The sequence below is a fragment of the Simochromis diagramma genome, unplaced genomic scaffold (genome assembly GCF_900408965.1).
Source record: "Simochromis diagramma unplaced genomic scaffold, fSimDia1.1 OVJJ01000582.1, whole genome shotgun sequence".
In the NCBI taxonomy this organism is placed as follows: Eukaryota; Metazoa; Chordata; class Actinopteri; order Cichliformes; family Cichlidae; genus Simochromis; species Simochromis diagramma.
Window position 1 is genome coordinate 4,466 of NW_024387397.1, and position 72,089 is coordinate 76,554.

Sequence of the window (72,089 nt, forward strand, 5' to 3'; positions counted from 1 at the left end):
TGAAATGATGCAGTGACTTCTGCTCTACTGTCAATTTTAAAATAACATAGTTCAAGCTGTTGAAAAAAAAGAATTTGCATTTAATGGAAAGACAATTCTTGAATATTGTTTATGGGTCCAACAGATTTAAAGAAACACCAGTTTTTGGGACAGTGCCCAGCTACATTATAATACACTTATTTTTCCTTTTTTTAAAATGAAAATATAATTGGTACCAGGAGTTCTTTGCTATGGATATGAGCAGTTGCTCTAAGAGAAGGCTGGATAGAAAACATACAACTAAAACTATTGCTATTGCTAGACTATTGAACAGCACACAGGATTCAGTGCCATGGTCCTAGAGTTTTGAGTTGTATTTGAGTTTCAAATTTGTGTTCTGAAGATCTTCCTTAGCTTCTATTTTTATTATTTATTACCTGTTTTTACTGTTCATCTTATTTTGAATTTTTCCTCTGTCAAAAGAAAAGAAATCCAAAGTATTGAAAGGAATCTATGCTCTTTATTTTGTTCTCATTTTTATGATGATGGGTAGGTTGACAGTTGAGGTCAGGCAGGAGTCTCTGGTCTATTATGTTTGTGGACAACATTAAGAAACAGGTGAAAGACGGCCTGTAGCGGTGGAGGAGTGTTCTGGAGAGAAGTTGTGTGAATGAGAGGGAGACAGGTTTAACAGAGATGCTGCAGGGAGTAGAGGTAATATAGGTGGAGAAATTCAAATACCTGAGGTCAATGAGCCAAAGCAACATTTATGATGTTATTATCATTGTGTAACCACATCATTTCTTTAGGGATTAATACATTTTTCTGATTCTGATTATGTTTTGTTTTTGTCGTCCAGCCACTGATCAGCAACATCAACTCAGCAGAGAAAACTGCTGTTATATTATCAATGTCATCTCATCTGGTTTTATAGGTAAATATAAACTAGATGAGAACTTTAAAGCAATGTTAACAGTTTTTAAGTTTCACGCTGTTGTTATTTTAATCTGATAGAAGATGTGTATTCAAGTCTTAATCCTCTCTTATAATATGACTGTTGTTAAATGCCTTTATAGTTTGTGTAAGTGAAATATGTGCAGTGTCAAAAGTCCAGTATGAGTTTTATAACATGTCTTTCATGATGATTAAATAGAATCTGAATCAATATCTTGAATATTCTTTTTTATAGTAATGTAATCTGGAAAAAATGCATTTCTATTAATTTGGTGAAATTCTATTTTTGCAGAACAAATTTTAAACTCTCACAGTTTATGTCTGAGCACTTTTTTGTGTATTATTCCTTTTGTCCGCCAGAGGTCCTCAGTTTTCCAGTATTTGCACAGTCACCTGTTAGAGACTTAGAGACTTAGACTTAGAGCTTTTTATTGTCATTGTGCAGTTTCTTGCACAGCGAAATTGGGTAGCTGAACCACAAAGGTGCTAAAGTAAGAAGAGAAACCAATATACAACGAAGGCGGAAAATAAATAAATAATTAAATAAATAGAATAAAATAAAAAACAGTGTATATGTATACATATGTGAGTGGAACTATATACATGGTGTATGTGTAGGAAACATTGAAACAGACTGGGACCAAAATAATTGCACATGAGCCAAAAATATTGCACAGAACATGGAAAGACTGAGATATTGCACATAGATGATCAACAGCAGTGTCAGGGTGGATGTGTTGGGGAAGTCTTTACACACTCTTAGTTTGCATTAAGAGTTCTGACAGCCCACGGGAAGAAGTTGTTCTTTAGTCTGTTGGTTTTGCACCTGATGGATCTGAGCCTTTTTCCAGAGGGCAGGATGTTGAAGAGGTGGTGGTTAGGATGGAGGTGGTCCTTTATAATTGCCCTGGCTCTGGAGAGACATCTTGAGCTGGCAATTAAGTCCAGGGAGGGGAGTGGACAGCCGATCACCTTCTCTGCAGTTCTGATGACCCTCTGTAGTCTCTTCTTGTCAGCTGTTGTGCAACCAGCGTACCACACAGGGATGGCGTGCACCAGCACACTCTCGATAGTGGCACGGTAGAAGGACACTAGGAGGTCAGTCTGCAGCCTGTTCCATCTCAGAACCCTCAAGAAATGGAGGCGCTGCTGGACTTTCTTCACTAGGGCTGATGTGTTTGTGGACCAGGATAGGTCCTCGGATATGTGGGTGCCGAGGAACTTAAAGGAGGACACCCTCTCCACATAGTCACCTTTTATGGAGAGGGGAGGAGGGTCAGTTCTTGTTTTGTGGAAGTCCATGACCACTTCCTTGGTTTTCTTGGTGTTTAGCATGAGGTTATTGTAGTTACACCATTCTGACAGTCGCTGGACCTCATCCCTGTAGGCGGTGTCATCATCGTTGGTGATGAGCCCCATCAGAGTGGTGTCGTCTGCAAATTTGATGATGATGTTGCAGGGGTGCGTAGGGGTGCAGTCGCTGGTGTAGATGGGGTATAATAATGGACTCAGCACACATCCCTGTGGTGAGCCAGTGCTGAGTGACAGGGTGGATGATCGCTGGTTGCCAACCTTGACTGACTGTGAACGGTCTGTGAGGAAGTTTTTGATCCATGCACATGTGGAGGGGGGGGGAGTCCAAGTTTACCAGCTTGTCTATAAGAATGTCTTGGATGATAGTATTGAGCTGAAATCAACGAAGAGCATCCTTACTGATGTCCCAGGATTCTCCAGGTGATGCAGAGCGGAGTGGAGAGCAGTGGAAATTGCATCCTCTGTGGACCTATTTGCCTTGTAGGCAAACTGGTGGGGGTCGAAGCTGGGTGGGAGGCAGTCCTTTATGTGTTTTAGGACCAGCTTCTCAAAGCACTTTGCAACCACTGGAGTCAGTGCGATGGGTCTGTAGTCACTGAGGCTACTGATGGTGGTGGACTTGGGGACTGGGACTATTGTTGACAATTTCAGGCAGTGAGGGACAGAGGCATGTGTCAGGGAGAGGTTGAATAGTCTAGTGAACACAGGAGCCAGCTGGTCGGCGCAGGCTTTGAGCACTCTACCAGCAGCTCTAATGACACCACTCCCAAGACTTGTCTCAATTTTCAATTTTGTGCCTCCTGCTCATGAGCTGCAAATCATTTTCAGTAAAACAAGTAAACCATGTTAAAGGATGTTTTAACTCAGAGGAAAGAGAGGAGAGGAGACTTGCTGCAGGAGTTATAATCAAGGATGCACAGATGTGTCCTTTGCAGAAACCTTTGCTTCACAACCCTGGTAAACATCTTCTGCTTGCTTGGTCACAATTTCTGTTTTAAATATATCAATAAAACACCAACAGATAGTTTGAGTCTGTCCTGCCTCCTTCCTGCTCTCCTCATACAACTGTGAAAGACTGAACACAAACTCTCTAAACCCTTAAACCGATTTCATACTGTCAGCGTTCAACAATTGTGATAATAGTTTGTGTTTCTGATGTTTAACTGTCCGTTATTATAAAGTCAAACCTCATGAGCTCTGCTGCTGTTGTAGCCACACTCTCACCAAAACACTTTCAGTTCTCAGAAACGTCTTCAGTTCAACAATGAGGAAGAGGAGCGTCTCAGACCTGCTTTATGTTCTGTAGCTGCAGCTGTGTAATCAAATGATCTATTGGACATCAAAAGTCCAACTGTGGTGGCTGAGGTGTTTGACCCTTCAACAGAACCTTGTTATGTGCTTTCATTTTCTTACATTTTAAAGAAAGAGAAGCTGCATTAATAGAAACATTTATCTTAAACTTCACACATTCAACTTCCTCAGTCGTCTGTTTATTTTCAGGGAGTGAAACATATGAAGCTTAAGTTCAGCCTTCACGAGTACAATGAGGAAGATTTATAATCACACTTCTTGTCACAGGCTGGGTCTCCGACTTTTCTTTGTATTTTTTGATATGTTATTAGTTTTTGTGTTATTTCCTATTTTGCCTTTAGTTTAGGCAAAATAGTTATTTGGTTATTGTTCCTGGGTTTTCTATGTTTTGGGGTTTGGTATTTATTCATCACGTATTAGGTCTGTTAAGTTGTGTTGTCATGTTTAGTTTTAGTATTTCCTGTTTTATTCTGACAATGTCATGTGTTCTCTGTTAATTGTATTTAGCTTTTCTCTCCTGGTCCTGTCATTAGGTTTATGGCTGTCAGCTGTTTCCCCATATGTTTCCACTTCCCCTGATTCACCTCATGTCTGTATTTAAGCCTTTTGTTTTCTTCATGCCATTGTCGGGTCGTCTGTTTATTCTGCCCTAGTTCTAGCCTGGTTCTGTTTATTTTGACCTCAGTCTTAGTTATGGTTTTCGCCTGTTATTCATCATTAGTCTTAGTCATAGTAATTGCTGGTTATTTTCCATCACAGTTATAGTTTAGGTTTTGGTCTCAGTACCGTTTAGTGTTTTTGTTTCTTAGTGTTTTGTCAGTTTATTTTGGTTTCCTGGTTTACACTTGCCGTCATCAAATAAAGGATCACTTTTCTGCTCAAACTTTCAACTACTCGTTATCATCTGCTCTTGGGTCCTGTTTCCACACACCTCGGCGCACCCCGCCGTAACACTTCTGTCTACTTCCTGGGTGTTTAGTGGCCAGAGCTTTTCATCACTTCCACTTTCGAACACTGTCCAGCTGATTGCTGACATCACTGGTCAAGTCCAATCGTCTTTCTCCCGGCCTTCTTCAAGCCAATCAGCCTCCACTTCATGTACTTTAAATCTCCCTGCTCATCTTTCAATCTCCCTTCCAGACATGTTACTCAGCGCTCCATCCAATTCTCCATCTTAACCACCACCATGTCTGGACTGTGGGGGGTCCTGCCTAAATTCTTTCATCAGCTGGAATCCAATCAGCTGTGAAGGCCATCAGAGTCCAATCACCAAATAGCTTGACTGGATTCTGTTTATCAGTTAATCATCTTCAATTCATCCTAACAATCAGTATTTAAATCACTGTCAGTCTGTCACAAATGCTCTGTGGGAATAGACACAAAGTGCACCTGCTGAATGTGATTTCTCATTACAATAAATTATGTTTATAAAAATCATGAATTTCAGACACATGAAAAGCTGACATACTCAACCTATGAAACATTATCATCAGCAAAAATAACAACTGGATCCCTAAAGCTGTGATGAGGAAGTGACATCTCACTGATGACAGGAAGTACAAACAGTCTTACAGAGTCAACAGTTCAGAGGGTGTGACAGTCGAGATCAAGAACAAGAAAGAAGTGAGACAGAGAAGCACGATGGATGAATTCAGATGGATTCAAATGTTTTCATGTCTGATGATTCAAAAACTCACTTTAACTTTGTATATAAATACTTTTAAATACAAATCATATCACAGAAATTTGCACATTTATTAATAAAATGCTGTTACATTTTTAAAAGAAAGGAATTTACACAGAACAGAAAACTGCAACCAAATAATTTTAATAATCACATTTTTTGTGTTTGACAGATTTTTTGTTTCTTTGAGGTTCATTGTTGTCTCTGTGGGATTAGCAGCGCTTTTAATAACTGCTGCAACAGTCAATATAAGGACAAGACATAAAGGTACATTTAAGATTGAATGATTTTGAATTTTAAAACGAAACTGAAATTGACTTTCTTCTCTCATTTTAGGGAACAAAACTCAGATGGATGAAACCACAGTAAGCACAAATCTCAATAATCCAATATTAAATTAAAACTGACCCATAACTGTGGATGATGATGTAGAAGTGTCTTTGGATAATGGGATTAAATAAACATGAACCAGCTGTCCCTCTCTGAGGGAGTGTTAACAAAAACAAAACTGCCTTCACAGAAACAGTTTTCATCCAGATATAACTGGACTGTGTCTGTTTTCCAGGGACTGAGTTTAAACCCTGCAGAGACTCAGTCTGCTCCTCAAACCAGCTGGGACTCGGTGTGATCACACACTTCACCCAGAGTTTAGACTACTTGTCAAAGTGTGCTCTGTAAATACAAATGTGTGTGACTCACTGTGAGAGCAGACGAGAGATAAGAAAGTTGGACAATGCAAAAATGTGTTTTAGTGCAACTGCAATTTTGTATTTACAGCTCACTTGTTTCAAAATTCCATTTTTTGAATAAATTGTTTGGATGATTGATGTTTGTTTTTTTTAAATAGCCTCATATTTAAATTTGTTTATTGATCTGAAACTTTCACAAGTGAAAAACATACAAAAAAAGAAAATAAGGAAGAAGCCAAAGACTTTTTCACTCCACTGTAAATCAAGTAGTTGTAATCTTGAAGGAAGATTTCATGAATGCTGTTTCAGGGTGAAGAGAGTGTCCGTCATTATCACGAGTTTGAAGCTGGAAATCAAATGGATTATGTTGAAAGTTGTCAGTTTGTCGGCCCCGAAGGAAAAGACAATTTGTGGAGTAAGATGGATAAAGATGGAAATGTGCTAAACAGTGAAAAGAGTGTGTTGGGAAGATGGAACGAGTACTCTGAGGACCTGATGAATGTAAAAAATGAGAGAAAGAGGAGGATGAATGGTCAGTTAAAAGTGTCCAATGTTGGGGAAGTCCTGACGTGAAGGGAGCTTAGGAGCAGTTACAGCAAAGGCAGCATTAATCTGTTTATCAAACATTAGATTAGAGTAAAAAAAAACACTCCTAGGTTCCTTGCAAAGGTTTTTGTTATTATTATTATGAATTCCTAAAGGGCCAAAGTCACAGCGGTCACAGGGACCAAACACAATCACCTCTGTTTTCTGTTCATTTAGGTTAAGGAAGTTAAAAGCCATCCATGCCATCCTCAACATCCTCCAAACAATCTAGCAAACCCTTCAGACGACTCACAGATTCACGTTTCAGTGGCAGGTAAATCTGTGAGTCGTCTGCATAGCAATGGAATGAGATCCCATGTTTTTCAAAAAATTGAACCCATGGGGAGCATATAAATAGAAAAGAGAACTGGACCAAGATTGGACTCCTTGAGGACCCCACAAGAAAGTGAGGCTTCTGAGGACGATGTTTCCCCCAATCTAACAGAAAAACTTTGGTTGGACAGGTAAGATTTAAACCACTCCAAAGCAGTCCCTTTGATTCTGACACGGTGCTCAAGCCGAGCGATAAGAATCCCATCAAATGCAGCACTGAGGTCTAACAGTATTAAAATGGCAAAATCTCCCAAGTCAGTAAAAGTTAAAAGGTCATTAAAAACTTTTACAAGAGCAGTTTCAGTGTTGTGGTGCGTTTTAAAACCAGACTGAAATACTTCACTAATGCCATTTTTATCTAGAAAGGTCTGGAGCTGAAGAAGGACAACTTTCTTTAGGAATGTCTGGACTGACAACCAAACATATAAGCTTCTGTGTTTGAGCCAGAGACTGCACTTGTGGGTGAACAATACAAACATTTTATATTTCTTATATCAGTAATGTAACTTGCAACAAAACGTTCTGGGAAGCTTAAACTTAGTTTCAGAATAATTAAATCTGAGACTTTGTTTTATTGAAAAGGTTAATAAAGTTTGAAATTGTATCACAAATAAAATAAATTATTAAATAACACCGGCTACAATATTGGTAACATCTGTGTGTTGTTCAACAGAACTTTTTCCCAGGCTTTTGTTTATATGCTCAGTCGAAAACCACTTTAACATAATTTTCAGCATAATTACTATTTTTTGTGACTATTCAGTACTTGAGTATAATTTATTGAATTATTTAGTAATAAATATGAAGTAAAAAGTTTTGATCACAAATGGGATTTTTCCAAAACTAAGCTTGCTTAATAGTTCTGAACTGTTACTGTAAAGTTTATAATAAAGTCATAATAACCTGATATTTAGAATCTCCATATATCATTTCCTTTATGCTTATATGTTGTCAAACAATGGCAGTAAGAAACATAGTGTTAAAATAGCTCTATATAGCATTATCTAATCTTGAGAAGAGGTCAAAGGTCAGTTATGGGGTCTTGCTATATGCTATGAGACAAACATAGCACAGTTGTAAGTATCGTAGTTTCTAGGCTCTAAGGCTTTGTCAGTTTAATAGTGAGCTTTACAAGATTGATTTTCGTGCTAAAAGCTGGCACAGAACTAAGTTCGCTTATGACCACTAGAGCTGGAAACAACCTCAAGCAATCCTAATAAGGCTAATCAGCACGGCTAGCATTGTTAAATGTTGTCATTGCTAACATATAGCTGTTTAACAGCATAGTGAGTAGCGAGAACGCTAAGTTATTGTTAGCTTTTAAAAGAAAAATGTTGGCAACCGTAACCATGGCCTGCGGAGGGTATATAAATGCTGCACAAGGTTCCATTCGTCCCTTTACACTTGCTATTGGACTTGTTTTGACCCGCTCCAACCTCAGCCTGTGGAAAGTTAAGTTTTCGGAAAATATTTACTGAAAGCGGATTTGACTTGCTCGCCACAACAAGTACTTCATCTTTGGATTGTTTGTACTTGTTTTTCATACAGCAAAGCCTGAAGATGGCTCGTCGTGGACTCGACAGCCCCCTGGACTTCGCTGCAGGTACTTTTAACATTTCTTCAGTTATTTTAAGAGCTACTAAATGACTGTAATAATTTAATAAGTTCCAGTGTGAATATCAAGTTTTAATGTTATCAAAATATGCTTATTCCAAGATTTTTCCCCGTAAAATGTTTGTATGCTTTAAATTTTCCGGGAGAGGTGTAGGAATTATTAACGACTGGTGTATGAATTTGAAAAAAAAGGTGTTACTTTGATTTGAAGGCTTCAAATTTGACACTTTTTTAATGATTTGGTTAAAAATAGCTTAATGGACTACAATTTGTAAAATGCCCCAAAATCAGTCTCCGTGGTAACAGCATCTTCAGCGTGTCATGACGTCAGAACACACAGGTGTAAACACACCAGATCCCGGTCCCCTCCTAACATCCTGTTCTTCTTGGATCAAAGGCTTTATTGAAATAAACTATAACTTTTCCCCTGCTACAAAACATGATAATAAAAAATAACAAAAATAAATGAATATAAAAAAGAATATGAAAACAGTAATCATAGTACAGTAGTAATAATGGTATCCTTATGTTATGCTACTACTATATCTTATTATATAGCAGTTAATGATGTGAACTTAGTTGACTTAGCTGTTTTTTGCTTGCATGAAGAAGTAGAAGTGTCATTCAGTCTGACATAAATGTAGCCTAAAATGCTTTTCTCTCATCATCTGCTCAAACTAACAGATGTAGCTCTGTTCCTTTAGCACTTGATGTTTATTACATTCTTAATGTTATTTTAAACTTGTTTCCTCACAGGTCGTCTCGACTACGTGGTTGAGCGTCCTGCAGAAGAAGGCCTTCCAGAGGTCATCAGGATCCTGGATGACTCTGATACCGAGCGTGTCAGTGAAGGTGAGTATGGTGAGTATATCCCTCTCCCATCCTCACCCTCTTCTCCTGAAGCACAGGATCCTGATGACAGTGAAGAGGAAGGTGAGTACCCTCCCTACATACCTGAGGACGTCGAAGAGGTGAGTGAAGACACTGACAATTCCTCTGACTGGAACAACTCAGAAGAGTGGGCCGATTGGCCTAGTGACGACTCGGGGTATGACACCATGGATGAGAGAGCTGATTCCCCTCTCATCCAGGAGCTCCCTCCAGAGCCGTTTTGGCACGATTGGCGACATCCTATTGCTCCAGGTGCTGCCCCGTTCGCCATGCCGCCTTTCGGCCAGGCCAACGCCCCACTCTTCCCGGTTGGTGATCCTTTAGCTTCTCCTGCTTCCTCTGCTCCTCCCTCAGCTCCTTCCTCTCCTGCTCCCTTAGCTGCTTCCTCTCCTGCTGCCTCAGCACCTTCCTCTCCTGCTCCCTCAGCTCCTTCCTCTCCTTCTCCTTCAGCTGCTTCCTTCCCTGCTCCTTCAGCTCCTTCCTCTGCTGCTCCTTCTTCCGCTACTCTCTCAGCTTCTCCTTCAACCTCAGCTCTTACCTCCTCAGCAAAGAGAAGCAGAGAAGACACCTGCACTGATGAGGTAAGTGCAAAGAGGTGCAAGGTAAGTGATGACACGTTCTATGGCCCTTCAACATCCTCGGGTTCTGTTGGTGTCAGACGCTTCTGGGAAAGGCCTTTTAACCTTTCACTTGATGACAGCGACTCTGACTAGATTATGTTAGAACTTGTTTTTAAGCTTTAAATGTTTAAGTTGGCCTTTGCAGTGTTTGTAAATGACTAACATTTTTTTTCTCAAGCTCTAGCTCACCATACAGGACAAAGGTAAGTCCGTACTTAATGTCAACACAAATAAGTAGAAAAGGTTTAAAAATGATGTCGTGAACTGACTGTAGTCTCTTGTTTTTACATAAGGTATAGCCTGTGGCTCAGGGATCAGAGGTAAGGTAAAAACACATAACAGAAGAAAAGTAAAGTGAACAACTCTGTGATCTGTGAATTCATGCTTTTCTCTTTGTCTTTTTGTCTTCAGGTGCTTTACACTTGTCCTCTCCCAGCATTCAGCACTTCAGACACTCAACGTCCAGGACGGAGCTAACACAGAGAGATACTCCACCCAGAAGACAGCCTTACCCCAACCCGATGAGAAGGATGGATGACCAAATGACAAACTGGAGAGTGGTGCTGTGTTCCAGCTATGTAAGTTATCACCTCACATTGGCTACAAACTGTCTTGAAGACTAAATCCTTCCAATAGCTGGTGTAAATCATCGTCCTACAGTACTGTAGGTTTAAGTTTATTTATAGTTATTGTGTGTATATGTTGAGTTTAAAATTGCATTTTAACAACATGCTGCAGCTACCAACAATGGAAATGCTGTTTTGTGTTAAAATGACGTCTTTCTCGTGTTATTGCTTTGCAGGGCAGCTGAGAGTGGACAGAGCTGCACAGAGGACCAAAGATCCACTCTCAGCACTTCATACCTGACTGGCCACAGCACCACCCCTCTTCACCCAGGGTGAGGAGGGCCCTGACCCCACCTGCACAGAGGGAGTTGTGAACATACACTTCTGTGTCGGTGGGTTTAGGAGCCTCCTCACACTCACACGGATGAAGACTGTCACTGGAAGATGTTTCCATTGCATCAGCAGGACGTAAGCATTTGTATAATATTACAGTTTGTGATGTTTTATACATGTTTTTATTGCTTCACTTCAAACTAGGAGATATAAAATAAACCAGTTTTCATAATATTTTCTGTGTATTTAGTTGTTTTCTTAATAAGTTATTTGGAACATCATTGCAACCTGTCAGCTTTTTATTGGGGATTTATAAAGTTGCTGGTGGCTCAAGTGTGTACAGTGGGGTGTTGTTTTTGTCACATGGTAAAAGTGACCTCATAGGGAGCGAAAAGAACAACTGAACAATTTGGGGATTCACAGACTTTGGTAATCATTAAAAGATGAAGAAAAGTAGTTTTGTGTGATCAGTTTTAAGTAGTGAGCAGCAATTTAATCAAATGCTGGGATGAAATGGGACAAAAGGGTCATGTGACAGCCACATTAGTTCCCTTCCCTCGTTTAACAATGTGTAAGCAGACAGCTTTAACCTGCAATTTACTGCATGTTATTAGGCTGCATGGTACAACCACAGTCTGCTAACCACCTGTGGTGAGCGAAGGTTTTGAGGCATTGTTCAAACTACTGATGAAGCTTTATCAATGCTTGTTAAGTTTCCCAACCACATTTCATCCCGATGGTCCAAGGCTTACATCTTTATGCTCACAAACGTGCTTCTGTAATTAACCAGTAACAAATTTATTACTTTAAGTTACAGTGTGAGGGGCATTGATGAACATAAATTAGATTTAACTTGATTATGTGTTTAGGTCAAGAGACACAGACCTTCATCTGTAAGAGGCTTTTCTTAAATGTCTGATCACAATGTTTGTGTTTGTCTGCAGCATCACTGCAGCAGAGAGGGTATAACACAAGGCCACAGTCATGTGGTATTCTGTCCTGCTATTAAGTGAATAAAATACTGAAACTCTGGCAGTAGACTGGAGCGAGGCAAAGAGTATGTAAAGGGACAATAAGAGGAAATGATGGGAGAAAAAAAAAAAACATGTCTGAGAAACACAAAGGAAGAAGAAAAATAAAAAAAATGGTGGAAAAAAGGATTAGAGCCTAAATTCTAAAGCTGCAGCTTTGCATGCTGGCAGCTCCAAGATCTCACTGACATGTAATCATAGACTGAATAAACATAGGCCAGTGTGATGTCATTGATTTGTAGACTTTAATTTGTAACAAAGGGCAACCTCTGGGTACACACGACACAACACTGGGAAATATACCATTCACATCTGTGCCAAATTGAAACTCTCAAAACCTAAACTCTGCTGTCAAAACCTAACATTCCTTTGTCAAAATGTAACTGTTGACAAAATGACACATACTTGCATCATATGCAAACACTTACAGATCAGGGGGAGCACACTAGTCTACTTTATATAAAACACTGCAGTCTTTCATTGTTTATTCAGAAGGCATATTTTCAGGAGACACATTTTCAAACAACCAAAAAAACAAATAGGCCTACTCAGTATTGTACATTGCAGTACCATGAGAATGGGTGAATGACTGAATGTAGTGTAAAGCACTTTGGGGTCCTTAGGGACTGAGTAAAGCGCTATATAAATGCAGGCCATTTACCATGAATTCAGAGAAAGCAAAAAAAACCAAAAACACCATAATACAGTAATAGAAAAAACACCATACTGTAAACACAAAAAATCATGACAATTGTGCATACGTGGGCTCATGGAACCCGCCGTCTGTTGGGGTCTGGCCACAGGACCTCATCGACATCGCAAGCAATGTCTTCTCTCGCTAGGCACCGGGGAAAATATCCTCTTGCATGTCGAAACCATCCATGGATTGCTGTCACCTGAATGTCGCCGCAGGCCTGTTCCATTGCCTGCAGAAGAGGCATGCGGGCATGTGGTTAGTTTGATTGGTTTATAATTCTTATAGCTTTTTTTTGTAACTTGAAAATATGAAGAGTGTTCGTTTTATATGCATTACCCCATATCTCCAGACAGTAAGTCATATATGGAAGCAACAGAGTACAATAAAGTGTGTATAATGATTTTTTGTTCAGGACATGCTTTGTTTTATAGAGAATAGCAATGGTTTTTGACATTTTTGTTTTCACGTGGTTTATATGAGACTTCCAACTCAGCTTATCATCAATTATCACTCCAAGAAATTTATTTTCGTACACTCTTTCAATTTCAATTCCATTAACCCTTATTTTAGATACATTTTTCATTTGTCTAGTGCCAAAAATAATCAATTTTGTTTTCTTTATATTTAATGATAACTTATTTACATCAAACCAGTTTTTTAATATATTTAACTCCTTTTCCGCTGTAGTCAGAAGCTGTTCTAAGTTTTTAGCTGAGCAGTACAGAGTGGTATCATCAGCAAACAATACGAAGGAGGAGTCACGTGCGTAAGATATTAAAAACTCATCTTCAAACTAAACAAGCATCAAAAAACACACAACAGGGTGCTGCTGCAGTTACTTTTATGACCAATTAGTGTTTATTTTCTGTTATGTAAAGAAAACTTTTAATAAAAAAAAAGTATCCATCTAAAATCCACCTCTACAGCTCCAGGTGTTGGGTGACGCAGCACGAGGACGTCAGCGTAGCCACTCATGATCTGGACAGAGTCCGCCAGCGATTCTCCCTTCAGCGAGGAGGAAGTGGCCTCGCTGGAATGGACGACGGAGCCGCCCAAACGCTGCATGGCCGCTGCGAAGGAACTGCTGGTGCGAGTGCTGACCTCATAGAATATGGAGGCCATTACTTTACCCTGAACAGGAAGGCATGAGGAATGAGGGATTACTTTAAGGTACCTCATCATTCTATAACTTTGGTCATGTTTGATACGAACATCCACCATTGTAACAGCACATAACTGAAATTAGTGAATAGTGCAGTAACATGAGGCACGTTTAGGAGATACCTTGAGTATTTCCAGGCTTCGTTCCTTCTGAACCATCAAACGTAAAGTGTGAGCAACATTGAACAGGTGTGAGATCTGAAACAAACGAAGGACACAAAAATAAGCTTTTGTTCAGACCCGAGATCTTGTTTTAAACCTGTCAGCATTCCCAGAGTGTGTTTCATCTTCTTCGGCGTACCTGCTCCTTGCTGAACTGTCTGACAGACAAGATGTGCTGTCCCACCAGTGGGTGAAGCAGAGGAGACATCTGCAGGTGTGACACCTGACCAGGAGGCACCTGTCCTGACCCAGACTGTGGGGACAGCAGCCTGGACAGTGGGGGAGGATGGCTGTACCCGTCAACAGCAGCGGCTGGTGGGAGCATGACCATCTCTGTGGGGATAAGAGTCGCAGTGTATCAATGACTGGAACACAGCAAAGGTGTTTCACTGAGAATCAGCAGGAGAACATCAAACAACTTTAATTAACCTTGTTTTTATACGGCAATGAACAGTTTTGACATACTTGATTAATGGACATACCAGCTGAACATGTGAAATGATATGATAAGATAACATCTGCTTCATTTTTTAACCCCCCTTTTTAACTTATTGATACCTTTTGCCTAAAGAAGGCTTTAAAAATCCCCTGTTAAGGCCAGTGTGGCGAGAATAAGGCACGGCGGGACCACAGAGTATCATTCGGAGCCATCTTTATTTACATCTCACCACTACACACCCAAACCCCTGAGTCCCCGTGTTTTTAACTAGGCGGGCGTGATTAAGGATGCCGTGCAGGTGCGTCCGCCCTCCCTGCACGGCACCGCAGACCACGCCCCACCACAGCCAGGCAGGCTGATAATACACTGGTAGAAACTCTGATAGAAACATTGGGAGAAACCCTCGAGGTAAAACAAAAAACTGCTGTTCCAAAGCATTCTGGGAGCTGTAATACCTGGTGGCAGGCCGGGATCAGAGGCACGGTGGATGCGGGACGGCAGCAGGTAGCGGCTTTCTCCACCAATGCGTCGTGGGCTCGCAGCTCGAGTCCGCACTCCATCCCGGGGTGGAGTTGGACGCCGACGCTCAGGAGTCTGATGGAGCAGAATTAATGTAAACAAAACACATGAAATAATCCCCACATAGAGGAGTTCAAGAAACACTCAAAACAGTTCTAAGTACAGGCTTTAAATGTTTTTGTTTGTAATTAAACTCTGTTAGCTGTACGTTCACCAAATTCTGTGAACTTTTTAGATGTCATCTACGCTCATAAGAAAGAAGACCGGGGATATAAGCACCGGAAAAGAGCTTCCTCCAAACGGTGGCGTCTAAGACCTCTTTCTTAGGAATAAAGTGAGGAGCTGCTATTCCTCCACATTTCAAAAGGAACAAGTTGATACCTGCTGTTTGCCTCCTACCAGACATTTCAGGCATGGAAGAAACACCAACTTTAATCACTGATCTGAACCTCTCGATTTTGCTTGCTGTGTCTTTTACAGCATTTTAAACCAATTACATCTAAGAAGTTCTTTTATTCAATTTGTTGAATGAAATTCTAGTGTTTTCTTTCAGTTACGTTTACTTAGCATCAACTAGCCGATATCTGCTGCTGTGTGCACGTTCTTCATGGCTATGGCTGCTAAAGAAGTGTGTTAGTGTTGGCAGATAACTTCACTCTCTTGTTAAATCTGGTCAATTTTGGCTCCAAAAATAATCATGGCGGTGGCCAAAACACCAATGTGATGTAATATTATTGTAGAGTCTTTATCTTACAACAGAAAGCATGAAAGGCAGCTGCATTATTACCGCATTCACTTTTATTACCATTGAAGTTTCTTTAACAGGTTCTGGAGGATGGGTGGAAGAAGTGGGCCAAGTCTTCACATCCTCACCGTAACCTGGAGGCACGAGCACCTGAAGGAGACAGGACACGTACTTTATTAGATCAACTACATTTATTCTCTTTGTTTTCTTGTTCAAAAGCAAAATGCACGAATGCTGACCTGGCCGTCGATGTAGGCCACCTCTCCTCGCAGGACCACGCGGCGGACTTTACCTTTCACCTTCATACCTTCGAAAGGAGTCCACTTAGACTTAGTGAACTGCATGGCCTGAGGAATAACCCACTCCTGCTCCAGGTCCACCTGAAAGACACGTAATTGATAAATAATTAGGAACATATTTCATCAGAGTACGGATAGGCTGCTAATTAATGTATCAAAATAATGTCTCCTTAAAATGAATTCCCTTTAATTGTGTTTGTCTGTGTACCTCCACGTAGGTGTTTTCCTGAACGGGCAGGTTGAAGATCCTGCGTGGATTGTCATAAAGACGTCTGTTAAAATATTTGGAATCTGTTGTTTACAGCTTTACTTTTTACATGTCTGGTATATAATACTGTCTTTCAATGTAAAGCTTGCAATGAAAAACACTTTACCTGAAGCTTGGGGCCATGTTTAATATTTTATGTCAACCAAAACTTTTATGACATTTTCCACTTTTTCCCCATTTAAGGTGCCACTAAAAATGCTGTGTAAAATGCAGTAGTATTGATCTTCAAAGGGTCCAATTTTGAGTGACCACCTTGTGAAGCATCTTTCATTATTGTTGTTTGTGTTGTTGTGCTGCTTTCAGTTGTTCTTGTTGGTTTCTGTGTAGTTTTTTTGTGACCTGAATCAAAATGAAATGACACAATCAAAAAGTTTCTCTTAATTTTCATTTGTTGTAAGTATGCAAAAATATTTTGTGTAAAAACTTGAAATGAGCCAAACAAATGTTTTAGGTGTTTTAATCACCTACAACAGTTGATCTCACCTGTTTCCTCGCCTGAGGGCTGATGGCTAAAGGTAAACAGTTGCACTTTCCCTGTTTTGGTGTCAGTTACTTCACACTTCACAGTGTTATATCTTGAGTTGTGAATATGGTGATAAATCAGAAAAGACAGAGTGGCGGAGCAGTCAGTCTGTGAAGTCAGTATTTGTTTGCTATCCTTGCTATCCACCTCTCGACCTTTAAGCAGCCACTTTACTGTGTGATGACACTCTCCATACGTCACCACAGAGCAGCTTAACGTCACCTTATCAGTGTCCTTATGTTCAGTCACTGGTGAACATAATGTAACAATATGAAGCACAAAGGTTATCTTAATCACTTTAAATATTATTCATGTATTTTTATTTTTTTAAAAATAGATCAAGGTGAAAATATTTGGTGTAAATACTTACAGGTAATAGCAGATAGATCAACCTTTGCCTGATGAAACAGAGTGTGTTGAGTTTGTATTTCTCGTAATTTGTGATGATCACAGGAATATTGACCAACTTCCTCAACTGTGAGATTCTTTATAACCAGAGAACAGGTTTCTGTAACACTCAGTCTGTCTGATTTAGTTTTGGGATTTTCACCAATCTGTCCAAGTGTGATCAGCTCTGCTGTTTGTGTGTTTCCTGAAGTAAAGGTCCACGTAGTACCATCACAGTTATTCTTTTTATTTACCCCATTTAGACAAGGCAGAGTGACGTCATCTCCAGCTTTCATAAAAATGGAGGTAATAGTTACAGATACTGTTGAGAAAATTGAAGAGAAAAATGAATTAGAAAACAGTACTTTTTTGCAATCAGTGAAGATTTAGACACAAGTTTATAAACATGTGCCCACGCTCCCCTAACATCACAGTGCATGCTCAGCTGTGTAATTTACTGTTATTGACTTTAATAATATTTAGAAATGTTTCCTGTATTCTTACCTGGAATCTGAATCATCAGCATCAGACATAAAAACATTTGAATCCATCTGAATTCATCCATTGTGCTTCTCTGTCGCACTTCTTTCTTTCTTGTTCTCAATCTCAACTGTCACAGTCTCTGAGCTGATGACACTTAAAGACTGTTTGCACTTCCTGCCATCAGTGAGATGTCATTTCCTTACCACAATTATATAGTAATTTTAAGTTCTCTCTTATTTTCGTGATTTCTTAATGTTCCATAAGTGGACTGTATGAGCTTTTCACATCTTTGAAATTCTTGAATGCATTTTTCGTAAAGTTAAATTATGATAAAGAGAAAGTTTACACTGTGTCCGCTTCCACGGTGCATTTATAAAAACAAAAAAAAGAAAAGGGTGTTCGAGGTGTGAAGGTTGTAATTTATGATAAATGACAACATCGATTCTGTTCCTCTTTCCTTTAATAGTATTGTCACTCACCACAGTTTGACAAGATGCTATACAGCTGCAGCTATAGGAAATATGCCAGATAAGATATTTTAGTGGTCTGAAGTGGTCTCTAAGTCTGTGATCTGTAAGTATCACTAATAACTCACTGCATTTTTGATTCTTTTCAGATGTCTTTCAGGAGCAGTTTTTCACAAGAATGTAAATTTGAATGATAAAACTGGAAGGATTTACTGCACTAATCAATGGGTCATTGCTTCTGTGTTTGAGAGGTTTATTCTGGTATAACTGTTACACATGTATATATCTGTAGGTACTCATTTCTGAATCCAGCTCTCATTCAGCACATTATTGTGTCTTTTTTCTTCATAATAATATATGTTTAGAGGTATTTTGTGCTACACAAAGATGTCATTGACACCCCCAACACCACCACCACCTCTCTCCGTCTCTCCCACTCTATATGTGTGTATTGTGTATTAACGTCATTTAAAAGAAGCAGAATGTGTGAAGATAGCTGAGATAAATGTTTCCATTATTGCAGCTTCTATTTATATTTTATTCTTTAGCAAAGAAGAACTGACTGTGAGAGTTTGGCTACAACGATCGTCTTTTTAAAAATGCTGCCTGAGATACATCTGAATTAAGAATATCAAAAATCTAAATCAAAATTTATTTATATAGCACATATAAAACAACAATGTTGACCATAGTGCTTCACAGTCAGTAAAAGACAAAACAATAAAACAGGACAACAAACAATAGGTAACAACACAACAAGCTAGAACAGCCAACTTAAAACTAAGTTTTAAGACATGATTTAAAAGACTGGAGAGACTCGGCTGTACGAATATGAACAGGGAGGTTATTCCAGAGTCTAGGTGCCACGGTTGCAAAGGCCCGGTCACCTCTCAACTTCAGTCGAGACGTATTTTGTGCTAGGAGCCTGTGATTGGACGATCTAAGTGCTCTGTTGGGATTGTATAAGTGGAGTAGTTCAGAAAGATAACTGGGCGCTAAATTATTCAGAATTTTAAAAGTGAACAAAAGAATCTTAAAATCTATACGATATTTAACAGGGAACCAATGTAATTTGGCTAAAATTGGAGTTATGTGTTCATAGATTCTCGTACCTGTTAAAAGATGCACAGCTGCATTTTGAATTAACTGAAGCCGGTAAAGAGAAGAGTGTTGGAGGCCCGAGTAGAGGGAGTTATAGTAGTCCAATCTGGATGTGATAAATGCGTGGATAAGATTTTCAAGGTCCTTTAACCTCCTAGGACCTGGCGTCCACATATGTGGACATCACATTTTGGGTTATTTAGACTAAAATACTCAATTTTGCTCTACATGGGCCTGATATCCACTTACGAGGACATTATACCCATATGGAAAAGATATATATAAATCTTATAAAGTTTGTATCTGTCTTGTGTGAAACTTGTATGAAAAGCATATAAGTGTGAAAACAGATATAAGATCCCTTGAAAAATTATATAATGAAACTTGTATGTTTTGGATACTTACTAAAACAATGTATGAAAGTAATGCGAAAGTGGCCACTTTCATGAGTAAATCATGTAAGCCTTATATGATTTACTCATGAAAGTGGCCACTTTCATGAGTAATCACATATAAGTTTTTACTATTTCTTTTCCGTATGGGTACTGCTACTGTTCTATCAAAATTTGAAACGAATATTCTCATATGTTCGGGTCTTAGGAGGTTAAAGGAAGGAACGGCTTTGCTTTAGATATCTGACGCAACTGGCAAAAGCTGTTTTTTACCACAGTGGAGACCTGTTTCTCAAGTTTAAAAGAGCCATCCAGGAACACTCCGAGGTTTTTTACAGTGAGCGAGAGATGGCTAGCGAGAGGGCCAAGGGCATCAGCTAACTGGTCTGAGTGTGACTACCAAAGACTACGATTTCAGTCTTATTCTCGTTCAGTGTAAGAAAATTATGTGATAACCAAATTTTAACTTCATGCAAACAGTTGAACAGAGGTTGCAAAGAAGCAGACACATCGGATGTCAAAGGTGAACAGATCTGGATATCATCAGCATAACAGTGAAAGGAGATGTTTTATTTTTAAAAAATGAATCCCAACAGCAACATGTACAAAGAGAAAAAAGCAGGACTGAGCACGGACCCTTGAGGCACATCACAATAAATAGAGGCAGAAGCCTACGAGTGTTGCCCCATAGCAACAGAGAACGTATTGTAGTCCCAGGGTAACTGAGGGAGGATTCATGGTCACCCGATTCAGTCCTAGCTATATGCATTAGCAAAAAAGAAACTTTGAAACTTAATCTTAAACGTAGAGATATTTTCTGTCTCCTGAATTTAAACTGGGAGCTGGACCCACAAATCATAAAAGAGACACACTAACTCACACACACCAGAAAGTGCCAAGAGTTGTACAAGGTAATTATATCTGATTTAGTTTTGCGTTTCTTTATAATGCTTTCCTAAATACAAATAAGACACTTTATGAGGGCACCTGAGCCTTGTAGACACAACAAATATTGAACAAACCTCGTTCCTGTTGTTGACAAAACATGAAATATATAGAAAAATATATCTTGATGCATTCTCAATTATCCAGGAAAGTAAATCTCCAAAAGCTGATTCTGTTCATCTGAACGTAGCGTTTTGTAGGAGAAACGTTTCGTCACTCATCCAACTTAAAGTAACCCAACAAAGTAACTTCTTCAGTCTCAGCTGACTGCAGGTTTCCCCAACTTTATAAACAGTAAATTTGCATAATGACTGAAACCAGCCCACCGAGGGAACAATGCGCTGGGAGGAACCACCCGTTGGTAGGCAGCTCTGAACACCACATCCAGAACACCCTGGATTTTGTTGAGAAGGTGAGAGATGTCATTATGGAGGCAGATGAAACCATGGTCTCGTACGACGTTACATCTCTCTTCACTTGCATCCCGGTCACAGAAGCATTGGAGGTACTACTTCACATACAAGGGTCAGTTCTACAGGCAGAAACATAGGTGTGCCATGGGCTCCCCAGTTTCACCCATCGTGGCCAATTTGTACATGGAAGAAGTGGAAAAGATGGCTTTGCTATCCTACCCTGGAACACCACCAAGCCATTGGTTCAGATATGTGGATGACACCTGGGTGAAAATCAAATCTCAGGACGTACTACATTTCATGGATCACATTAACTCGGTGGACTGACACATCAAATTCACCAGGGAGGATATGAAAAGGGGCAGGTTAGCCTTCTTAGACTGTGAGATTTCCATTAGTAATGGGAGACATCTAAAAGCTGACGTGTACCATAAACCTACACATACGGATCAGTATTTAAGGTTTGACTCTCATCATCCACTGGAGTACAAACTGGGTGTTATTAGGACGCTACAACACAGAGCGAACACCATCCCCACAGACACAGCGGCCAGGGAGGCAGAAGAACGGCACATCAAGAAAGCCCTGAGTAAATGTGGTTATCCCAGCTGGACTTCTGTCAAAGCGGGAAAGGCATCTAAAGAAAGCTCCAGCTAATCCAGGAGAGAAGGACAACCACTGCCCAAGCAAAAACCTGTAGTGATCCCATATGTGTCAAGAGTATCAGAGCAGTTGAGACACATTTTTTCTAAACACCAGGTCTCTGTGGCTTTTAAAGCCCAAAACACACTGCGCCAAAAATTGGTCCACCCCAAGGATCGGGTCCCCCGACACAAACAGAGTAACATAGTGTACGCTGTTAAGTGCCAGGAGGATTGCCAGGATTTATACATCGGGGAAACCAAACAACCTCTGGCGAAGCGGATGGCACAACACAGAAGAGCTACCTCGTCAGGCCAGGACTCTGCAGTCTATTTACACCTACAGACCAGTGGACACTCTTTCAAGGATGAGGATGTACACGTCCTGGACAGAGAGGAACGCTGGTTTGAGCGTGGAGTCAAGGAGGCCATTTACGTGAAAAGGGAAAGACCATCTCTGAATCGAGGAGGGGGCCTAAGGGTACATCTTTCGCCATCTTACAATGCTGTGATAGCAGCCATTCCCCAACTCTCCGTGAATGGTAGTCATGGCCATTGATCAGTGGTCTTTGATCAATGGGTTTTGGTCAGTGGTTGTTGATCAACGGTCATGAGAATTTGCATAATTATGATTAAGGAACTGACCTCCCAGCCCATTGTTCCCTCGGTGGGCTGGTTTCAGTCATTATGCAAATGTACTGTTTATAAGATTTGGAGAACCCTGCAGTCAGCTGAGACTGAAGAAGTCACTTGGATGAGTGACGAAACGTTTCTCCCACAAAACGCTACGTTCAGATGAACAGAATCAACTTTTGGAGATAGAAAAATATAGTTTTTCATATAAACTTGATTATTGTCTGTAGTAGGGCTGCCACAAACGATTATTTTCATAGTCGACTAGTCATCAATTATTTTTGCGATTAGTCGACTAATCAGATCATGTATCCATTGGACATAAAACATACGGCTTATTGCACCAGCATTCATCTGCTCTTATATAACTATAATTAGCTTACTGCTTGAAGTGTTTAAAGTATGTGCTAACTAAAAATAAAGACAAGATAATAGATTAGACTTTTAATGAAATTTGAAAATTGTCTCAGTGGTTTAATAAATTAAGTTGTCTGCTCTTTGCTCCCTAAAATTTAACAGGACATTGGAGTAAATTCTCGACCATCTCAAACTTCTGTTTAATCAGTTTTCTGTTTGACGTTTATTCAGATGTGTAAAATCTATAACTTTAATCTCAGCCAAACCGAATTACTCCGGAACAAATAAAACACTGAAAAAAGCCAAACAATAACATTTTTAGGTTATCTAAGTGACTTATATATCATGTTTAACCTGAGTAGCAAAACGATGTGCCGGGTGTTCGCTGTTCTCCACGGATCTAGTGAGCCTTACCCCGGCTAGCTATCAAGCTGGTGGGTAACAGACGTCTCCGAAAACGTCGGTGCACTTTTGCAAATATGTGGTGTCTTGATAAACTGAGCAGATGTTTGAGGTCTCGCAAAACAAACTCGGGATCTCGCAAAAGTTTTGCAAGATCCCGAGATAGTTTTGCGAGATCTCGCAAAAGTCCGTCTTAATTTTTTTTTCTCCCATGTCCCCTGCGGGGCTCCGTACTCTCGCACTTTTTTTCGAAGAAGGGGGAGGGGCGGTAGTAGTAGTAGGCGCACTCAGTAGCACAGGAACAGAGCTCAATTTTTTTTTAGGTGTTGTTGGTCAATATTCCAAAATACAAACAAAGGCTGAAACAGGAAGTTCCGGTTCAGAGGAAGGTCGCGCGCTGGACGGATCAATCGGTGGCCGCGTTACAGGACGCACTCGATGACGCAGACTGGGGCATGTTCAGAAACAGCTCCGATGATGATGTCAACGTGTTTACGGAAGCGGTTGTGGGATTCATCGGGAAACAAGCGGATGATACCGTGGAGACAAAGACTATCACAACGTTTCCCAACCAGAAGCCGTGGGTGGATAAAACCATCCGCGACGCTCTGAGATCCCGCACCGCTGCCTACAACACGGGACTCACGACGGGGGACATGGACCCGTACAAAGCCGCGTCATATAACGTGCGGAGGGCGGTGAAAGAGGCGAAGCAGCGCTACGGGAGGAAACTAGAGTCACAACTCCAACAGAGTGACTCTAGGAGCCTGTGGTGGGGACTAAGGACAATAACGGACTATAAAGCACCAACAACCGGTATGACGAACGCGGCCGTGACTCTGGCAGGCGAGCTGAACACTATCTATGCTCGCTTCGAGGCTGCAGCTAAGGACTCCAACAATGCTAGTGCTAGCGGCGCTAACGGCTGCAGACAGGAAGATACTGCCAGCACCGGAAACGTGCTCGTCATCTCCGATCATGAAGTAAGGAGAGCCTTCAAAAGAGTGAACACCAGGAAAGCAGCAGGACCAGACGGCATCCCAGGTCGTATCCTAAGAGACTGCGCATACCAGCTAGCTCCTGTGTTCACTGAGATATTCAACATTTCTTTATCTCAGTCGGTGATCCCCACATGCTTCAAAGAGTCCATCATTGTTCCTGTCCCGAAGAAACCTCACCCTGCTTCTCTCAATGACTATCGCCCTGTAGCCCTCATCTCAGTAGTGATGAAGTGTTTTGAACGCCTGGTCAGAGACTTCATCATTTCTTCACTACCAGACACACTGGACCCACTACAGTTCGCTTACCATCCAAATCGTTCCACAGACGATGCAATCTCTCATCTCCTCCACACATCACTCACTCACTTGGACACTAGAAGGGGGAATTATGTTAAAATGCTCTTCATAGACTACAGCTCTGCATTTAACACCATAATTCCCTCCACACTCACCACCAAGCTGGAGCATCTGGGACTCAGCTCATCTATGTGTCAGTGGATCTCCAACTTCCTAACTGGCAGACCACAGGCAGTAAGGATGGGCGGACATGTCTCAGCCTCCACCACTCTCAGCACTGGAGCCCCCCAGGGGTGTGTTCTGAGCCCCCTGCTGTACTCTTTGTACACATATGACTGTGTGGCCACTACCAGCTCCACCACCATCATCAAGTTTGCTGACGACACCGTCGTGGTGGGCCTGATCTCTGATAACAACGAGACGGCCTACCTGAAGGAGATTAGGAATCTGGAGAACTGGTGCCAGAGGAACAACCTCCTTCTAAACGTCAGTAAGACAAAGGAGCTGATAGTGGACTTCAGCACTAAGCAGGAGAGGAACTACCAGACCCCTGTCACCAACGAGTGCCCAGTGGAGAGAGTGGACAGCTTCAAATACCTCGGAGTTCACATCACGCAGGACCTGTCATGGTCCTGTCACATCAACACCGTGGTGAAAAAGGCCCGTCAGCGTCTCTACCACCTCAGACGCTTGAGAGACTTCCAACTGCCCTCCAAGGTGCTCAGGAACTTTTACTCATGCACCATAGAGAGCATCCTGACGGGAAAACATCTTAACCTGGTTCGGGAACAGCACCATGCAGGACAGACGAGCTCTACAGAGGGTTGTGCGATCAGCTGAGCGCACCATCCGCTCCAAGCTCCCTGACCTGCATTCAATCTACAGCAGGCGGTGCTGGACCAAGGCCAGGAAGATCGTGAAGGACCTCAGCCATCCCAACAACAGACTGTTCTCTCTGTTGAGGTCAGGAAAGCGATTCCGCTCCCTGAAGACCAACACAGAGAGACTGAGGAGGAGCTTCTTCCCGCAGGCGATACGGTCTCTCAATCACACCACCACACAATACTGACCCACACATATGGTTCTTACACACACACTGGACATTCTGGACATTGTTTTCACTTCATCACTTAAATCACTTTAAGCATATTTGCACTGCACAAGACATAATGTGGATTGCACAACACTGGACATTATATTCTTCATTTCCAGTTAATACTTGTGCAGCTGCTGTTATTGTGTATATATTTATTTATATTTCTTCATACATTCTTATATAGTTCTATATTGTGTATTTTGTTGTACAGTTATTTTATTTTCAACTTTAATTTATATATTTTATCTTATTCTTTCCCAGTTAAATTTACCCTTCATTCTAATTTGTGTTGTACAGTTATTTCATTTTCAACTTTAATTTATATATTTTATCTTATTCTTTCCCAGTTAAATTTACCCTTCATTCTAATTTGTGTTGTACGGTTATTTCATTTTCAACTTTAATTTATATATTTTATCTTATTCTTTCCCAGTTAAATTTACCCTTCATTCTAATTTGTGTTGTACAGTTATTTCATTTTTAACCTTAATTTATATTTTATTCCTTCCTAGTTAAATTTACCCTTTTTAATTTTTCATATTTATTTCCTATCTTATTCATAGCCTTTTCCTTTTTTGTTTTCTTTAGGTCACGAGCAGTTGTCCAAGCATTTCACTACATATCGTACTGTGTATGACTGTGTACGTGACAAATAAAATTTGAATTTGAATTGAAATAGTTAAAAGTTGAAATGTGAATAGTTGATTTTTGTATTATATGATTTATTTATTACATTTTATGTGGAATGAATAAATAAAATTATATTTACGGTGGCCCCTACAGACAAAGCACATACAAACTTCAAATCACGTACAAACCCTGAAGCACGTACAAACTCCAAAACACGCAAAAACTCCAAAACACGTAAAAACACGTACAAACCCCGAAGCACGTACAAACTCCAAAACACGTAAAAACTCAGAAGCACATAAAAACTCAAAACACGTACAAAAGACAACAGAAGTGCTAAAGGATGTTAGGGGCAGTGTTGAACTTTTGTTACCTAGCGGCTACACAAGCCAGCAAGTACCAACGACCGTATTTTGTGTGTGGTAATAACAGGTAAATGAACATTTTTTTAAATCTTTTTTTTTATTTGACTATATATGAATTCTTGTGTATAAATACACAAACAATACACATATGCTTTCATGCTTTCAATTGTGTAATTTAAGGGATCTAGGTAGCTCTGTTTTGTAAGAGTTTGTACGTGTTTTGTCTCTAGGGGCCACCGCATATATTTATATATAAACATTTATAAATAAAACCATTTTTTTTTACATTAGTAATTCCTTTTGTGCATAATTTTATATTATTGTTAATAACAAATTAATTAAAGCAACAAAACAACCTGAAGAGCCGGTTCGGAGCCGAAAGAGCCGGTTCTCTAAAAAGAGCCGGAAATCCCATCACTACTGGACACCACCTGCATGAGGTGTTTTAGGCATGTCCTGGAGGTAGGAGGCCCCAGGGCAAACTGAGGGCTCGGTGGAGAGATTACATTTCACAGTTGGCTTGGAAATAATTCAGTTTTCCCCCAGATGAGCTGGAAGAGGTGGCTGGCAAAAGGGAGGTCTAAGTTTCTCTCCTTAGATTGACCAAACCCATGACCTTGAACCTGGATATATAGGACAGGGAGGATAAATAAAAGGATGTTACATTAAACCTGTGGTTCCCAAACCTTTTTTATTTATTTTTTTGCTAGGCCCCTGTTTGTTTTACAAGAAAATCTTCGCAGCCCCCCGGCACAAACACATCCTCAAACCACACACAGCCATTTATTGTTTTCAAACTCCACTGCAGTTTCTTTCACACCTCAAACCTTTAAAAAACCAAAAGCAAACAAATAAAAGTAAACTACAATAAATTACAGGTTGGAACAAAATAAACTAATACCATCTTTATTTTAAGCGTAGTTGTTTCTTTCCCCCTTTGTAAGAATAATTTTTCAAAACATGCCTCTGTGCAAAGTGGGTTTAAAAACATAAAACGTGATTTGGACAGGGGAAATGGGTTTTGGTTTAGACACAAATACATATGATTTAAAAAAAATCTTCTTGTGATCACACATACTTCTTTTTGTGCCTCTAAAACATCCTTGTTTGTCTTTCCAGAACAGACATATGATGTCGTAACTGTCGGAGCACCGGCCTCTCACTGCCAGGGTTTCTAAAAATGGCCTTCTGAGGAAGCTCATCCAGAAGTTTGAGGAAGCAAAGAAACAGTAAGTTGAGAGTAAAGTCGGGCGTCACATTAGGGCTGGGCGATATGGCCTAAAATCCATATCGCGGTATAATTTGAAGCACGTGCGGTAACGATATATATCGCGAAATATTCTTTTCTTCTGTATAACATATTTTCCACACTATATGGCACACTTAAATAATTTTCTCAAAAATCGAAAGTGTGCCTATGTATGAATTCTGGTTGTGCTTACTGACCTCAAACCGATTTTGGCCTGCAGAAATCTGTTAAAAACTGTTTTAGTACTACTTTCGTAAGCTGCACTGCTTGATGGATTGTCAGAGCATTACGGCTGCTGTAGTGAGGAGCTTCTTAAATGTTGGTTTAGTGTAAGCTCAGCTTTTTAACTAATGTAAGAAGTGTTATAACTGACTCGTTTTTAATACCTAAATCTGGCCTCAGTGCACAAACCTAAATGAATCGGTACATATGAAAGCTATACTAGCTATAGTTTTCAACTGCAGGCACAATCTATGTAAGATTCTGGTTACCTTATTTGGTAAGGAATGTTCACTTCCTGCCCTTTGTGGGCTCACCATGTAAATGGTGGACTGTTAAAGAGGTTAAGCCATATACGAGGTTGAGGGGAGATGACCCTTTTATGACTAGAGATGCGGTTAAAACGTTTGTAAGCAGGAAGTCACGTATACAGACACACATACACTCTCTCTCACTCACACACACACACACACAGTGCCTTAGCTTTTACCACACAACATATGAGGTTTACAATGGGCGGTTGTGTAACTGTTTTCATTCAATAAAAGGCTGGAGTTGGAGTTGTCTGAGTTTGGGTGTAGAGCTTGCAACTCTGAGAATCCGACCAGGCTTCCCCTGCACAAGTAAAAACCAATCGAGCTCTGATTGTCTTACTTTGTTCTGAGTCAGCGAGGGCTGAAACCTAACTGTGTGTTTAAGGTGTTTTAATGCAGCGGTCCCCAACCGCCGGGCCACGGACCGTCGTTTGGTCGCGAGATGAGGCTCGGGTGTGAAATGTATGGTTTTCAGAGTTTGTATCGTTTTTTATCGTTATTTTGTTATCGTTTTTATCGTTAACTCTGTTTTCCTGGGTCTTTCACGTTTGTTATGAATAAATCTTCTTTTTTTCGGTACCGGTACTAGTTTTATTTTGTTGTATTTATCTGTGACACCTTAAAGGCCGGTCCGTGAAAATATCGTCGGGCATAAACCGGTCCGTGGCGCAAAAAAGGTTGGGGACCGCTGTTTTAATGTATATAGAAGAGACTGAAGTTTATATGTTATGGAGTTATTTATAGGACTTGTTCCAAATCTGAATATGTCTATGATGTGTTATATCAGCCCGTTCTCACTCCCGAGGCGTAACATGTCGACGTTTTGTCACGTCCCGCGGCGTTCCTGAGGAACGCGAAAGGAGACCTTCGGCGTTCTTATGGTATGCGGCGGGCTATGGCTGGAATCCAGTGCAATGACGCTCCCACGGTAATAGACGTTCCAGCCCTGTATTCCAGCCCTAAACCTAACCTTATCCCTAGTCCTGACCATAACCTTATTCCTGACCGTAACCAGGACTTTAATGATGTTAAATAGCGTGTTTCTAAGCGATTTGAAGAAAAAGAGCAAACATGTGTAGATTCAGTCCAGACGGTTCTCATATTTCCTCTTTTTTCCGAGGTCGTCATTTAGGAACGTGGTGGGTAGCCGAAAACGTAATATGGTGACGATTTGTCACCTAGCGTAAAATGTTACGCTTTGGGAGTGAGAACGTGTTGGTTATATTGTAGTGGTTTTCTTATGGGGAGGGTTATGTTTTCCTTTGGTTTGCTGACCCCCAGACTTGGTCTATTCCAGATGCTCACCTGAATCAGGTAGAGTATAACAGGAAGCCATTTGCTTTTCAGAAGGGTTGGATTCTTTGCTGTATCACCATGTGTTCTCATTAATAAAGTACATTTTACTCCAGTCTCGTGCTATTTTAGTGGAAGTGACCCATGACCGTCGGCCAAAACTGACAATATGACTATTAAAAGTCTGAGTAATACTGTAATTTTCTGCTGCTCATTCCTGTGCAATATCCCATCTGACCTCCCGTCATATTTCTTTTCAAGATTTTCTTATTTAATCACTAGTGTACATATATTTATATTTATAGATACATATATATTTAGTCATCTTTTCTCTTTTACCACGTCTCTCTAATATTTTGCTCTTTACTATTTTTCTATTTTTTATTTTATTTTATTAGATTTTATTATATTTTCTTCTACTGTACCATGCTGCTGAGTGACTGCTGCTCGTCAAACACATTTCATTGCAATGTTGACCCTGTGCTAACTTGCATATGACAAATAAAACTGAAAACTGATAAAACTGAAAACAGTAAAGGCAAAGGGAACACATCAAGTAAGGATTTCACACTCCCACTCACAATGGCACTTTCAAAGCATAAAGCCAAATATTTCAAAATTTCATTTTGAGGCATTTTAAAAATGAATGTGTTTGAGTTTCATTGCTCCAAAGCAATGTTTTCATATAAGCAAGATAACAACCAGTTTGCAACCATGTAAGTACAGTCCTCTATTGTGAACAGACGTGTTGGCAATCTGTCTGCGTTTATAAATTAGACAACAGTTATTTGCAGATCTTCATCAATCTGCCTGAGAGTGATTGCAGTCGGTCTGAGTTGGACTGCAACTGTTTTGAGTCAGGTTGCCTCCAAGGAGGCAGTTTATTATTTTCCTTTCCTAGTTGGAGAGATGGCTGTTGTTTTGTTTTTACTGTAGTGTGCTGGGCCATTAATGGCTCAGGGGCTGCAGCGTATCCGCGCCAACACCTAAGGCCAACGTGGAATCACCGGTCAGACTAACATAAAGAAAAAATCTTAAATTACACATTTGTATTCATTAAGTCACAGACAATGAAAACAAGCAGAAATCAAGATGTAATATTTTTATAATTTTATTGATGTTAAATTAAAGTTCCAGCTTAGTTATGTCGTCAGTGCAAGTCACTTCAATCTGTATAGCACCAAAGGAAACAATGGTGTTTTCAAGGTGCTTCACACTGTAAGGTAACAACTTACAGTATTAAAAAGAAAACCCCAAAAGAACAAACCCCTCTGAGCAAGCACGAGGCGACAGTGGGAAGGAAAAACTCCCTTTTAAGAGGAAGAAACCTTCGACAGAACCAGGCTCAGGGCGGGGTGGCCATCTGCCACGACCATTCCTGGGGATTTCAAAAATGACTTGATCTGATCTAAATGTAAAACTAGCTAATTTAAAGCGTCCAGTGAGTTTTAGAAAATATTTTGCTGTTGATATCACGATGTCACTATAAAGTAGAAACTTTGTTTCTTCCCTTACACCTCCCAAAAAATGCACGCACCGATGAGAAGCACTTAGATATGCAACTTGGTTCTGTGAATATCTTTCTTTTGAAAGTTTTAACAATATCTTCATCAAGATCTTGGAAGTTTAATTGCCAGAATGTCACAATAACCGCTGCATGCTTCCATCTTTTACAGAGGGATTTGAAAACCCTCTCGCTGAGTTTCTTGAACTTCTCTGGGGGGATTTTGTCGTATCCGGCCCTGATTTCAGTCCAGATTTTCATGGTAAGCCGGTTGGAGATAGCTTCAGCACTTTCAATGCTGAAGACTGTGCCTGAATTTTTTGCAACCTGGGAAATCAGTCCTTTCACAAAGATTTCCACTGAAAGTCTGCATCTTTCTTTCTTTTCATATGATTCCAGTCTATCAGTAACTGTTACTGCCAACAGGTGTTCTTGGAATACTGAAGTAGTTATGATATTAAATATTGGTTGTTCCATTAAATTCATTGAATCCTCCTCCCCACTCCTCCCCATTTCCAATGATATTAGTGACAATTTATGTAATTTGTCACAAATATCAGTGAAAATGACATTAGCAATGCAGTCAAAATAATTCTGCACTTTTCGGTCTAAATGCAAATCCATCCCCTTGAATTTGTCCAAGAGTAGATCCAACAAACGTTTTTGGTGAGAATGAGGGCACTTTAAAAGTTTACCAAGCTTTGAAAGCACAGCCTGAATTAATGTCTCTAACCATCTTTCAAAGTCTAAGGTTTTTTCAGGTGGCTCACAGTCTACAGAAGATCTGTGATTCTGTATCTTTTTATATGACTCCGTTTGACTTATGTTTGTTAACGGTGGGATGCTGGCTTCATGTTCAACACAGGATTTCTGCTGCTGGGGATCTGGAATTGGATTGTTTTCTGCTTTTGCAGCACTGTGTTGGTCAGCATTTTGACAGCGTTCTTCTGTGTTAGCTGTTTCTTGGCTGTTAGCATCTATATTCTGTGCTGTATCAAACTCCTGCTCAGCAGAATCGTCCAAAAATTTCACACGTGACGAAAACGTTTTGCCAGTGGTGGTGTGGACAGAACAGTTTTCATGTACAGGGGAGTTCTGGGAAGACCTCAGTGGTGATACTGCTACTGACTGTTCACACAGGTCCATTACGTCCTCTACAAAACCTACAAGCCGCTTAGCGGTGAAGCAATCCGGATAGCCTGAGGTAAGCTCTTCCCACTGGTTGCTCGAAAAACTACTGAACAAGTTATTCAAGAGGGATACCAAAGCATGCACTGTAGAATTATCCTGAACTGTTTTATCATTTGTCATTGTGTTACAGTTTGAGCTTGCCATTTCACTTTTTTGTTTTTTATGTCTAAAATGTTGTTTTGTGTTAAACTCCGTGTTTGAACGTTTAAAGCGCTGCTGTCCCGCTGTGTGAATGCGTTTCAACTGAACAGCCAGGTCTATATATAAGGTCGGTTTAAGGTTTCTTTGTAACGTCAGGTGACGTTACAAAGAAACGTCACCAGTCAAAGGATGACACTCAGATTTCTGGACTCACGAGTTCATAGAACATTAATGTTATGAAACATTGAGATAAGTCTTAAAACTACATTGTATACTTATTATTTATTTACTTTAATCAGATTTGACTGGTATTTTTAAACATTAAGTTTTTGTTCCTTCAACTATTGTATTTAAGCTTATGACTCACTCACAGTATGTTTATATAACTGTCTAAAAAACGGTGAGGATGTGGCCGCAGTGGCTGAGAAGCAAGAACTTTGCTTTTTCTTTTTTTTAATTGGGAAGCATAAATGAACATACCAGAAAACCCTGCACAAAGGAGCCATATTTGTTTTTTGTGTGTGCATAAGATGAAGCTTTAGTATTATTACACATATGATAATGATGTTAGCATGCAACACACAAACTCAAGTGGTGTTGCCAAGATAGTTGCTGACTGGCAAGAAACTTCTAGAAGAAATCTGGTGACAGTCCAAAGCACAAATGAACATGTTTAATACTCGTGCAAGACCCTGTGGGAAGGTGCCAGATTGCTGTATTTTGTGTGAATCAGGAAAAGTGCACGGTGACGACTAAAGCTTATAAAACATCTCTCTCCTTATGTGTGCATATATGAGAAAGAAAATTCTGCCAAAGCAACTTTAGCTTCTTGCAAGCATCAGCACACAAAGGATGCTAACACAAAGCTAGCCAAGAACCAAGAGTGATTCTAAAGTTAGCAAACAAGCTAACTAACCAAGCTAAAAAGGCTGCTATGTTCGGTTAAAAGGAACGCAGCTGGTGTTAAATCTAGAAATTTGCTGTTTATCTTCCTGCCGATATAACGCAGTTGTAAGTCTGTCTGCTGCTACTGCTTTTCTCCGGCACACAGCGACGTTTTCACGTTACCAAGGGAGAAGGGTCCCTTGGTATTGACTTTACATGTAAGCCTGACGCTCTGCCCGCCTCTATCGCGTTCGGTGTGAACACACCGTTAGTATGGAAGCTTCCTTCCACCCGAAATGTTTCCTTATCTGTGTCCAGATTTTAATTGTATGAGAGACTACAGGATTTTTAAAGTCATGTTTAGGGATAGGGAGAGCTGAATAGATCATAGCTTCTAATGAGGAGGGGTAGCAGCTTTCATTCTCCATCGTTGTCCAGTCGGCCCCCTTAGTCCGCAACCAAAACGACATGGAACGAACATTACATGACCAATAATACAGACGGAAGCATGGTAACCCCATCGAATCATCTCGATTTTAAACCTCCGTTAACATCTCACCATGGGATCCAGAGCGTCCAGATTACTCAGAGAAGAGGAAATTGAAGAAATTAAGAAGGAAACTGGCTTTTCCCACAGGAAGATCACTCGCCTGTACAGACGTTTCACCAGCCTGGATAAAGGGGAAAACGGCACCCTCAGTCGAGAAGATTTCCAGAGAATCCCCGAGTTGGCCATCAACCCTCTGGGAGATATAATCATCAACGCATTCTTTCCTGAGGGAGAGGACCAGGTAAATTTCCGGGGCTTCATGCGGACCCTGGCTCACTTCAGACCAATCGAAGACAACGAGAAGAACAAGAACCCCTCAGCTACAGAGCCCCTGAACAGCAGGACAAACAAGCTGCTTTTTGCTTTCCGTCTGTATGACCTGGACAGAGATGACAAGATCTCCCGAGATGAGCTCCTGCAGGTCTTGCGGATGATGGTTACAGACTTACAACTGCGTTATATCGGCAGGAAGATAAACAGCAAATTTCTAGATTTAACACCAGCTGCGTTCCTTTTAACCGAACATAGCAGCCTTTTTAGCTTGGTTAGTTAGCTTGTTTGCTAACTTTAAAATCACTCTTGGTTCTTGGCTAGCTTTGTGTTAGCATCCTTTGTGTGCTGATGCTTGCAAGAAGCTAAAGTTGCTTTGGCAGAATTTTCTTTCTCATATATGCACACATAAGGAGAGAGATGTTTTATAAGCTTTAGTCGTCACCGTGCACTTTTCCTGATTCACACAAAATACAGCAATCTGGCACCTTCCCACAGGGTCTTGCACGAGTATTAAACATGTTCATTTGTGCTTTGGACTGTCACCAGATTTCTTCTAGAAGTTTCTTGCCAGTCAGCAACTATCTTGGCAACACCACTTGAGTTTGTGTGTTGCATGCTAACATCATTATCATATGTGTAATAATACTAAAGCTTCATCTTATGCACACACAAAAAACAAATATGGCTCCTTTGTGCAGGGTTTTCTGGTATGTTCATTTATGCTTCCCAATTAAAAAAAAAAAAAAAAAAAAAAAGCAAAGTTCTTGCCTCTCAGCCACTGCGGCCACATCCTCACCGTTTTTTAGACAGTTATATAAACATACTGTGAGTGAGTCATAAGCTTAAATACAATAGTTGAAGGAACAAAAACTTAATGTTTAAAAATACCAGTCAAATCTGATTAAAGTAAATAAATAATAAGTATACAATGTAGTTTTAAGACTTATCTCAATGTTTCATAACATTAATGTTCTATGAACTCGTGAGTCCAGAAATCTGAGTGTCATGAAAAGTATTTATTATTCGTGTATTATTATTTTACAATACAAGGTTGTTTTTTTCCTGATACTTCATGCAAACCACATTTCTCCAGGCCTGTCCTAATCAGCTTACTCAGTATCACTAGATCCAATGCTGCTCCTCCAGCAGAGCACACAAAAGTAGGAGAGACCGGAGATGCCATGGCTTAGTTAGGAGACTGTTTGCTTCAAGGCCACTAGAGGGTGCTGCCATAAAACTACAATAAATGAATTGACCTTTTGACCTGATCACACTCTTTTATGCAAAACCCTGCTGATGTTACACACACACACACACACACAAAGAGATTCTAGGTCTGACCAACCGTCTCCGCCGTGGGCAAAAAGATGACAGTCAATAAAATTCAAAAATTTAATTTATAAACACAATGAATAATAGTTAAAAGTCCAGTGTCCCATTTAAGTACAAAGTAAAAAACACACAGTCCAAGGCCAGAGCTAGCTATGCCACAAAGCCAGTTGCACTCCACACGTTGTTCACTTCAACAGGGGTAGCAATTGTCCTCTGAGACCCACCACCCTGTAAGTAGAAAGCCTGCACAGAGCGACAAAATAAGACAATTCACTATATAATTCACAGCCCATCCATCCCAAACATATCAGATCATTAGAGGTTTTGTCACATTACATACCTGCACTGAGAGACAAAATAACACAGCAGTGTTTGTAATGTGGGCTATAAGTAGACTAGCATATCAGTGCAATCAATTACACCTGCCTCCAATTAGTCCAGCCCTTTTACAGTCATTGACTGGGTGAGAAAACACGAGCAAATCAACCCAAGAGACAAGCAGGAAGACTCTCTGAAGGCTCCTGTGGCTGCACAGGCAGTCTTACAATTACGAGGTTGGAGAGTTGTTGTTTCAAAATGTTCACACTGATTTCACATGCTCATTAACTCACAACCAGCTGACCATATATATTTCTGCTGCTGGGCTGCTGTTTGATGGAGATTTTCTGAATTTATTTTGCTACCATAAGAGCAGACTCCATGCTGAAAGTATGTGCACTGTCACTTGCAATGAGTGGCACTAATGACGCTAAATTTAATTACGGGTCATGGACAGCCTTCATAAATGCTCATATTACTCACCCACACTGAATTCCAGCACAGGTTCATCTGGGTCCTGACTATTTCCTGCAAAGTAACACAAACGTCAAAAGAACATTAAGTCAGAGAAACAACATTTGGAGCTTTTGTACATGATAAATTATACTGCAGTAGTAAAACAAAATCAAGCAGCAGTACATTTATTAAAATCACCTTCAGCTGTAATATTTAAACTGATTTAGTGTCAATTTAGATTATGTTTAGATTAAAATGAAACTAGTACCCTTGTAATGTCTTTTTAAATTAGAGGTAAATATTTGTATATTTTTTACATAATATAATTATATTTACTGGATTTTCTCTCTATTGTAGTTTAGTATTATAGTTATTACTTGTTTTTTATTGACTTGTCTTGTTTTTACAATGATTTGCTCTGAATGCAGCCTTTAAAGAAAAGACTATCTGTTCAGTAACTATCCATCAGACTGGGTCCATGTTACCAGCCAAATGGGTAATAATTAAAGTAAGTTTTGAATTACGTATATTTGGGTGTTTAGGTGACACTTTTGCAAAAAAAAAAATATATATAATTAGGTTTAAAAGAACTAAACATGTATGTATTTAAAAACAATAAGTGTGTTAGAATTACTACAGCAACAGGTTGTAGCTCACTGTACTATTTTTGAGCACAACTTTGGTGCTTTTGCCTCATTTTTAAATCAGTGATCCCAGTAGCACAGTCTAAGCAGAGACCTCAGTGCTTGGCAAACAATCAATAGAATCAATATAATTATTAAAAAGAAACAAAATAAATGCCAACCATATAAAAAACATAAACTTAAGGAAAAAACTAAACTTGATTTTGTGTCTTTAGGCTATTGTTAACAGCAAGCATGAGGTTAGTGCATATGTATTATTATTGGAAAGATTACTGCAAAGAAAAAAGGTTGAACCAGGAGGGGGCGATATTGCTCTTCTTACCATGAGTTACATGCAGGCTATTACTTACCGTGTCACTCACATTTATTTCACAAAACAGCTGAACCCACTTAATTCGATTTAATTGTATTTATGCAGAGCTGAATCACAACAACATTCTCCTCGAGGTGGTATAGATTGTAAGGTAGAAAGTCTACAATTAAAAAGAAAAAACCCCAATACAGTGGGAAGGAACAACTCACTTTTAACAGGAAGCACCCTCTGGCCGAACCACGGTCAGGGAGGGGCGGCCCGCTGCGACCCTTTGGGGATGAGGAGAGGAAGATGGGACAAAAGACACACTGTGGACGAGAGCCAGAGATGAACAAGAACTAATTATTGAATGCAGAGAGGTGTATAAACACATGGTGGGAATCCCCCAGCAGGGTAGTCCCAGGGTAACTAAGGGAGGATTCATGGTCACCTGATTCAGCCCTAGCTATATGCGTTGGCAAAAAGGAAACTTCAAACTGGGAGCTGGTTCCACAGAAGGATGATCCCCTTCTACTTCTAAATATCCTAAAAACCACAAGTAAGCCCACAGTCTGAGAGCAAACTATCAAACTACGAGGTCTTTAAAATAAGATGATTATTCAAGACCTCATGTGTGATGGGAAGGATTCTGAATTTGATGCTGGACCCACAAATCAGAAAAGAGAAACACTAACTCACACACACCAGAAAGTGCCAAGAATTATAATTATATGTAATTTAGTTTTGCGTTCCTTTATAATGCTTTCAACTATACAAATAAGACACTTCATGGGGGCGCCTGAGCCTTGTAAACACAACAAATATTGAACAAACCTCATGCGCCCTGTTGTTGACAAAACGATAAAAATGAATGTGTACTTCTGTCTTATTTAGGTCATTTTTGTAGTTACAGAAAATCATTTGAATTCATTTTTCCTTAAATTATTTTAACCCTCTATTGATGCTATTGAAATTGGTCTGTTGCCTCAGGGCAACAACGGCAATAAGGGTTCCACAGTGTCACAGTTTTCTGCATATAGTCGATTAATAAATGTTGAGAAAACAACTAATCGATTCAAATTTTTTATTTGAACAAGTATCAAAGTGATGTTCACAGAAGCGTTCAATGGAACAAATACATAAATGGTAAACTGACTGCTTTTTATATAGGGTTTTTGTATTTTGCTCGTGCATTAAAAAGCACTTTATACAACATGCCTCATTCACCTATTCACCCAAACATTATTACAAGCACCTTTTCTACAATTAAGCTAAACATGCATAAAATGTTAGCAGTGGAGATTTGGCACCTGAAAGGACCCCCTTTGATCCACTCCTAGTTTGAGTCTATTTACATTTAAATACTGATACTTCAATTTTGCCTTGGTTTGAGCTCCATAAAGCAGGCAAACCAGAATTAATCACAGAAGGCGAAAAAACACTGAAACTACGTTTTAAGCTGCGAGCCAAACAAACCAAAGGTAACCGTGTTTTGAAAAGAGCTATGAAGAGAAACAGCCAGACTACTGTAATTTCTCAATAAAATGTCGCTTATTATCGCTCACTCTCAAGAACAAAAACGTGAGTAATTTTCCAGTAGCTCACCATATTTGGGATCTTCTAACATTCACACTTCATGTTTAAACGGTGGTGCGGAGGCGGTGTACTGTCGCAGGACGGATGTAGCATTCAGCGCGGTGTGCCTTTTTTTCAGTTGCTAAGCAACAGGTTTGTCCCGCCCTTTTCGTTATGACGGGGCGGGCCAGTCCTTTGACTGGTGACGTTTCTTTGTAACGTGACGTTACAAAGAAACCTTAAACCGACCTTATATATAGACCTGGCTGTTCAGTTGAAACGCATTCACACAGCGGGACAGCAGCGCTTTAAACATTCAAACACGGAGTTTAACACAAAACAACATTTTAGACATAAAAAACAAAAAAGTGAAATGGCAAGCTCAAACTGTAACACAATGACAAATGATAAAACAGTTCAGACCAATCGGGATAATTCTACAGTACATGCTTTGGTATCCCTCTTGAATAACTTGTTCAGTAGTTTTTCGAACAACCAGTGGGAAGAGCTTACCTCAGGCTATCCGGATTGCTTCACCGCTAAGCGGCTTGTAGGTTTTGTAGAGGACATAATGGACCTGTGTGAACAGTCAGTAGCAGTATCACCACTGAGGTCTTCCCAGAACTCCACTGTACATGAAAACTGTTCTGTCCACACCACCACTGGCAAAACGTTTTCATCACCTGTGAACTTTTTGGACGATTCTGATAAAATAGCTAACACAGAAGAAAGCTGTCAAAATGCTGACCAACACAGTGCTGCAAAAGCAGAAAACAATCCAATTCCAGATCCCCAGCAGCAGAAATCCTGTATTGAACATGAAGCCAGCATCCCACCGTTAACAAACATAAGTCAAACGGAGTCATATAAAAAGATACAGAATCACAGATCTTCTGTAGACTGTGAGCCACCCAAAAATACCTTAGACTTTGAAAGATGGTTAGAGACATTAATTCAGGCCGTGCTTTCAAAGCTTGGTAAACTTTTAAAGTGCCCTCATTCTCACCAAAAATGTTTGTTGGATCTACTCTTGGACAAATTCAAGGGGATGGATTTGCATTTAGACCGAAAAGTGCAGAATTATTTTGACTGCATTACTAATGCCATTTTCACTGATATTTGTGACAAATTACATAAATTGTCACTAATATCATTGGAAATGGGGAGGAGTGGGGAGGAGGATTCATCGAATTTAATGGAACAACCAATATTTAATATCATAACTACTTCAGTATTCCAAGAACACCTGTTGGCAGTAACAGTTATTGATAGACTGGAATCATATGAAAAGAAAGAAAGATGCAGATTTTCAGTGGAAATCTTTGTGGAAGGACTGAAAATACAAATTTTCTCCCATGTATCACGGTTAAAGGCTGTATTATCAGACTGTATTATCTGAATGGTACCAGACCTGGTCCCCGTCTTCAAAGCAACCATTTCACAGGCAATAAGATCACAAGTTCAATGTGCACGATGTGGGTTGTGATCATGCAGTGGCCTCCAACCACTGTTTTCCCAGAGTGTGACTGTAGGATAGGAAAACAGATGGATGTGCCTATGCTGGAAGACCATTCTCAACACCTGTGAACCATTTCTGAGAACTATAATAAGTGTTACGACTTCAGAAAATAGAATCTTACTGTCTTTAAACATTGCTTTGGAGCAATGAAACTCAAACACATTCATTTTTAAAATGCCTCAAAATGAAATTTTGAAATATTTGGCTTTATGCTTTGAAAGTGCCGTTGTGAGTGGGAGTGTGAAATCCTTACTTGATGTGTTCCCTTTGCCTTTACTGTTTTCAGTTTTATTTGTCATATGCAAGTTAGCACAGGGTCAACATTGCAATGAAATGTGTTTGACGAGCAGCAGTCACTCAGCAGCATGGTACAGTAGAAGAAAATAGGGCTAGGCCATATTATACCGTTCACGGTAATACCGGTATAATGTTAGGCAACGATAGGAAAATGAAATATCGCGATAGAATATGAGTAAACCGCGCATGCGCAGTGCCTTTGTTTTCATACGCACATGGCCGATTGTTGAGTGAAACAGATGAACCAGAATTGGTTTGTAAAAATGGTGCAACTTCAGTGATGTGGAACTGGTTTGGTGTTTGTCCGTCAGATACACGACAAAGCACATTTTTTTTGCAGAACATGCAAGCGTCCGTCGTTATTGTCGTATTTGTCAGACTAAGATGCTCTTAAATCTGGGAGTAATCTGGGTCCTAAACTCCGTATGCTTCAGGTCAAACGAACACTGCAGCATCACTGAGAGTTTAAAACTTTCTAAATTCTTTCATCTTTAATAAAACGATCAGCATTGCTGCTTTACCAGGTGTAACTATGAAGTTTAACTTCCAGGCATCCATGAAAACAAAATTTATTACATTTAACGGAGTTAGAAGTTAGCAGGAAGCTAGCGGAAGTTAGCTCGCTAGTTTCGCTAGTTACCTAAGTATGATATTGCATGTTCTGACTGAGAGATTTCTGAAAAAATTCAAACGTACAGCTCTGCTTTCACTTCCAACATAAATGAATACAGGAAACTAAACAGCAGTGACGTTTGTAGGGTTACTGAAGTTGGGCTAGCTGGTATATAATGATGTGCTACGTGACCGCTAGCGACACAGCTACGTTAGCATAACATAAACAGTAAAGCTGGAGGACGAACACTAACACTTTTCCACTTATAAAAGTTAACGTTAAGGTTCCTGATAGTTAGAGACAAATGCAATCGCATGGCAGGATGCTGTAAACGGACCAAACTTCAGTCAGGAGAACAACTGAGATAATCCATCCACAATACAAGGTTAGTCATTAATATACTGCAACAACATGGGAACAGAGCAGCTGCCAGAGAATTCAACATTAATGAATCAATGGTACAGAAGTGGAGGAAGCAAGAAGAATGAGTTTAATAAAGTTTGATTTATCTGACTGCTTTGTTTCGCTTAATGTGCCTTATAATCCTGTGCACCTTATGGTCCGAAAAATACGTACTGCACACTACAGTTTAATGTTGCAAAGCACCTCTTTTTAACGTCAGTGGATATTATACATGGTTATGCTCAGGATAAGTCAGCCCATTTCTACTGGAAATTCCTTTTGGTTAAACTTTCAGCAAGGAATTTGCATTTGCACTGTTACATTTTTATAAAGCTTTAATGTACATAAAAACCAGCTTCTTGTTTAAGTGAAAATAAATGGAAGGTTGTCTTTTTGCGCTAGTAATGTTGTGGAGTTGTATTTTGTCTCGCATCAATTATATCGTCAGTTATATCGTTATCGCAAATTTTCAAATATATATCGTGATAAATATTTTTGGCCATATCGCCCTGCTCTAGAAGAAAATATAAAATAAAAAAACTAGAAAAATAGTAAAGAGCAAAATATTAGAGAGACGTGGTAAAAGAGAAAAGATGACTAAATATATATGTATCTATAAATATATGTACACTAGTGATTAAATAAGAAAATCTTGAAAAGAAATATGACGGGAGGTCAGATGGGATATTGCACAGGAATGAGCAGCAGAAAATTACAGTATTACTCAGACTTTTAATAGTCATATTGTCAGTTTTGGCCGACAGTCATGGGTCACTTCCACTAAAATAGCACGAGACTGGAGTAAAATGTACTTTATTAATGAGAACACATGGTGATACAGCAAAGAATCCAACCCTTCTGAAAAGCAAATGGCTTCCTGTTATACTCTACCTGATTCAGGTGAGCATCTGGAATAGACCAAGTCTGGGGGTCAGCAAACCAAAGGAAAGCAAAACCCTCCCCATAAGAAAACAACTACAATATAACACATCATAGACATATTCAGATTTGTAACAAGTCCTATAAATAACTCCATAACATATAAACTTCAGTCTCTTCTATATACATTAAAACAGCGGTCCCCAACCTTTTTTGCGCCACAGACCGGTTTATGCCCGACAATATTTTCACGGACCGGCCTTTAAGGTGTCACAGATAAATACAACAAAATAAAACTAGTACCGGTACCGGAAAAAAAGAAGATTTATTCATAACACATGTGAAAGACCCAGGAAAACAGAGTTAATGGTAAAAACGATAACAAAATAATGATAAAAACTCTGAAAACCACTTACACTTAAAATAAAGATGGTATTAGTTTATTTTGTTCCAACCTGTAATTTATTGTAGTTTACTTTTATTTGTTTGCTTTTGGTTTTTTAAAGGTTTGAGGTGTAAAAGAAACTGCAGTGGAGTTTGAAAACAATAAATGGCTGTGTGTGGTTTGAGGATGTGTTTGTGCCGGGGGGCTGCGAAGATTTTCTTGTAAAACAAACAGGGGTCTAACAAAAAAAAAAAAAAAGGTTTGGGAACCACAGGTTTAATGTAACATCCTTTTATTTATCCTCCCTGTCCTATATATCCAGGTTCAAGGTCATGGGTTTGGTCAATCTAAGGAGAGAAACTTTTGCCTTTTGCCAGCCACTGCTTCCAGCTCATCTGGGGGAAAACTGAATTATTTCCAAGCCAACTGTGAAATGTAATCTCTCCACCGAGCCCTCAGTTTGCCCTGGGGCCTCCTACCTCCAGGACATGCCTAAAACACCTCATGCAGGTGGTGTCCAGTAGTGATGGGATTTCCGGCTCTTTTTTGAGAACCGGCTCTTCAGGTTGTTTTGTTGCTTTAATTAATTTGTTATTAACAATAATATAAAATTATGCACAAAAGGAATTACTAATGTAAAAAAAAAAAAGGGTTTTATTTATAAATGTTTATATATAAATATATGCGGTGGCCCCTAGAGACAAAACACGTACAAACTCTTCCAAAACAGAGCTACCTAGATCCCTTAAATTACACAATTGAAAGCATGAAAGCATATGTGTATTGTTTGTGTATTTATACACAAGAATTCGTATATAGTCAAATAAAAAAAAAAATTAAAAAAATGTTCATTTACCTGTTATTACCACACACCAAATACAGTCGTTGGTACTTGCTGGCTTGTGTAGCCACTAGGTAACAAAAGTTCAACACTGCCCCTAGCATCCTTTAGCACTTCTGTTGTCTTTTGTACGTGTTTTGAGTTTTTATGTTTTTCTGAGTTTTTACGTGTTTTGGAGTTTGTACGTGCTTCAGGGTTTGTACGTGTTTTGGAGTTTGTGCGTGTTTTGGAAATGTACGTGCTTCAGGGTTTGTACGTGTTTTGAGTTTTTATGTCCTTCTGAGTTTTTACCGTGTTTTGGAGTTTGTACGTGCTTCAGGGTTTGTACGTGATTTGAAGTTTGTATGTGCTTTGTCTGTAGGGGCCACCGTAAATATACTTTTATTTATTCACTCCACATAAAATGTAATAAATAAATCATATAATACAAAAATCAACTATTCACATTTCAACTTTTAACTATTTGAATTTTCAGCTTTTTCCTTTTACAAATTTAAAGTGAAACAACACAAAACACTGCAAACCACAACACAGTTAAATATAAATTATAATATGAAAACAAAAAGAACATGCATATTCCCTGTCATATGGACCTGCATGAATAAACGTTCTGAATCCTTTATCATCTGCAACTGGAAATAGTTGTGGATGATTGTACCTTTCTAATGGGACGTTGTTGTCCCTGGCTCTCTTTCTCTCTCTCTCCCCCTCCCGCTCTGTATGGCGTTATTTTTGTGCCTTTCTGAGCACAACTAAAAAAATTTAGCTCTGTTCCTGTGCTACTGAGTGCCGCCTACTACTACTAGTCGAGTCTGAAGTCACTGGTGTAAAAGTCCGAGTCAAGTCACAAGTCTGAAACTTTGAATTTCAAGTCCTTTCGAGTCTTTAAAAAAAAAGAAAAAAAGAAAAAATAATGTTGCAGTTATATGCTAAATGTAAATATTAGACCATGTAATTTTTAAATCTGTGTTTTTCTCAACACATGACAAAATAGTGAACTTAGAAAATATACACAAATTGTGAAATTGCACCTCTTCAAAATGCAGCTCAATTAAACCTAGCTCCAAGAATAATTTTTCAACCGACAGTTCTGAGATAAGCTGCATGTTATTCTTGGATGCGGTTGTAGGACTGGCTTTAAAATCGCATGACAAAAATATCATACATAAATAAATGATATTTTTTTAAAATATCATTTTAAAAAAAAAAACTGCATCACCAACGTAGCCTGGAAAACATTTGCTAGTTAGATGAAGTCAGCTATCTCATCGTAGCATATTTATATGCATATTTATAATTATACGGTTCTTGGAGTGACCCTCAACCCTCAAGGGTGCTTCGCAACCAGTGGGCCTTAACGCCGTTAAGATGCCGCCTAAGAGGAGCAACGTTAATGAGGAGGAACTGGAGGACATAAAGAAATCCCTAAACTTTATGTCTGAAGAAATAACAACAATTTCAAAACAACAAAAACTGATACTCAATTTAATGGATGATATTAAAGAACTAAGAAGGCAGAGCGAGGAAAAGGACAAGAAGATTGCTATGCTGGAAGGACGGGTGTCAGATCTGGAACAATATTCAAGAGTAAATGATGTGATAGTGACAGGACTGGAAACCAAGCATCAGACATACGCACGGGTAGCAGCATCAGAGAGAGGGGAGCCACCCGAGCAAGAGCTACGCTCTTTGGAAGAGCAGGTAATGGCCTTCTTTAAAAGCAAAGGTATAGAAATGGACAGTAAAAATATTGAGGGATGCCATCCTCTTCCGAGAAAAAATCAAATACCTGCCATTATCATTCGTTTTGTTAATAGAAAACAGAAAAAAGAACTGCTCAAGCAAGGAAGAAAGCTAAAAGGTACAAATGTTTATTTAAATGAACACCTAATCAAGAAAAATGCAGACATTGCAAGACAAGCAAGAATATTAAGAAAACAGAAGAAAATACAGTCAACTTGGATGTCAGACTGTAAAATATTCATTAAGTTAAATGGAACACCAGAGCAGGCTAAGGTTCTAGTCATCAAAGAGATGACTGAACTAGAAAAATATAACTGATAATGCAAAGCAGTGCTAAATATGATGGGACCGTCCAAGTGCACAACCAACGCAGATGTCTGACAATTTTCAACTAACAACTCATATAGATATTGAAAATAAGACATTGATGTATGACAGCAACATAGATCCTGATTGTAATTTCTTTAACAATAAGACAAATGAATGCAATTATTATACAAATGAGCAACTTAAAAAGGAATTCAAGGTAGAACAGGGTATAACAATGGTTCACTTTAATAGTCGAAGCTTATATGCAAACTTTCAATCCATCAAAGACTACATAACACAGTTTGAACAGCCATTCAATGTGATAGCCATATTGGAGACCTGGATAACTCCTGGAAAAGAAGAAGACTTTAAAATAAATGGATATGAATTCCTTCATGTAGACAGGATCAACAAGAAAGGAGGTGGGGTGGCACTTTACATTGATAAAAACCTAAAGTACAAAAGAATGGGAAGAATGACAACTGTTATTGATGGAGTGATGGAATGTTTATCAGTGGAAATAAGTATAGAAAAAAGGAAAAACCTAATTGTCAGTTGTATATATAGAACACCAGGATCTAAGATTGAGATATTTAAGGATAATATGGAGGACTTATTTACAAATATAAATCAGAAAAGAATGTTTATTTGTGGGGACTTTAATATTGACTTATTGAATCCAAATCATAATAAGAGTACAGAAGAATTTATTGATTCCATGTACAGCATCGGTTTATTTCCACTGATAACAAGACCGACCAGAATAACATCTCATTGTGCAACTCTATTAGATAATATATTTACAAATATAATAGAAGGAAAGATAAAAAGTGGGCTGTTAATCAATGATATAAGTGACCATTTACCAGTCTTTGCATCTTATAATTGCCATTATAAAGTGAATAACGATGGACATAAGATTATTTACAAAAGAATAAGAACAGAGAAGACCTTAAATTGTCTTAGAAATGAACTTTTAAAGCAAGATTGGAATATTGTATATGAACAAACAGAAGTTAATAAAGCTTACGAAGGATTTTTAAGAACATTTAACACATTACTTGATAAAAACTGCCCAGTAATTGAAATCAATAGGAAACACAACTATGCAGGAAGACCATGGATGACAAAAGGACTACAAAATGCCAGCAAAAAAAAGAATACCCTATATCGAGAATTCATAAAAAAGAGAACAATAGAAACTGAAATGAAGTATAAAACTTACAAAAATAAATTAACTAATATAATGAGATCCTGTAAAAGAGAGTATTACATTAAAAGGTTAGAACACAATAAAGATAACACAAGAGATATATGGAATGTATTAAACAGAATAAACAAAAATGAATCAAGGAATAATGATTACCCTGGGTACTTTATAGAAGGGACAAGAAGTATTAATAACATGGGAGAGATAGTAAATGGCTTTAATGAATTCTTCGTAAACATAGGGCCAAAACTGGCAGAAGAAATAAAGGTTGATGGAATAGAAAGGGACACTGGTGAAAATATTGAAAGGAATAGTAGCTCAATGTTTTTAAGAGCAGTGGAAGAGAAAGAGATTTATGACATAGTTAGAGGACTTAAGAACAAAACCAGTACAGACTGGAATGATATTGATATGGTAACGGTAAAGACAGTTATTGATGGTATCGTAAAACCATTAAAATATATATTCAACTTGTCGTTTCAAAAAGGAGTTTTTCCACAAAAAATGAAAGTTGCTAAAGTTATTCCCATTTACAAAACCAGTGAAAGACATCATTTTACAAACTATAGACCAGTGTCAATACTCTCCCAGTTCTCTAAGATACTGGAAAAACTCTTCATAAAAAGATTTGACAGTTTTGTGGAAAAATATGAATTAATGACAGATAGTCAGTATGGGTTCAGAAGCAACAGATCAACAGCTTTGGCACTGATAGATTTAATGGAAAAGATAACGGAATGTATGGATAGTAAGAGGTATGCGCTCGGAGTTTTCTTAGATCTAAAGAAGGCGTTTGATACTGTTAATCATGAAATTCTATTAAAAAAACTGGAAAAGTACGGGTTTAGGGGAGTGGTTTTGGAATGGTTAAAAAGCTATGTAGGGAATAGGCAACAATATGAACAAATAAATGAATATAAATCTAATTTGATGGATATAGCTTGTGGAGTACCTCAAGGTTCAGTACTGGGTCCAAAAATGTTTATTATGTACTTAAATTATATCTGCAGAGTATCGGAGATTTTAAAGTTTGTAATATTTGCAGATGACACAAATATACTGTGTTCAGGAGGGGAATTGCCACAGGTTTTGGAAATGATCACACAGGAATTAACAATATTAAAGAAGTGGTTTGATATAAATAAATTATCATTGAATCTAGATAAAACCAAATTTATGTTGTTTGGAAACCAAAAGAAAAACATCGAAGTAGAAATATGTGTTGACAATGTATATTTAGAAAGAGTAAATGAAATAAAATTTCTTGGGGTGATCATTGACCACAAGCTCTGTTGGAAGCCACACATTACTTATGTTCGGGGGAAATTGGCACGGGGCATTGCCGTCCTGGGGAAAGCAAAGCATATGTTGGATCAGAAAGCACTGCACATTTTATACTGTGCTTTACTACTGCCATATATGAGCTACTGTGTAGAGGTCTGGGGAAACACATACAAAAGTAACACACAAACAATAACTATAATACAGAAAAGGGCCATTAGATTAATAAATAATGTAGGGTACAGGGACCATACAAATGCACTCTTTGTCAAAATGCAAGCTATTAAATTCCAAGACTTGGTGAAGCTTAAAACAGCGCAAATAATGTATAAAGTAAGAAATAAATTGCTTCCCAAAGAAATCTGTAAATTGTTCATAGAAAGAGAAGGTGGGTATAACTTAAGAGGGAAATGGAATTTAAAAATACAAAGTGCTAGAACAACTTTAAGAACTATGTCAATCTCAATTGCAGGAGTTAAATTATGGAACAGTCTAACAGAAGAAATAAAAGACAGTCAAAACATAAAACAGTTTAAAGTAAAATATAAAAACCTAATTTTAAATAAGTATAAGAATGAAGAAAACGGGGTTAACCCAGGACGTTAATGTTGCTGGCAATGGTGTTGCGGTTCTTTTTTGGGGTTATTTATTTTTTTGTTTGTTTGTTTGTTTTTTGATTTGGTTTGTTGTTTTTCCATAACTTGTGTATCTGCAAATATACACATTCTGTATTTTTCATATGAAAGAAACTATACTGTGGTGGGGCTTGCTAATTTCTTGTTTTTGATTTATGTATGTTATGTTTTGTTTTACTTCATATGTTTCATATGTTTCATATGTTGTTTGTTTAATTTAAGACAAAAAAAAATTAAATGAATGAGAGGTAAAACTTGAGGGGGTAGGGACAAATAAGTAAATACTTCAGCCTACTCCTTTTCAAACAAATAATGGAATGATATTTTGTAATGATTGTGAAGGCACATGTTTGAAATGTTTGAAATAAAAATGAACTGAACTGAACTGAACAATTGCACTTTGTGGTACTAAGGTAGAGAAGTCAGTAAAACCAGGTGTCTATTTCTATAACTGTGAGCAGTTACAGACTCTGCCATGAATCATTTTATTGTGGTAATGCTCAACCACTTGAAAGGCATTCTCTCTTTTGCATCACTGAGCAGATACATGCAAAATTATAATACAATTCTCCTGCTGCACTTTGTGAGTTGGCACCATGTCTGATAATTTAGAACTGAAATGATACAAAACAAATGCTCTAAGGTCTTCTGGGGGATTGGGAACAGAGAACTGAAAGTACACAATGAGATTTCAAACCATTTCAGCTTTTTGTGCCCACAATCATTAGTGTCATTATCCCAAAGAAAGAAAGAAACAAAACCCTGAACCATGCCACTCAGTTTGAATTCTTCAGTTAGGCTGCAGGACTGTAACAGCGTTATTGGGAGTGCCTCTTTGTTTTGATGAAGTGAAATTAAAACGTGCTCTTCTGTTCCCATTGTTGTCATTGATTGGAGTCATTTCACATTCACTGCGGAGCGGCCAAGGTCACTGCTGGTTTCGACGAGGGGCCGGGCGCCTGTTCAGGAACAACTGACATTAATCTCTTGGTGACACGCAGTAAAGAATTGCCGTTGACATGTTAACCCTTCAGGATCCAGTTATCAAAACAGCAAGGACACTTGTACTGTGGCGGGTGCCGGCTGAGGGATAGATGGACCTTTTGTTTAAGCAAAGGGAAATACTAGGGATGTGCATTTCACATTTGAATTTTAAATACTGCCTGGAAAAATCTAAATACTAAAAGCAACCTTTTATCTTTCATCAGTGTGAAAAATGTATGATTATATCTCAATTTAGTGTTGCAAGAGAAAATCTGAGAAGCTGTTATTGGAAGATGATTTGGCCCACAGAGAAACAATGATTAAAAGTTTATGTTTTTTTTTTTTTGTCTGTCCCGTTTGGCTCTTTTGCCATCAGAATTATTGTCTAAAGGCGATGCCCAACGGATTTCCTTTACCAAATTGACCACCCCAGCCTTGTCCTAATGGTCTATTTGATTCACCTTTTATCCTGAAACACTTCTGTAAGTTCCTTCACACATACAAACCTTTTTTTTTTCAGCTGCAAAAGCTTGAACTTATTCTATTTAAGAAAAAACTCTTTTAAAATGAATTGAAGTTAGGTTTGTTGTAAGTCATGTGTTTGGAAAATCTAATATGTGCTTTACTGATACTGCTCAATGTCTTAGCAGACATTTATTATGTTTGAAAATAATCTAATTTGCAAATAAAGTAATGCCTAACAAATCTCTTGTGGTTGTGCATGTCTTAACTTTAAAGTTCTGATGCTGGTCTATAAAGCTCTGAATGGTTTAGGACCAAAATACATCAGTAACCTCCTGACCCAGTATGGACCTTCCAGATCCCTCAGGTCATCTGGATCCAGTCTTTTATCAGTTCCTAGAGTCAGAACCAGACACGGAGAAGCTGCATTCAGCTTTTATGCTCCTTATATCTGGAACAAACTCCCAGAAAGCCTCAGATCAGCTGAAACACTCAGTTTATTTAAATCCAGGTTGAAGACTCACCTGTTCTCAGCTGCTTTTGAATAAAGCACCAAATCCACACTTTTAAGCTTAAATTTCAAAACTTACATTTTAACTACTGATTTTATCTACTGTTTTTTGTTTTGTTTTGTTTTTTTTAATCGATTTAAAATCATGCTCTTTTTATTGTTTTTGTTTTTTAATGTCTCTGTAAAGCACTTTGAATCACCTTGTTGTTGAATTGTGCTATATAAATAAACTTGCCTTGTCTTGCCACTGAAGGAACAATAGGCTGGAAGGTCAGTTCATTGATCAATAATATACAAATTGTCATGGGCCCTGATCAAAGACCTCAGAAACCTGCAGTCCGCTGAGACTGAAGAAGTCACGTGGATGAGTGACGAAACGTTTCTCCCACCTGAAAACGCTACGTCCAGATGAACAGAGTCAATCTTTTGGACCACCTATAATTCTAAACATTTTGGTAAATGACATTGCTATTACATGTTGGTACAAACATATGGATTCTTCATACCTCAATCTTAGTATAGGAGGTCATCTGGAGCTGTACACCATAGGCAGAGTGGTTTACTTTGACATGGGAGACCTTTATCTGATCTCCCACATGAACATTGTAAATTGATGCCTCCCTCCACAAGGAGACAGTCATGGTATGCCCATCCTGAAATCACAAACATGACAGAATGAAAGATTTATTCACCACCTGGGTCTGGGTGCAGTTCCCCCCTCCAGGGGCAAGGGTACCTAGACCCGGTTCGTAGAGTACGCTTGGGGAGTGTGACCGTGTGTACAGCGTCTCTTTATGTCTGTCTCCATGTTGGTTGAGTGTGGAGTAAGTGCATATGAGAGCATGAGGGTGGGAATGGATGTTTGTGTCTGTGTGTGCCTGTATGTCTGTGTCTATATGTCAGGTTGGGTATCAGACGCCACCTCTCTGGGGACATCTCAGGCCCTCCAAGGTTTGGAGGCCTATCTCCACCCACCACCACTTCCCCTGCCAGTGGCGGACTCCCTCAGGTGTCGGTGCGTTGGTGGTTCTTTGTGTCTGGGGGTGGGCGTCCGGGTACACACCGGCTCACTCCTTGGCGGCCGCTTATCGGGGCCTGGAGCCTGGGGCTCGCTCGGGCCACTTCAGAGGTGGGGTGCCCCCGGCCTCTCGGCCTGGGGCTCGGTCACTCAGGCACAGCTGGCTGCCGGCGGAGCTCACGGGCGCGTCACTGCAACTCCCCCTGGCTTCTGCTCCGCGGCTGCTGAGTGAGCCCTCATCTGGGACTCTCCTCAGCTCTTACTGGGACAGTGGCGCGGCTGCCCCTCTGTTGGTCTTCCTTGGTCTCTTGTGTTCTGGGGGCCTCTGGATGTCTGGAGTTTTGATCTCCTCCATACCTGCTTCATGCCCTGGAGGACGGGGCTGTGGCTCCCCACACTCCCTAGCAGATCGTTACATGGAGAAACCTTTGGAATGCAAGCATGCTGATCCACACAGGTATGCACACAGGTGTACACACGGGTATTCACAGACGCGGACTACAGCTTTCTTGGCTGCTGCCTCAAAGCACATTGTGCGCTGTCTATCTTGCGTGCTGCACAATATCGTTTATTATTTAGTATCTACTGATATCTACTGCTAGCTAGTTTATTGTGATGGTGCCGTTTTTTTTTTTATTTATTATGTTGCTCTTTGTTGTTTGCTTTCTCTTCTGTTTTTTTTCTCCATACAGGTGACCCAGGAGTTTTGTTCTTTTTTTTTTTTTTCTTTTTTTTTTTTTTTTTTTTTCCTTTCTTCCCCCCCTTCTCACCGTCTCTTCTCCCATTTGGTTTTCTTTCTCTCCCTCTCTTTCTTTCATTCTTTCTCCCTGTCCTATCCTCCAGTCATGTCTGTCCCGTTTGTAGCAACTGAAAATAAAATAAATTCATAATTATAATAAAGGTCAATCAAATGGACCAATATGGCAAGGCCATGACGATCCACTTGGTAAAATAAATCCGCTTGGCATCTTTCTTGGCCTTAAGACAACAATTCTGATGGCTATAGATCCAAACGGGACACAAAAAAAAAAAAAAAGAAAAAAAAAAGAAAGATTTATTCATTAACTAATACAAATCTCAAATATGCCTATTTTCACCATTTTCAATACTTCACTTTAGTTGCACCATTACCTGCTTTAGCTGGAGCGTTCGTATAGGCACCTGTTGTTTGCCTGCGAAAACCTTCCTCACTGCAGAACACTGAAAATTCAATTAAAATATAATGTCAGTTATAGTGATTGCATAAATCTGTGTGTGTACATCTAGGTGCTTCTTTCTTGACTTACTACATCTATTATTTTATTATTGTTGTTAATGATAAATCTACAACCATTTACAAAATAATAGCGGTTGATCTTGTTCTCACAATTTTGTGTTTGTTTGACGACAACAACAACAAAAATTATTATTTTTACTTTTAAAGACAAAAAAGTAATGGTTTCTTTGAAAACCTAAAGCAATATCAGTTCTGATGGAACCACAAATATTTACCTCCAGAACCTCCCCTTCCACTATAATAAGCCCTCCAAACGTTGGGCTCATCTTCAATGGTGTTGGCTGGGGAAGGTGGATTAAGAAGCTCCTCTGCCTTTGTGATGAGGGCCTCTGTGACTGCAAGGGCAGGAGCTTTAAAAAACGGTGTCCTCGCCGTAATGTTGATTAGATAAGGGGGCGCTTGGCCCCTCAGCTCATGTCCCCTCATCATATAAGACATGCCCTCTTTGACTTTGGATGAGAATTCTTCAAACAAAGTAATTTTTGCCACTGTCTCTCCGTCAGTGATTGTTGCCACCGTATTTTTTTTGGTTAACAGTGGTTTGACCCCTCCATCTTGGATATCCCAGCTGATCCTCCTGTGTGTCTGTGATTTGCTGCTATATAAATAAAATTGAATTGAATCACCTTTAGCTGGTTGCAAGATTTTAACACCCGGATGTGAATGGGTGGGGGCCTGAAGTACGGCGTCTCAGGCCGGTTATTGGTCAATTTCATTAAGGCCATTCTGAAAAAAAAAAAAAAAAGCAAAAGAAACACATTAACAGGTTCATACATTTCTGCTGGATCCAGTTCTGATAGAATACAGTAACACCTGTTGCTTTTATGTTGTCTCTTCACATTTTGATATGAAACAAACATGTGTCGCGACCGACACATCTGTCTTCTTCTTGATATCAAATATATCCATAATAGGCATTTCAGTATTTTATACTTTTTATTATGGTTTCCTGAAACACTTCTTTTTTTTTTTTCTCCCATGAAAGTTTATTGAATTACAAACACTACATTTGGCACATTTAGAAACTAAGATTATCAGAACACCAAAAAACTCATTATCAGATACGTCACCTCATGAAAGCGCATGATGAAGCATTGTAAAAGCTTTAAAAACAAAAAAACAACAAAATGATGCAAAATAGTAACTGTAATAAAATAAATACTTAGAATCATAAAAAGAAAAGTCCCTGATTAGATTTACTATATGACAGCTAAATATTACACAAAACAATAACAGTCAGATGGCTGGGGAAAAAGGCATCAGACTCACTTGTTTCATGCAAGGACAGTCCATTTCACCTGCCCTGCGAGCGGTTAACGGTTTCTGCCAGCTGATAGTTGGCCACCGGGCCCAGGCTCTTCCTGCAGCCGCCACCGGGCCCAGGCTCTTCCTGCAGCCGCCACCGGGCCCAGGCTCCTCCTGCAGCCGCCACCGGGCCCAGGCTCCTCCTGCAGCCGCCACCGGGCCCAGGCTCCTCCTGCAGCCGCCACCGGGCCCAGGCTCCTCCTGCAAGGCACCAACAAGTAAACAGAGGTGGGACCAAGTCATTGTTTTGCAAGTCTCAAGTCAAGTCTCAAGTAATGTCAGGTAAGTCAGAGTCGAGTCTCAAGTCACTGGTGTAAAAGTCCAAGTAAAGTCACAAGTCTGAAATTTTGAATTTCAAGTCCTTTCGAGTCTTTAAAAAGAAAACGAAAAAAAAAGCATGTTGCAGTTATATGCTAAATGTAAATATTAGACCATGTAATTTTTAAATCTGTGTTTTTCTCAACACATGACAAAATAGTGAACGTAGAAAATATACACAAATTGTGAAATTGCACCTCTTTAAAATGCAGCTCAATTAAACCTAGCTCCAAGAATAATTTTCACCGACAGTTCTGAGATAAGCTGCATGTTATTCTTGGACGCGGTTGTAGGACCAGCTTTAAAATCGCATGACAAAAATATCATACACATTTAAAAAAAAAAAAAAAAAAAAAAAAAAAAAAAAAGAAAAAACTATCACCAACATAGCCTGGACAACATTTGCTAGTTAGATGAAGTCAGCTATCTTAGCATATTTATATGCATATTTATAATCATACGGTTCTTGGAGTGAGTGCATACACCCATGAAGTTTAGTAACTTCAGGTCACTGCAACAAGCCCAGGTACAGTTTACCGACGGATGGGTACAGGACCTTGAAATGCACCGTGTAGAACGAAAGACCGTCGTACGTATCATAAGTTTACCAGTCTCACAAATTGTCGTCATAAATACACATTCCTTAACAGTTTATTAATAGGACCTTTGAGCTCAACGGTAATTAATTAGTGGTGGAAATAATTTCTGGTACCCATCACAGAAATGTAGCAGTGACAACAATATTGTATGCTGTAATCGTACTGGGCAATTAGTGATACAAAAAACCTGTTTTATCCTGTGAATAAAAGTATGTTTTTGTCAATGTACCATAATAACAGAAGCGAAACGCAATATTGTGTCAGGACAATTCACTATTTATGCACAATAAATAAAAGGAGCATAGCGCGACCATTTCTGTTCAGCGCCAGACTTGCTTGTAACCTATATCACTAATTATGTTATGAAAATGACGTGTTAACTACTAAAAAACACTGACCTTCGTGTAAATGCTTGGAGCAGACTAACCTGTGAGCTGGAGTGTTCTGGGACGTTATATTTGATCTTTGAATGGCTGCAATCCAGGCCATCCATCGCCTCTTTGTTACTTCGGAAACATGGCTTGAACAATTTCTCTTCAACGACGTAATCCGATAACAACCGATCTCTTTACCCGTCGGCTTCCCGTGGCTGTCATGCGACCGGCTATTGCAGTTAATAATACAACAGCTTCTTGACATTTTTGTGTTTCTTTTTATCGCTGTATAACTGATTTTAATTGAAAGCCTGCGTGCGCTAGTACCGCTTGCCACGAGTTCCCAGAATCCTTTGCGGTTCTACCCGTGAATGACGTCACATTTTCGATCTCTATATAATATGCATGTTAAATTTTATATTTGGGGTAAAATATCAAGTCTTTTCAAGTAAACCGGTTCAAGTCCAATTCAAGTCCCAGGTCATTGGTGTAAAAGTCCAAGTCAAGTCACAAGTCTTAGAACATTTTTTCAAGTCAAGTCTAAAGTCATAAAATTAATGACTCGAGTCTGACTCGAGTCCAAGTCATGTGACTCGAGTCCACACCTCTGCAGCTTTGTCAAAACAATAACTTCAAATTAACCAAACTGCCAGCTGTGCAGGTGATGAATATCATCTTGTCACCAACATTTCCAAATTTCTTTGCTGATGAAAAATTGTGAACACGTTTATACTAAAAAAAGATTGAATTTCAATGATCAGATGTCTTTAAGTGTAATGATTGACTAGCTACATGTTTCCTGGGTCTGTGTGACACTGTGGGGGTGACTATTCAGGGTAAGCACAACAGGTCCACATGCAGTGAAGGCAGCGAGTCTGTGCTGCCTTACTTTACAGGCATCTATGCATCACAATTATTTTTTGGTCGTTTAATATACAAAAATTGATTTTAAGCTTGAATACTTTAAACCCCACTTTTAAAAAATGTTCAGTTTGGCAGAATACTGGAACGTCTTTGTTGGATGTCATCATTCTGTAAAAGCAGCGATGCCCCTGTTAGATCATTATCCGCCGTTCTTAAGCTGAGAGACGTACTTGAGCTGTGGCAGCGGGATCCCCAGACCAAGTTTAGCTGCTACGTAGGCCAAAGGATAACCAGTCGCTTTACTGGCCAGAGCAGAGCTCCGTGACAGGCGGGCATTCACCTCAATGATGTAGTACTGCAACACATTATACATAGAAGATACAATTCAATCACACACATTACGGGAATTAGACCAGGAGCAGGAATACCAGCTCCCCATGCACACAAGACCTGTTTAAAGGCCTGTTCTGATACATAAAGCCTATTCATACAAATCTATTCCTGGTTTGTATGAAATGAACTTGGTCACATTGATACCTAAAACAATTTTCTTTTAAAACTTATTGAACTAGGATTTACATAGCAAAGACTTTTTACAACCTTGTTTTGGAGCCAAAACAGTAAATGTAAGCCGTTGACATACCTGGCTGTTACATTATCTGCAGATCCAGCCGCTCACTCTGTACATCCTATAGCCATATAAACTGTATATACTTCAAGTCATGTTACCACCCATGCTTATTTCAATATACGTACACTTTCTGTACTATTCATTACAGCATGTCACTGGCTTTAAAATAAGGAAATGCAAAACAGATCCACTTTATAGGTGAACACAGTCCTATTTGTGCTTTTCATCACCCAGGTCTTCACATATATGCTTACCTGTTCAGATTCGGGGTTAAGAGCGTACTGGATGTTACACTCTCCCACGATGCCGAGATGTCTGATGACTTTATAATGGCCGTGTTTCTCAGCATGTTGTACTCGCGGTCATTAAGCGTCTGACTGGGAGCCACTACAATGGATTCCCCAGTGTGGATACCCAGTGGGTCGATGTTCTCCATATTACACACCTAAACAAGAGGAAACAACAGCCACTTTAAATCACCCTCAGTTTTTTTTAGTGAGTATAAACTGTTTGTTCTCTGGTCTCCTTTTACTCACAGTCACACAGTTGTCATAGGCGTCCCGGACCACCTCGTACTCAATCTCCTTCCAGCCTTTCAGGGATTTATCCACCAGCACCTGAGAGGTGTGAGCGAATGCTGCCGTTACCAGAGAGGTCAGCTCCTCTGTTGTTGGCAAAACCGGAGCAGAGGCCTCCGAGAGCGAACGCTGAACGAACCAAGACGGGGTAGCCAAGACGCTCAGCAGCTGCCACCGCCTACAGCAGAGTTAATCAGATAAATTTAGACTTCACTGGGGCAAAAAACAATCCAGAAGCTATTAATTTATAAGCGAACACGTCTCCTCACCTGTTCCACCGACAGAGCTGCTTCACTGGGAGCTACATGCTCATTGGTCTCTTCCATTTTCTCCACAAAGATTTTCCTGTCTTCGGTCATCTCAATGGAGGAAACAGGAGTTCCCAGAACCTGCACTTTATATTTCTCCAGAACGCCCAGCTTGGTCAGCTCTACACCGCAGTTCAGAGCAGTCTGACCTCCAAAAGTCAGCAGGACGCCGTCCGGGCGCTCATTTTTTATCACCTGTAACAACAAGATGTAATGACACGAAGCACTCACAACACATGAAAATGAGACAAACAGCTCTGTGGATTTCACACTGGGAATTTCATCCCGTCCAAGACATTTGGAAGTCTGCAACTGAACTAAAAGCAGCTTAAGTGATCTTTTATTTTTTACTGTTTTAGCCTTTTAGCCTCTTCGTTTCCACTCTATACTGCCGTATGATGGATGCAGGTAGAAAGCTGAGCAGGGATTTTTATATCTTTGAGCCAGCACATTTTTACAGAAACGTATTATGAACACTGAAATTTAAAAAGAAATAAAAATAATAACATAAACTACATTAAATAAACCTGGGCAAAGAAGGTAAAAATCTGAGGGAATATTTGTCCTCAAACTTGTTTCTTTTCATTATCATTATTAATCCGCACTCTTATTTTTCCTCTCTTACTAATTAATTACTGGCTGTTGTCTCTATATTGCATCTATATAAAAACCAGAGTGGAGCAACAAGCTCTCTTTAGTCCACCAGCACCACCCTTTATCTTACATGATGACTTCCATGGAGCCGTGGATTTAAGGGCTGCAACACAAAGCTTGTGTTTTGCCTTTGCTTTTAAACACTTGTGCTGCATTCAAGTGTTCAACCAAACAAAGTGATGGACCACGTAAAAGTGTATCTTATCCACAGTAAAGAAATAAAAATAAAGGTTGTCCTAGAACCCACTGTCCCAATTCCTACAATACAGACACAAAAGAAGACTGAACTACCTTCAACAGTCACCAAAGCTTCAAACACACCTGTACAGAACTGCTCTGTGTTCTTTGGTGGGCTGTGATTATGTGAGACCCCTCAGTCTTTTAGACAAACACAATCTGGGGTCAATACTGACTGATCCGAAAAAAACAAACAACAAAACAGTTGACCTACAAATTTCACTGTGTCCACAGTTTCTCTTCTTTCATCAGTCACAGAGTTGCAACAGAGAGAATCCATACCTGAGTGACGTACTCTGCTGTAATCGGCAGAAAGTAGACTTTGTCAGCCAGATCTTTGGAGGTCTGGACAGTGGCAATGTTGGGATTGATCAACACAGTCTGGATATTCTCTTCCTTCAGAGCCTTAATAGCCTGGAAAACAGAGCAGAGTAACATCAGGAGGCACAGAAAAAAAGTCCTCTGCGTTCAAGTGTTCTTCTTTAAATCCTGAATTAACCCTCCGCTTTACACACAGCCCAAAATAAGACCAAATAGCTCCTGTTTCACAGACCTGCGAGCCGGAGTAATCAAACTCTCCAGCTTGGCCGATGGACAGTCCACCTGAGCCTAGGATGAGGACTTTTTTGGATCTGACATGCCCTTCAGCCTTTGGGGAACCAGTGAAAGTGAGGTGGTCCATCAGACGCTGCTTCACTGGAAAAATATCACACAAATTGCTACTTATTAGTCGTTACACAAGCCAGACTTACAAGGGTTTCTCTTCTTCACAGGCATAGTTACATTACTACTATTAAATACCAATTACTACTGAAAACTACAAAGTAAAGTAATTTAGAAATAAATTAATATGCACCACAACATTTAAGATGATAAAAAATGAAAGTTAAATTGGAATACCAGATTTTCCAGTGTTGCCCTCTTTATGGTCTTTCACCGTTTCAATGAAGACATCAAACAGGCCGACCAGATCTGTAGGACCAGCCATGTGCTCTGGGTGGAACTGAACACTGGATGAAAGGGACCACAAATGATTTAATTGGGTTTTTTCCGGCCAGTACAGAGGCACTTAAGGCACCAGAACCAGTCACTTCTAGAGTGAATCACCACTGGACTCCATCTTTCACCGACTGTTACCTGAACAGAGGCTTTGTGTTGTGTACGATGCCCTCGTTGGTGTGGTCGTTAGCATTTGTGAAGAGCACGTCCCAGTCTTTGGGCAAAGTGTCAGGGTCGACAGCGAAGCCGTGATTCTGACTGGTGATGAAGCAGCGCTCTGTCCCATTATGGATGCACGGTTGGTTGTGTCCACGGTTACCGTACCTGAGAAACAAGAGGAAATAACACACTAATTAAAAGATGGATAAAAGACATTTCCCACGGTTAACAAAATCTATAATTATACATTTAGCTTAACCAAGGTGCCCTCTAATGAGGCATTATTATAGCAGAAGCTTTAATTGTCACGGCTGCCGAGGCGAGCCGCGTGGAGTTGGAAGAAGGACCCAAGATGCAGGCAGTGGATGAGATACCGGTGGTTTTATTTACAGAGGTGTAGTGGCAAACAAACAGTGGGGCATAACAAATAACTAAATACACCTAAACTGGGAGAACTAAAAATAACAGACCTGGGAGCATATGACAACAGGATGAGAAGCAGCCGAGGAACAGGACACCGTGGAACACAGGGTAACAGACTGACACAGAGTTACACAGACAAACCAGCAACAGGCAGGAGAACACACAGGGCTTAAATACACACACCAGTAATCAGGGGATGAGAAACAGGAGGGCAACACAGCTGGGAGGAATCTGAGCTGACGGAACAGGGGAAACGTAAACTGAGCACACTCACATATGACACAGACCTTCACAATAAAACAGGAAACTCAGACACATGGAACCAGACAAGACATTGAACTAAACAGACAGATTCACAAACAGATGGGGTGACACCATAGACAGACAGATACAGACGCGGACTCAGAGGCAGACTGAATATAACACAGAACTTAAACAATCATCATCAAGAAAATGATAACGAACTAAAAGCGCTGGGTCACCGACCCAGGACCATGACATTAATTAACTTGGCCTTTAGATTGTTCATCCAGGTACAGACAAAGCACATTTTAGGACGACTTGTTTGACACTTGTAGTCTTTCAGAAAGAATCTCCACAAACAACCTGTAATCTGTCTGATGGGATGCCAGCCACATTCCAGCAGGACACATGCTGCCCACTCCGACCTTCAGACTCAGCCTGATAAAGCTGCCATCGGCAAAGTCTCCCATAATAGATATGGCTACAGAATTTGGCAGACGTGTTTATTCAGCCTTTTTCATAACAACGACGCTCAATCCAACCCTCTAGTGATCATAAGGGAGACGCCAGAGTGCTGAGAACAGCAAAAATCTGCATTTCACAAAGAAAGTGAGAGCGTGTTATACAGTACAAATAAAATGTTCACGTTTCTCCAACGTTGTCTTCCCAACAGTTTCACCGGATGGCCAGGAAGCGTTCGCAGTGTCTTCTCGGGCGCTTCTCTGGTGCTGATAATTGGCGTCTGTCTTGTGTCAGTGACGTAAAAGACGGATTTAATGCGACACGACCATTCAAACAGCAGTCGCTTTCTGAAACATCGGATATGTATCGGATTCAGTACCACATACGAAAGTGACCCAGATCGGATTTGAAAATATCGGATTTGTGCCGTTCACACGGTCAAACCATGATCGGATATGGGTCGCATAGGGTCAGAAAAATCGGATTTGATGCGCTTTCGCCTGCAGTGTGAACGTAGCCTTAGTTATCCATGTCCCAGTTTAGTTTTCCATACCATTCTGCAATAAAGCAGCTTTTTGAGTTTAATTTCATTGTCGTGAGTTTTGCATTTGGGTCCTTCTCCTGCCTGTACACAGCCAAAACATGACACAATGATCCTGCCAAGAAGGCTTGCAAAATATGAGGACGTCCTATTTCACAACTTTAAGACAAGTCCACATCTACACTAGAACATACAGTGAGTTCTTCATTCACATGTGCTCACCCTTTCCACCAAAGGTCATGAAATTCAGCTTCTGACCAGCTGTTCTCACAACAGTGCAGCTGTGGGGCCGGAGTAAAAAGATGGAGCAAAGGTAACTTAAACAAATTTAAATAAAATGTTTTCACACCATCCACCTTCACAAAAATTTCACTCTGGATCTTTTTTTGTTGTTGCTCATGAAGGATATTTTTTTCTTGTGCTTTTAAATCACTTGCTGTTTAGTCCAGCTCCAGCTAACAACACCAGAGCAAGCACTGGCTAACAAGCCTGCGGAAGGGTTTCGAATTTATTACAAAGAGAAAGAGGTGTGTTAAATTGAAGAAATTAGTAATCATGTTAAGTTTACAGGACTGAAAATAATTGAATACATTTTTCTTATAATGGAGCACCATTACTTTTTGATAGTAAACGTTGGTAAAAGTTTAAAATCACTTAAGAATCAAAGTTTAACAATTTATCTTTCAGGTTACGGAGGTGTTGAGTTTGAGGTACTCACTTCATCTTGTAGGTCTTGGCTCCAATGACCAGAGAGAGCAGCTGGTGTCCGAGACAGATGCCAAAAACTGGCTTTGGTTGGTCCACAGAGATCACCTTCCTCACGTTGTTGATGGTGGCCTGACAGAGCTGGGGATCCCCGGGACCATTACTGACGAACAAACCATCAAAATCTGGAAAAAGATGAGAAACAATCATTTATGTAACCACTGATAAAAGTGGTACGAGTTCCCCTGAAAAAAATCCCCGACATAGCGCGCGTTCCTGACCGGCGGTGTCCAGCGGGTGGTCCCAGGGTACGACAGTAACACGGGCTCCTCTCTGAGCCAGGCAGCGGATCTGGTTGTACTTGATGCCACAGTCCACCACTGTGATACGAAAGCTGCCGCTATGATTGAACACTTTTGGCTCCTGGAGACAACCAAACAGAGAAACATCTAAATATCTGACAGGCACAAAACAAGCAGCAAGCTACCTGCTAAACAATATGTTTTGAGACAACTACAGACAAAAGCTTTTTATTTAGTTTAAAACCTCTTACTTGAGCTGAAGTGTGAGCGCTAAACTTTTCCTATGTTTTAGAGCTTTAAAAAAAACCTTCACAAAATTAGGTCCACAGATCAAATCTCCAAGTTTCTAGTTTATCAGTAACATAAATAACGCCCTCCATTAGCACTCGAGAGCTGGCAGAGCTTCGATGGGACTGTAACAAAACTCCTGGTGGGTTACCTTCATGGAGACCTCTCGGACCAGGTTCCTCTTGTCGGGATTATCGAAGGGAATACTTTCCTCAGGAGTCCCGTCCACTATCAGCTTCCCCAACATGGTCCCCTTCTCTCGGATCTTTTTGGTCAAGCAGCGGGTGTCAACACCTGAAGAAAATGGAAACAGTTTGTAGCATTAAATTGAAAAGCTTGCATCTGATTATTTTATGCATTAATATATATTACAGATGCTGAGCAGTTTTCCAATTAAATTACGCCCATTTTTATTCTGGGTTTCTGACCTTGTAATCCAGGAATGCCTTGCTCTTTGAGCCACTGGTCCAGTGACTTGGCTGAACTCCAGTGACTGGGACTTTCAGACAGTTCTCCAATAATCAAAGCAGCAGCGTGGATCTTGTATGACTCAAACCACTGAACAAGACAACAACAGATGAGACAGTGTGTTTTATCAGAGTTAAGACTTCTTTCATTCAGATAAAACCGTCCCACAGAAGAAAAGAAGAAAAATCCTGACTCGCTTTTCCACTTTAAATATGTTAATAAGTTTGCAAATTAATTTTCACCTGGAGTTTAAATAACCGCTTACCTTGCTCAGCCCGAACTCTCCCTCTTCATCCATTGGCACACCATAGTTGCCAACCAGAGGGTAAGTGAGGGTCAGCAGCTGGCAGCGGTAGGATGGATCAGTAAGAGCCTCGGGGTATCCCACCATCCCCGTCTGAAACACTAAACACACAAAACATTCTTGAGTACATCATATCAACTACAAGAGCTTAAATCTGCCAGACAGTTAATAATAATTAGGTTTTTTCTTTACAGTCAGAGAATATTAGCAAACTGAGTTCTTTTCTTTTTAATGCACACTGATGCACTTTCAATAACAATGAAACTCTTATGGTTTAGGACTTGGATGACTTTTTATCTAATAATTATGATTCTCTCATATTTAGTGCAATTATATCTTTGTATCTCAAGTGTTGTATCTCATGAGACGATATCCAATTTTTTTCTTGTAGTTCATAATAAACAGTCTCATTATTAAGACATCCCATATTACCTGATATTAAAATTATTTCAGTCGTTGCTGTTGGAAAATACAGATAAATGTGGAGTCTCTTGTAGTCTGAGTGATCACTCAGACTAGAAAGTGCATTAATTACCAGTATTTCCTATTTGATTAACATGAACTCATGCGGCATCTTTAACTGTCTACATATGATGACTGTTTATTGAGAACGAAATGTGTTTTTCGATCTCTATAGTCGATTATTTTATTGTGTTCTACCTACTTGTGTTTCTGTAATAAACGTTTGAAGGGATTATAACACCTGGCTGGAATACAGTCGCATTCCACCCGGGTATACGTCCTCCATCCAGCATACGCTTACATTTTTATTTATCATTTTAACGTTGCGTGACTCATCTCTGCAGTCACGCATACTGAATGTGAAAATCTGACATGATCCAAAATCACTATTATCTTATCTTTAATTCGGCATGCTTATTACGACACAGCAAGCAGTTTCCTAGTCACATCTGCCCAGTGTTGGGTAAGTTACTTTAAAATAGTAACTTAGTTACATTACTAGTTACTTCTCTCAAAAGTAACTCAGTTACTTCAAGTTACTCGTTACTTTCAAAGTAACTAGTTACTAGGGAAAGTAACTTTGGTTTTACTCAGAATTCTCTTGTTAATGTGTTTCTTCCATAACTTTGCCAGTCTTCTAGCTTGCTTACTTGCCACAAGTGCACTGTGCCACCTACCAATAGAAAGGAAAAGATAATGTGCATATTTCCACGAGAGAAATCCCATGCCTGGACCGTCATTGACTGCTGCCATGATTCTAGCCTACGTCACAGCGTCATGTGCGCCTTTTACATCCAACACAAAAACTGCAGTTGTGGTGCTTTCGATTGTACTCAGAACTCGGAAATTCTGCCTTCTGAATAGGAAGATGTAGGTAACACCAGACTGCAGGTGAGCTGCATACAGGGCTGGACTGGGACAGAAAATTGGCCCGGACATTTTGACTAGAGACTGGCCCACCATTATAGGAAAAATCATAAAGCCTTTGAATGAAAATAAACACTGTTGTGACAGTGATGTACACTGTTCTGATGGTATATATTAGGGCTGGGCGATATGACCCAAAATTCATATCTCGATATTTTTTACCTAGATGGCGATATAAGATATATATCTCGATTTTTTTTTTTTAAAGCCATAAAGTAAGAACAAAAAGAGAGTTCTTAGTCAAAGCTGTGTCCCAGATGTCACACAGGCACTTTTATTAACATAGAGCATAGATGCAGAGGTGTGGACTCGAGTCACATGACTTGGACTCGAGTCAGACTCGAGTCATTAATTTTATGACTTTAGACTTGACTTGAAAAAATGTTCTAAGACTTGTGACTTGACTTGGACTTTTACACCAGTGACCTGGGACTTGAATTGGACTTGAACCGGTTTACTTGAAAAGACTTGATATTTTACCCCAAATATAAAATTTAACATGCATATTATATAGAGATCGAAAATGTGACGTCATTCACGGGTAGAACCGCAAAGGATTCTGGGAACTCGTGGCAAGCGGTACTAGCGCACGCAGGCTTTCAATTAAAATCAGTTATACAGCGATAAAAAGAAACACAAAAATGTCAAGAAGCTGTTGTATTATTAACTGCAATAGCCGGTCGCATGACAGCCACGGGAAGCCGACGGGTAAAGAGATCGGTTGTTATCGGATTACGTCGTTGAAGAGAAATTGTTCAAGCCATGTTTCCGAAGTAACAAAGAGGCGATGGATGGCCTGGATTGCAGCCATTCAAAGATCAAATATAACGTCCCAGAACACTCCAGCTCACAGGTTAGTCTGCTCCAAGCATTTACACGAAGGTCAGTGTTTTTTAGTAGTTAACACGTCATTTTCATAACATAATTAGTGATATAGGTTACAAGCAAGTCTGGCGCTGAACAGAAATGGTCGCGCTATGCTCCTTTATTTATTGTGCATAAATAGTGAATTGTCCTGACACAATATTGCGTTTCGCTTCTGTTATTATGGTACATTGACAAAAACATACTTTTATTCACAGGATAAAACAGGTTTTTTGTATCACTAATTGCCCAGTACGATTACAGCATACAATATTGTTGTCACTGCTACATTTCTGTGATGGGTACCAGAAATTATTTCCACCACTAATTAATTACCGTTGAGCTCAAAGGTCCTATTAATAAACTGTTAAGGAATGTGTATTTATGACGACAATTTGTGAGACTGGTAAACTTATGATACGTACGACGGTCTTTCGTTCTACACGGTGCATTTCAAGGTCCTGTACCCATCCGTCGGTAAACTGTACCTGGGCTTGTTGCAGTGACCTGAAGTTACTAAACTTCATGAGTGTATGCACTCACTCCAAGAACCGTATGATTATAAATATGCATATAAATATGCTAAGATAGCTGACTTCATCTAACTAGCAAATGTTGTCCAGGCTATGTTGGTGATACAGTTTTTTCTTTTTTCTTTTTTTTTTTTCTTTTTTTTTTTAAATGTGTATGATATTTTTGTCATGCGATTTTAAAGCTGGTCCTACAACCGCGTCCAAGAATAACATGCAGCTTATCTCAGAACTGTCTTATTCTTGGAGCTAGGTTTAATTGAGCTGCATTTTAAAGAGGTGCAATTTCACAATTTGTGTATATTTTCTACGTTCACTATTTTGTCATGTGTTGAGAAAAACACAGATTTAAAAATTACATGGTCTAATATTTACATTTAGCATATAACTGCAACATGCTTTTTTTTTCGTTTTCTTTTTAAAGACTCGAAAGGACTTGAAATTCAAAATTTCAGACTTGTGACTTTACTTGGACTTTTACACCAGTGACTTGAGACTCGACTCTGACTTACCTGACATTACTTGAGACTTGACTTGAGACTTGCAAAACAATGACTTGGTCCCACCTCTGTTTACTTGTTGGTGCCTTGCAGGAGGAGCCTGGGCCCGGTGGCGGCTGCAGGAGGAGCCTGGGCCCGGTGGCGGCTGCAGGAAGAGCCTGGGCCCGGTGGCGGCTGCAGGAAGAGCCTGGGCCCGGTGGCCAACTATCAGCTTGCAGAAACCGTTAACCGCTCGCAGGGCAGGTGAAATGGACTGTCCTTGCATGAAACAAGTGAGTCTGATGCCTTTTTCCCCAGCCATCTGACTGTTATTGTTTTGTGTAATATTTAGCTGTCATATAGTAAATCTAATCAGGGACTTTTCTTTTTATGATTGTAAGTATTTATTTTATTACAGTTACTATTTTGCATCATTTTGTTGTTTTTTTGTTTTTAAAGCTTTTACAATGCTTCATCATGCGCTTTCATGAGGTGACGTATCTGATAATGAGTTTTTTGGTGTTCTGATAATCTTAGTTTCTAAATGTGCCAAATGTAGTGTTTGTAATTCAATAAACTTTCATGGGAGAAAAAAAAAAAAGAAGTGTTTCAGGAAACCATAATAAAAAGTATAAAATACTGAAATGCCTATTATGGATATATTTGATATCAAGAAGAAGACAGATGTGTCGGTCGCGACACATGTTTGTTTCATATCAAAATGTGAAGAGACAACATAAAAGCAACAGGTGTTACTGTATTCTATCAGAACTGGATCCAGCAGAAATGTATGAACCTGTTAATGTGTTTCTTTTGCTTTTTTTTTTTTTTTTCAGAATGGCCTTAATGAAATTGACCAATAACCGGCCTGAGACGCCGTACTTCAGGCCCCCACCCATTCACATCCGGGTGTTAAAATCTTGCAACCAGCTAAAGGTGATTCAATTCAATTTTATTTATATAGCAGCAAATCACAGACACACAGGAGGATCAGCTGGGATATCCAAGATGGAGGGGTCAAACCACTGTTAACCAAAAAAAATACGGTGGCAACAATCACTGACGGAGAGACAGTGGCAAAAATTACTTTGTTTGAAGAATTCTCATCCAAAGTCAAAGAGGGCATGTCTTATATGATGAGGGGACATGAGCTGAGGGGCCAAGCGCCCCCTTATCTAATCAACATTACGGCGAGGACACCGTTTTTTAAAGCTCCTGCCCTTGCAGTCACAGAGGCCCTCATCACAAAGGCAGAGGAGCTTCTTAATCCACCTTCCCCAGCCAACACCATTGAAGATGAGCCCAACGTTTGGAGGGCTTATTATAGTGGAAGGGGAGGTTCTGGAGGTAAATATTTGTGGTTCCATCAGAACTGATATTGCTTTAGGTTTTCAAAGAAACCATTACTTTTTTGTCTTTAAAAGTAAAAATAATAATTTTTGTTGTTGTTGTCGTCAAACAAACACAAAATTGTGAGAACAAGATCAACCGCTATTATTTTGTAAATGGTTGTAGATTTATCATTAACAACAATAATAAAATAATAGATGTAGTAAGTCAAGAAAGAAGCACCTAGATGTACACACACAGATTTATGCAATCACTATAACTGACATTATATTTTAATTGAATTTTCAGTGTTCTGCAGTGAGGAAGGTTTTCGCAGGCAAACAACAGGTGCCTATACGAACGCTCCAGCTAAAGCAGGTAATGGTGCAACTAAAGTGAAGTATTGAAAATGGTGAAAATAGGCATATTTGAGATTTGTATTAGTTAATGAATAAATCTTTCTTTTTTTTTTTTTTTTTTTTTTTTTTTTTTTTTTTTTTTTTTTTTGTGTCCCGTTTGGATCTATAGCCATCAGAATTGTTGTCTTAAGGCCAAGAAAGATGCCAAGCGGATTTATTTTACCAAGTGGATCGTCATGGCCTTGCCATATTGGTCCATTTGATTGACCTTTATTATAATTATGAATTTATTTTATTTTCAGTTGCTACAAACGGGACAGACATGACTGGAGGATAGGACAGGGAGAAAGAATGAAAGAAAGAGAGGGAGAGAAAGAAAACCAAATGGGAGAAGAGACGGTGAGAAGGGGGGGAAGAAAGAAAAAAAAAAAAAAAAAAAGAAAAAAAAAAAAAAGAACAAAACTCCTGGGTCACCTGTATGGAGAAAAAAAACAGAAGAGAAAGCAAACAACAAAGAGCAACATAATAAATAAAAAAAAAAACGGCACCATCACAATAAACTAGCTAGCAGTAGATATCAGTAGATACTAAATAATAAACGATATTGTGCAGCACGCAAGATAGACAGCGCACAATGTGCTTTGAGGCAGCAGCCAAGAAAGCTGTAGTCCGCGTCTGTGAATACCCGTGTGTACACCTGTGTGCATACCTGTGTGGATCAGCATGCTTGCATTCCAAAGGTTTCTCCATGTAACGATCTGCTAGGGAGTGTGGGGAGCCACAGCCCCGTCCTCCAGGGCATGAAGCAGGTATGGAGGAGATCAAAACTCCAGACATCCAGAGGCCCCCAGAACACAAGAGACCAAGGAAGACCAACAGAGGGGCAGCCGCGCCACTGTCCCAGTAAGAGCTGAGGAGAGTCCCAGATGAGGGCTCACTCAGCAGCCGCGGAGCAGAAGCCAGGGGGAGTTGCAGTGACGCGCCCGTGAGCTCCGCCGGCAGCCAGCTGTGCCTGAGTGACCGAGCCCCAGGCCGAGAGGCCGGGGGCACCCCACCTCTGAAGTGGCCCGAGCGAGCCCCAGGCTCCAGGCCCCGATAAGCGGCCGCCAAGGAGTGAGCCGGTGTGTACCCGGACGCCCACCCCCAGACACAAAGAACCACCAACGCACCGACACCTGAGGGAGTCCGCCACTGGCAGGGGAAGTGGTGGTGGGTGGAGATAGGCCTCCAAACCTTGGAGGGCCTGAGATGTCCCCAGAGAGGTGGCGTCTGATACCCAACCTGACATATAGACACAGACATACAGGCACACACAGACACAAACATCCATTCCCACCCTCATGCTCTCATATGCACTTACTCCACACTCAACCAACATGGAGACAGACATAAAGAGACGCTGTACACACGGTCACACTCCCCAAGCGTACTCTACGAACCGGGTCTAGGTACCCTTGCCCCTGGAGGGGGGAACTGCACCCAGACCCAGGTGGTGAATAAATCTTTCATTCTGTCATGTTTGTGATTTCAGGATGGGCATACCATGACTGTCTCCTTGTGGAGGGAGGCATCAATTTACAATGTTCATGTGGGAGATCAGATAAAGGTCTCCCATGTCAAAGTAAACCACTCTGCCTATGGTGTACAGCTCCAGATGACCTCCTATACTAAGATTGAGGTATGAAGAATCCATATGTTTGTACCAACATGTAATAGCAATGTCATTTACCAAAATGTTTAGAATTATAGGTGGTCCAAAAGATTGACTCTGTTCATCTGGACGTAGCGTTTTCAGGTGGGAGAAACGTTTCGTCACTCATCCACGTGACTTCTTCAGTCTCAGCGGACTGCAGGTTTCTGAGGTCTTTGATCAGGGCCCATGACAATTTGTATATTATTGATCAATGAACTGACCTTCCAGCCTATTGTTCCTTCAGTGGCAAGACAAGGCAAGTTTATTTATATAGCACAATTCAACAACAAGGTGATTCAAAGTGCTTTACAGAGACATTAAAAAACAAAAACAATAAAAAGAGCATGATTTTAAATCGATTAAAAAAAACAAAACAAAACAAAAAACAGTAGATAAAATCAGTAGTTAAAATGTAAGTTTTGAAATTTAAGCTTAAAAGTGTGGATTTGGTGCTTTATTCAAAAGCAGCTGAGAACAGGTGAGTCTTCAACCTGGATTTAAATAAACTGAGTGTTTCAGCTGATCTGAGGCTTTCTGGGAGTTTGTTCCAGATATAAGGAGCATAAAAGCTGAATGCAGCTTCTCCGTGTCTGGTTCTGACTCTAGGAACTGATAAAAGACTGGATCCAGATGACCTGAGGGATCTGGAAGGTCCATACTGGGTCAGGAGGTTACTGATGTATTTTGGTCCTAAACCATTCAGAGCTTTATAGACCAGCATCAGAACTTTAAAGTTAAGACATGCACAACCACAAGAGATTTGTTAGGCATTACTTTATTTGCAAATTAGATTATTTTCAAACATAATAAATGTCTGCTAAGACATTGAGCAGTATCAGTAAAGCACATATTAGATTTTCCAAACACATGACTTACAACAAACCTAACTTCAATTCATTTTAAAAGAGTTTTTTCTTAAATAGAATAAGTTCAAGCTTTTGCAGCTGAAAAAAAAAAGGTTTGTATGTGTGAAGGAACTTACAGAAGTGTTTCAGGATAAAAGGTGAATCAAATAGACCATTAGGACAAGGCTGGGGTGGTCAATTTGGTAAAGGAAATCCGTTGGGCATCGCCTTTAGACAATAATTCTGATGGCAAAAGAGCCAAACGGGACAGACAAAAAAAAAAAAACATAAACTTTTAATCATTGTTTCTCTGTGGGCCAAATCATCTTCCAATAACAGCTTCTCAGATTTTCTCTTGCAACACTAAATTGAGATATAATCATACATTTTTCACACTGATGAAAGATAAAAGGTTGCTTTTAGTATTTAGATTTTTCCAGGCAGTATTTAAAATTCAAATGTGAAATGCACATCCCTAGTATTTCCCTTTGCTTAAACAAAAGGTCCATCTATCCCTCAGCCGGCACCCGCCACAGTACAAGTGTCCTTGCTGTTTTGATAACTGGATCCTGAAGGGTTAACATGTCAACGGCAATTCTTTACTGCGTGTCACCAAGAGATTAATGTCAGTTGTTCCTGAACAGGCGCCCGGCCCCTCGTCGAAACCAGCAGTGACCTTGGCCGCTCCGCAGTGAATGTGAAATGACTCCAATCAATGACAACAATGGGAACAGAAGAGCACGTTTTAATTTCACTTCATCAAAACAAAGAGGCACTCCCAATAACGCTGTTACAGTCCTGCAGCCTAACTGAAGAATTCAAACTGAGTGGCATGGTTCAGGGTTTTGTTTCTTTCTTTCTTTGGGATAATGACACTAATGATTGTGGGCACAAAAAGCTGAAATGGTTTG

General features: G+C 39.7%; 3 protein-coding genes, 2 long non-coding RNA genes and 1 pseudogene across 16 annotated transcripts; 3 read left to right on the top strand and 3 right to left on the bottom strand.

The window, feature by feature from the left end:
* The first annotated feature begins 5,335 nt into the window (after window positions 1–5,335).
* On the top strand, window positions 5,336–11,459 carry LOC120720407. 12 transcript variants are annotated; one of them, XM_040010072.1, is made up of 7 exons: window positions 5,347–7,925; window positions 8,398–8,452; window positions 9,220–9,315; window positions 10,153–10,177; window positions 10,268–10,294; window positions 10,386–10,552; window positions 10,777–11,459. In XM_040010072.1, exons 2-6 carry the CDS (start codon window positions 8,410–8,412, stop codon window positions 10,510–10,512), a joined length of 318 nt encoding a protein of 105 aa, XP_039866006.1. In that variant the 5' UTR covers window positions 5,347–7,925; window positions 8,398–8,409; the 3' UTR covers window positions 10,513–10,552; window positions 10,777–11,459. The 12 variants fall into 12 exon arrangements, 3 of the variants coding, with proteins under 3 accessions (XP_039866006.1, XP_039866005.1, XP_039866004.1); XM_040010071.1 differs by having other exon boundaries at window positions 5,348–7,925; window positions 9,220–9,324; XR_005692931.1 differs by lacking the exon at window positions 10,777–11,459 and having other exon boundaries at window positions 5,336–5,509; window positions 5,579–5,607; window positions 5,808–7,925; window positions 9,220–10,294; window positions 10,386–10,483.
* A 1,924-nt stretch (window positions 11,460–13,383) lies between these two features.
* Window positions 13,384–15,022, bottom strand: LOC120720398 (CAD protein-like). Its single transcript, XM_040010066.1, has 4 exons — window positions 14,819–15,022; window positions 14,064–14,257; window positions 13,886–13,960; window positions 13,384–13,732 (listed from the first exon to the last, which is right to left on the bottom strand). Exons 2-4 carry the CDS (start codon window positions 14,253–14,255, stop codon window positions 13,487–13,489), a joined length of 513 nt encoding a protein of 170 aa, XP_039866000.1. The 5' UTR covers window positions 14,256–14,257; window positions 14,819–15,022; the 3' UTR covers window positions 13,384–13,486.
* Window positions 15,023–15,404: 382 nt separating this feature from the next.
* Window positions 15,405–16,264, bottom strand: LOC120720399. The gene is made up of 3 exons (XR_005692918.1): window positions 16,135–16,264; window positions 15,867–16,007; window positions 15,405–15,777 (listed from the first exon to the last, which is right to left on the bottom strand). It is a non-coding gene; the product is annotated as an uncharacterized LOC120720399 (long non-coding RNA).
* A 17,110-nt stretch (window positions 16,265–33,374) lies between these two features.
* Window positions 33,375–34,249, top strand: LOC120720393 (calcineurin B homologous protein 1-like). The gene has a single exon (XM_040010063.1). It carries the CDS (start codon window positions 33,684–33,686, stop codon window positions 34,224–34,226), a length of 543 nt encoding a protein of 180 aa, XP_039865997.1. The 5' UTR covers window positions 33,375–33,683; the 3' UTR covers window positions 34,227–34,249.
* Window positions 34,250–56,337: 22,088 nt separating this feature from the next.
* On the bottom strand, window positions 56,338–64,541 carry LOC120720388 (annotated as a pseudogene).
* LOC120720403 lies at window positions 61,626–64,446 on the top strand. The gene is made up of 2 exons (XR_005692925.1): window positions 61,626–62,150; window positions 62,311–64,446. It is a non-coding gene; the product is annotated as an uncharacterized LOC120720403 (long non-coding RNA).
* Window positions 64,542–72,089: the final 7,548 nt, after the last annotated feature.

Coding starts and splice junctions, on each gene's coding strand:
- LOC120720407 (XM_040010070.1), top strand. CDS start 8,410: ATGGCTCGTCGTGGACTCGACAGCCCCCTGGACTTCGCTGCAG. Junction 9,325..10,267: donor TGTCAGTGAAGGTGAGTATG/GTGAGTATATCC, acceptor TTTTTACATAAG/GTATAGCCTGTGGCTCAGGG. Junction 10,295..10,385: donor CTGTGGCTCAGGGATCAGAG/GTAAGGTAAAAA, acceptor TTTTGTCTTCAG/GTGCTTTACACTTGTCCTCT.
- LOC120720398 (XM_040010066.1), bottom strand. CDS start 14,255: ATGGTCATGCTCCCACCAGCCGCTGCTGTTGACGGGTACAGCCATCCT. Junction 13,961..14,063: donor GACAGTTCAGCAAGGAGCAG/GTACGCCGAAGA, acceptor CGTTTGTTTCAG/ATCTCACACCTGTTCAATGT. Junction 13,733..13,885: donor GAAGCCTGGAAATACTCAAG/GTATCTCCTAAA, acceptor CTTCCTGTTCAG/GGTAAAGTAATGGCCTCCAT.
- LOC120720393 (XM_040010063.1), top strand. CDS start 33,684: ATGGGATCCAGAGCGTCCAGATTACTCAGAGAAGAGGAAATTGAAGAA.